At 32.1% G+C, this 53,853-nt stretch overlaps 1 protein-coding gene and 17 non-coding genes across 18 annotated transcripts; all 18 read right to left on the reverse strand.

Moving 5' to 3' along the window:
- Positions 1-5,031: 5,031 nt before the first annotated feature.
- Positions 5,032-44,973, reverse strand: LOC134707060 (proliferation-associated protein 2G4-like). Its single transcript, XM_063566544.1, has 13 exons — positions 44,843-44,973; positions 43,265-43,393; positions 40,536-40,641; positions 40,026-40,095; positions 36,204-36,296; positions 34,566-34,629; positions 20,387-20,465; positions 9,572-9,650; positions 8,622-8,700; positions 8,044-8,095; positions 7,433-7,527; positions 6,235-6,362; positions 5,032-5,690 (listed from the first exon to the last, which is right to left on the reverse strand). Exons 1-13 carry the CDS (start codon positions 44,925-44,927, stop codon positions 5,586-5,588), a joined length of 1,164 nt encoding a protein of 387 aa, XP_063422614.1. The 5' UTR covers positions 44,928-44,973; the 3' UTR covers positions 5,032-5,585.
- Positions 8,360-8,490, reverse strand: LOC134708677 (small nucleolar RNA SNORA57). The gene has a single exon (XR_010105874.1). It is a non-coding gene; the product is annotated as a small nucleolar RNA SNORA57 (small nucleolar RNA).
- LOC134708672 (small nucleolar RNA SNORA57) lies at positions 9,842-9,972 on the reverse strand. The gene has a single exon (XR_010105868.1). It is a non-coding gene; the product is annotated as a small nucleolar RNA SNORA57 (small nucleolar RNA).
- On the reverse strand, positions 10,422-10,553 carry LOC134708678 (small nucleolar RNA SNORA57). Its single transcript, XR_010105875.1, has one exon. It is a non-coding gene; the product is annotated as a small nucleolar RNA SNORA57 (small nucleolar RNA).
- LOC134708684 (small nucleolar RNA SNORA57) lies at positions 10,775-10,906 on the reverse strand. Its single transcript, XR_010105880.1, has one exon. It is a non-coding gene; the product is annotated as a small nucleolar RNA SNORA57 (small nucleolar RNA).
- Positions 13,974-14,105, reverse strand: LOC134708688 (small nucleolar RNA SNORA57). Its single transcript, XR_010105884.1, has one exon. It is a non-coding gene; the product is annotated as a small nucleolar RNA SNORA57 (small nucleolar RNA).
- On the reverse strand, positions 14,396-14,526 carry LOC134708670 (small nucleolar RNA SNORA57). Its single transcript, XR_010105867.1, has one exon. It is a non-coding gene; the product is annotated as a small nucleolar RNA SNORA57 (small nucleolar RNA).
- On the reverse strand, positions 15,162-15,292 carry LOC134708676 (small nucleolar RNA SNORA57). The gene has a single exon (XR_010105872.1). It is a non-coding gene; the product is annotated as a small nucleolar RNA SNORA57 (small nucleolar RNA).
- LOC134708679 (small nucleolar RNA SNORA57) lies at positions 15,517-15,647 on the reverse strand. Its single transcript, XR_010105876.1, has one exon. It is a non-coding gene; the product is annotated as a small nucleolar RNA SNORA57 (small nucleolar RNA).
- LOC134708669 (small nucleolar RNA SNORA57) lies at positions 19,330-19,460 on the reverse strand. The gene has a single exon (XR_010105866.1). It is a non-coding gene; the product is annotated as a small nucleolar RNA SNORA57 (small nucleolar RNA).
- LOC134708673 (small nucleolar RNA SNORA57) lies at positions 19,593-19,723 on the reverse strand. The gene has a single exon (XR_010105869.1). It is a non-coding gene; the product is annotated as a small nucleolar RNA SNORA57 (small nucleolar RNA).
- On the reverse strand, positions 19,856-19,984 carry LOC134708685 (small nucleolar RNA SNORA57). Its single transcript, XR_010105881.1, has one exon. It is a non-coding gene; the product is annotated as a small nucleolar RNA SNORA57 (small nucleolar RNA).
- LOC134708689 (small nucleolar RNA SNORA57) lies at positions 25,589-25,718 on the reverse strand. The gene has a single exon (XR_010105885.1). It is a non-coding gene; the product is annotated as a small nucleolar RNA SNORA57 (small nucleolar RNA).
- Positions 26,889-27,019, reverse strand: LOC134708680 (small nucleolar RNA SNORA57). The gene has a single exon (XR_010105877.1). It is a non-coding gene; the product is annotated as a small nucleolar RNA SNORA57 (small nucleolar RNA).
- LOC134708674 (small nucleolar RNA SNORA57) lies at positions 28,917-29,047 on the reverse strand. The gene has a single exon (XR_010105870.1). It is a non-coding gene; the product is annotated as a small nucleolar RNA SNORA57 (small nucleolar RNA).
- On the reverse strand, positions 29,440-29,571 carry LOC134708683 (small nucleolar RNA SNORA57). Its single transcript, XR_010105879.1, has one exon. It is a non-coding gene; the product is annotated as a small nucleolar RNA SNORA57 (small nucleolar RNA).
- On the reverse strand, positions 29,793-29,924 carry LOC134708686 (small nucleolar RNA SNORA57). The gene has a single exon (XR_010105882.1). It is a non-coding gene; the product is annotated as a small nucleolar RNA SNORA57 (small nucleolar RNA).
- LOC134708681 (small nucleolar RNA SNORA57) lies at positions 40,840-40,971 on the reverse strand. Its single transcript, XR_010105878.1, has one exon. It is a non-coding gene; the product is annotated as a small nucleolar RNA SNORA57 (small nucleolar RNA).
- Positions 44,974-53,853: the final 8,880 nt, after the last annotated feature.

The following is a 53,853-nucleotide window of genomic DNA, read 5'->3' on the forward strand; positions in this document are numbered from 1 at the left end:
AATAACAACGTATACTATTGGCTTTTCCAAAACGGTCATATCCTTTCGGTTTGGATAAAAAATGTTCGACAAACTAGGAAAACAAGCGAAAAGAAGCAGGACAAATAAAAGAACTTGTAGTTTTCTCGTAAATTTCTTAGGTTTTAGTAGAACTGTGATGAAATGCATTGTTGATTTATGATTAACGATGACACTAGTAATTAAATTGCTACTTGCTGTTTGCAGTCGTTCCTCATCTTGCCATTTTCCTAATTTCTTTACTTAATGTATTAAGATAAAATAAACGATTGCTATTCACAATGTATTGAATACGTCGTACAGTTCATCGATAGTTGCCGCATATGTTTGGGCGCAGATGTTCTAACTCACAACATATTTTAATTATATAGATTTAATAATAGATGAGTGAGGCAGAAAAACTTGAATACAACGTTATGCGATTTTAAACTACTGGTCCATTTGGAACCACGTATATTTCATATCATTTTATTGTACGAAAAGAATACGCCAAAGGTTAATTACCACAGTACTGGACACTGCCATATATCGGTTGGAGCGTTTTTACCATGGTTAACTTAATCCGGACGCTGCAATATGCCTTCTGTTGTACTCAGGCTTCGATTGATTCAATGTTGAGTCTTATAATAAAGGGTTAACTACATGTATAAATATCTTATCAATGATTGATGCTAAAGGGTCAAGGTCATGTTAACCCTGTTAGACAGACCTGTATACCTTACAATCATTCTATGCACATCATATAGTTGATATTCATCACATAAGCAACACGACGGGTGCCGCATGTGGAGCAGGATCTGCTTACCCTTCCGGAGCACCTGAGATCACCCCTAGTTTTTGGTGGGGTTCGTGTTGTTTATTCTTTAGTTTTCTATGTTGTGTCATGTGTACTATTGTTTTTCTGTTTGTCTTTTTCATTTTTAGCCATGGCGTTGTCAGTTTGTTTTAGATTTACGAGTTTGACTGTCCCTTTGGTGTCTTTCGTCCCTCTTTTTTCAACATAAAGTCAAAGAAACAAACCAAAATGTGCAAACTTAACATTGACCAACAAACCATGAAAATGAGGTAAAGGTCAAAAGGTATTTGGTTTGGTAGGTAGACATGTACATCTTACAATCATGTTTGTACAAAATATAGTTAACTTTTAATAACAGTACTTGAGAAAAGAGGCTCTCAAGAGCCTGAATCGCTCACCTTAATTTTTTTGGTTAAATCTCTCATCAATGATTATTTTGGCTTTTCAATTTATTTAAATGTTCTTTGAACCGTCCTATTTTCTTCAAAAGCAAAAAAAATAAAATAAATTCTCCTATGTTCTATTTTAGCCTTAGGAGCTATGTTTCTTGACATACAAGGAAATAAAATATAAAATTGATACTAGATACTCTGAAACTCATTTAGCCTAAGTTTGGCTGAAATTGATACAGCAGTTTCAAAGGAGAATATTTTTAAAAGTAAGTCAACATGATGAACAAATTGTGAAAAAAGTCTTTAAAGGGCAATAACTCCTTAAGGGGTCAATTAACAATTTTGGTCAAATTGACTTATTTGTAGATCTTACTTTGCTTAACATTTTTGCTATTAACAGTTTATCTGTAATAAGATAATAACCAAAAATGCAATTTTTTTTTAAAATCATCAATTCAGGGGCATTATACCTGAAAAACCAGTTACCCAATTCGGCTGAAAATTTCAGGACAGGTAGACCTTGACCTAATAAATACTTTAACTTCTTGTCTTATTTGCTTTAAATGCTGGAGTTTTTGAGATATAAGCCAAAAACTGCATTTTACCCTGTGTTCTATTTTTAGCCATGACGGCCATGTTTTTGACGAAATAGAAAATAAAACACAAACTTTATTTTATACACCCTACTGATCATTCAGTTGAAGTTTGGTTTTAGAGGAGAAGATTTTTTAAAGTTAGCAAATATGATGAACAAATTGTGAAAAATTGTCATTAAAGGACAATAACCCCTTAAGGGGTCAATTGACAATTTTGGTCATATTAACTTATTTGTAGATCTTACTTTGCTGTTTACAGCCTATCTTTATCTATAATAATATTCAAGATAATGACCAAAAACTGCAAAATTTCCTTAAAATTACCAATTAAGTGGCAGCAACCCAACAATGGGTTGTTTGATTCATCTGAAAATTTCAGGGCTGATAGATCTTGACCTAATGAACATTTTTAACCCATGTCAGATTGCTCTAAATGCTCTCGTTTTTGAGATATAAGCCAAAAACTGCATTTGACCCCTATGTTCTATTTTAATTAACGGCGGCCATGTTTTTTTACGGATCAAAAATCGAAGCACAAACTTTGTGCAGGATAATCTAAGGAACAATCATGCTAAGTTTCATCCAAATCCATTCAGTAGTTTCAGAGAAGATGTTTGAAAAATTGTCAACAACGACAGACGAGGACGGACGCCAAGTGATGAGAAACGCTCACTTTTCCTTTTAGGAAAGGTGAGCTAAAAAAGGAGTAATCAGGAAAACTAAATATTGACCATTGAACCATTGAAGTTAATTCAAGGTCAGATTAACCTGACCAGACGGACATGAAAACCTTACAATCATTTCATCTTCCAAAATAAAGTTGACATTTAACATACAGTTTATAAAAGGATCAATCTGCAGAATCTTATTACCTTAGCTGGATTTTGCAAATTTTTGTCCTCAATGCTCTTCAATTTCGTTCTTTATTTGGCTGTATTAACTTTTTGGGATTCAAGCGTCACTGAAGAGTCTTTTGTAGACGAAACGCGCGTCTGGCGTAAATTTAGTCCTGGTATCTATGATGAGTTTATTTAGCACTGACAAATGAACTACGAAAATAAGTTTAATGACAAATTATACCTGCCAGACAGAAAAATCAACCCATTCACCAATATATCGTTGGCCTATCCCTTATAGCATTTACAAAAAACATTCAACTATTGTAGTAGATTAAATCGTTTTTGCACAGCTGGAAACGAGTACAGATGTCAATCCCAGAACAGTTTGGGCAACAGTGGACACAATATTCACACTTGATACAGGTCTGAAATTGGATTGTAATTAAATCTTTGACACATAATAGGTTTCTGACATAGAATAACTGTAGACAAAGAACCAGTCATGGTCATCGTCGTTAAACATCACCTACTCTGCATTATGTCTCTATTAATGACCTGCTGCCATTTATACAAAAGACTTATTCATTATCCCTTTCAAAACTTCATTCTCTGTTAAATTCATGTTTGGAAACCATTGTTTATACAAACCCTCATTCAAAACAATACCGTGAAATTTACAGCTATCATTTCGGATATTGTAAGTCAGACTTTTTAAACCAATTTGCATTGAGAAAGATGAAAGAGAAAAGATCTTTTCTCAAACCGATGGCTTTATCTTAGGCAATATCCTTCATCATAAATTAGTCCAGTCAAAAATACCTCCTTATTTCAAAGATCAATCTGTACCAATCATTTCTAATACCTATACCAAACCAAATGCAACTAAAATGTTTAATTACAAACACGTTTTGCAGGATATAAATAATCCGGCTGCCAACATTATTACCGGTGACTTCAACATTGTCAACAACTTTCCCTGCGAAATGGGTTAGCCAAAGGTCCGAAAAATTGTGAGCCTAAATCCATCAATTGGAAATTCAACTTTAAAATACTGATGGATTCAGTCGAGTATTATGCCAGGCTATGGGCTAAACGCGAGATGGAAGACTTAGATGCTCTTTCCGAATGTATTGAGGCTGTAAAGTTGTTGATACAAATCAGTATTAAGAAACTGAACGGGTCTATCAATACACATGCTACGTCAATCTTTAAAGACCCAAATTTTGCAAAACACTTGTCCTACCTCTGTGACAAATATGGTGTTGTCCCCGCAGATAAAGCCCCAAACAACATTGTTTTTATGGGTAAAACTCATTACATGAACTACTTGATAATTGAATTAAGAACTAGATCTTCCATCACTGTATTGGATACATAAACTACACAAGTTTCCTTTAAAACAACGGTATATTGCTGGGTCTTCCAAGTGCTCCACGTAACCTCTTTTTAAATTATTAACATCTATTCTATCAGCAATAAAAACCGGGCTTCAAAGTTATTGTGAAACTGCTTATTCTAGAGGTTGAGTGAATCAGATGTGGATTCTAAAAAATTTCAAAGATCTTTTAGAGTACATACAATCCAAGACTCTTTTGTCTTGCAATAGTATTAAAACATTTGACTTTTCTATACTTTACACAAGTATTCCCCATTCCAAACAAAAAGAGTTGGTATTGCTTTGTTTCATAAAAACAGACTGACCAATGAGATAGTAGTATCTTTTCTTAGGGAGGGATAAATCCTACTTTGTAAAGAATCACACTGTTTCAAACAATAAATTCTCTGAAACTGACATTATCAAGATGCTTGATTTCTTTATTGACAACATATTTGTTTGGAGGACGTATTTTTCAACAGACTGTCAGCATTCCAATGGGAACCAAGTGTACCCTTATTCTTGCCGACTTGTTGCTTTATCATTATGAGGCGGACTTCATACAGAAACTTCTTAGGATGAAAAATAAGAAGTTTGCAATAACAAACCTTTTTTGTTGTTGGGGATGGAGGGTTACAGCTTAGACTTCTTTTGACCAATCACATGCAAGAACATCCAAGACTGCAATACATAACTACCATGTAATACTATTGTATTAGAAGACTTGATATTTAGGCATATCATAAGCTTAAGATCAAGACTGCATGAACTTCAATTACAATGAAGACACCCTGCACCACAATGAAGAAGCCAAACTTAGTTTATATATCATTAGGTAGAATGTTTACCTTAACATATAAAAGGAAACAAATCCTATGAAAATTCCCCATCATTTTTGGCTGAAAAGATCTGTCTGAAACCAGACAACTTTTGTTCCCCAGATACCAGATCAAAATCAAAGAAGACATTTATAAATTAATTTGAAAGCAGGAGGCAAGAACAAAAACAAGTCAAATAACTGGGCCAAAACAAATTTATTCTGGAGGAGACAGTACTGAGATTCTGACAATCACATTAACAGTACAAATTATAAATGCTTTCAATTCTATTTCTGATTTAAGGATTCTTATGCTTTCTTGTATTTCTCACTCTCTCAATAATATTGTATTTTTCATATGAGAACTACAGTGAAGGGTTGAGAATTGTTCAAAATAAAATACAATTCCAATTTTGCTATAAAGTAAACCAAATTGTTTCATAATTTTGTAAAACTTGTACTTCAGTTATACAACGTAAGTTGTTACTACTACAAATGTATATTAGTATAAATACTTATTTCTAGTATGTATAACAAATCTAATAAATATATAAAATAAATAGCTCCTTTCTTTGTTTATCATGATGACATCTGTAACTATTTAAATGCTACCTTTAATCAACAGTAAAAATGATTTCATTATTTAATATTGTCACTTGCATTCCAGAATTTTTCATAATCAATTTACACGGATCCCAGTCTACGACTAGTAGCACTTTTAAAGTAGGTCACTATGACCTTAATTAACATTTTCAGTCCTCGTTGCCTTCTCCCCCAATTTCAGCATCAACAGATTTTCCTGCCTTCTTCTTCTTCTTTTTGGCAGCTTTTCGTGAAGCGGAAACAGCCAGTATCGCCTGAAATTGTAAGAAAATTCAAATAAACTCTTACTGTAGAAAAATAGCTGAATAATTGAAGGGGCAATAATGCTTTTTAAAGATCCCATACAGGGTCTAAAATTTGCTAATAGGACTTAACATATTGGTTCATGGAATAACTATAAATTTCACATTTGATTTACCATAACATGAACCATGACAAAATTTGTTTGTTTTGTACAAATTCTTTTTCCCCAATGTATGGGACACATTTTGGAATGAAAAAGTATTGGTGCACACAAACTATATACTCGGTGAAATTATAGAACAGAAAGTCTCTTAAAATGATTTTTTTGCTGCTCCACCAACTAGATATGGATAAAAAAAAATATGATAAAATGAGCATCTTTTTCTCAGGAATTATTTACACAAGATAAGTTTTCATCAAGTATTCTTGGTGATGAAACTGAATAGAGCATGACAAAAATAAAAAGATCCTTATGTAATCTGCAATGCACTGGTGTCACAATAAAATGATAACACTGCTTGCTAAGCACCATTTTGCTTGAAACTTAATACTCACTTTTAATTCTGGATCCTCTACAGATTTTTCTGATTCGTATAATTCTGCTTCAAATGGCAGTCCTGTGATCTTCAGTGGACCATTGGGCATCAGCAGTACTGTGAATTTAAATTGAGCTACGAACTCACCTGCAAGAAAAGTTTTGTTTTGAGACAAAACATACACCAAAAAATAATTTTTCTCTTTTATATTACAATATAACTTTAAAAGAGAAATGACAAATGAAAAATGCAGCAATAGCATATATGTCAGTTCATATGACAGTGTAATACATGTAAAAATAACACCTTTTGTATCAAATAAAAACTGATCAATTCCTGATTTTTTTATAACAAAATTCTTGTGTGAAATACAATACTTTAATAGAAATTCAAAAATAAATAAAGGTGGGCCCTGCTGTCAATAACGTGGGGTAAATAAGTTGTATGATAATCTGATATGAAGCATTATTTGAAGTTATTACATAGTCTCATGTGTGATTTTATTCTAAGATTTGTCAACTGAAACAAAAAAATTTGACCTTGACCTTTGACCTAGGAAGTTGTACATACATCATGACACACCCTCTGGTGTTGGTTAATAAACATGTTAAGTATTAAGTATAAAATCATAACTGATCTCAAGATATAGAGCGGACACGATCTTCACCACAGGACACCGGGTTGTCAACTGAAACCAAAGTTTTTTTGACCTTGACCTTTGACCTAGGAAGTTGTACATACATCATGACACGCCATCTGATGGTGGTTAAAATGGATGTCAAGTATAAACTTTGAAATCATAACGGTTATCTAGATATGGAGCAGACACAATCTTCACCACAGAACAAGGAGTTGTCAACTACAACCAAAGTTTTTGACCTTGACCTTTGACCTAGGAAGTTGTACATACATCATGACACACCCTCTGGTGGTGATTAATAAACATGTAAAGTATAAAGTATGAAATCATAATGGTTCTCTAGATATGGAGCAGACACAAAGTTAAGTGTTATGGATGGACGGACAGACTGATCACTATATGGTGACCTGCCTAAAGACGGGGCCCTAATTACTGTTATGTATGGCATATATTAAAATGCAAAAGAAGAATATTCTCTTTATAAATATGTAAATTTATATGTTAATCTGAATCACAAGAGTTCAAAATTCAAACAGATACTGCTGAATTCATTATTTCTTTAATCAAAATCACTTACTCTCTTTTTCATAAAGGACAGAGAAAGGTACCATTAAGTCATGTTTAACACATTCAACTACACCCATCTTTGCTTTCTTTTCATCCTCACATAACCTAGAAAAAAATAATGTACTTGTTTAACCAATATAAAATTATTGAACAAATTAATAACAGTCATGTAAACACATGTACTTATTTCCAGCTGTGTTAAGCCCTAAAGAGCATGTGTTGATCACCTAGGTATATGTACATATTCAACAAAATACACTTTCTAACATTTAATTCATGACAAAAATCTTTATTTTGTTGATCTTGTATCGCGGATCGTTTTGTCTGTTAACTTTCTCTCTATTATCTTTAGTTTTGCTCAAAACACAGAGGGTAAACAAATCCTCCTTTATCAGCAATCCCTCCTATAGAAAGCGAGTCTTCAAACCATATTTTCAAAATTTGACTAGTTTGCATGTCTTCCTGACCATTTTTGTAATTAATTTATGTATGAACTTGCTCAATATGGCTGTCATTGTGTGCAGAGTTCAATTTGGATCAAAATCTCAGTTTCCAATATACATCTTTTCAGGAAAATTCATATCAATTGTTAACAAATTGTTTTAGTTGTTTAAGTCTTACCTTAAAGAAAAGGGCAATAATCCAAATCTTTTATCTACATCACTTAAAAATTCTGAAAAAATATCAAGAGAAATATTTCATTTACTGTTCTATATCACTATACTAAATAATATGCAGAAAATATGCATACTGCACAGTAATCATAGTAATTGTAGCCATGCTGTAGAAATAGTGACAATCATCCCCATAATTTTAATTTTTCATTTGCAATAGAATTGTATTCGCTACCATTGACTTTTTTTACAGAAAAAAATATAATGAAGTGCCAAACCTCTCATTTTTTCGAGTTTTGTGAGTCATGAACTAAAGATTTTATGACTGTTGTGAACATAGAGGAGGGATCTGAAGTATGCAGAACTTCAGCACCGAAGACAGTCCACATTTTATACACCACCATCACATACATGGTAAGTTACCATTCAAACTTAACATGCCAAGAATAGGTGGTTAGTTTTACCATTAAACATAAATCAATTATTTTAAAATTCTTGAAATAAAAGTTAAATATGATAGTGGTAATTATTTGTTCAATACAATGTACTACTATATCTTGGCCAATAGTTGTATTTCCCACTTACGCCTGGAAGCTTTCATTTTGAGTTGATAGACAATATCCTTTTTCTTATACACTGTAGTTCTGGTGTCAAGTTCTTTTCCCTGAAACATATAACAAAGATTTTTTTTCTCTGTATGTTTAACAAAGTTACAGTAGAAAATATACATCATAAAAACCATACAGTAGTGCAAAATACACCAAATTTAAATTGGATCTTTGTAAAATACATCGTTCACACATGTAAACATTGCTTTCAAAACAAGCTGAAATAATATTTTTTTTTTTTAAAAGTGCTTAAACCATTATAAAATGGTTGTTACCAAAATCATAATGAAATGTACATGCTAATATATTAATATGGCTTATAAAACATTACTTAAAGGTAACAAACTACTTTTCTACACCATAAAACAGTCTGGAAAGATAAAACAAGGGCAAACCTCCTAAAGTAATGTAAAACTATATCTTTTAGAGAAGGCCAGACATCATTTTGAACACCCACCCTTTTTCTCTTCTCCTGACTTAGTTTATTTGTTTTAAGATTTTTAGTGCCATTTCCTTGTAGTCCAAACATATACTAAACATTTAGATTGATACCGCATATATGCTGCATACGAATGTAATTTATGTTTGTCAGTGTTTTCCAACAAAAGTGATTATCAAAGGACAAAAATAATTCCACACATCTTTAGTAGATAGAAAATATTCAAAGCTTGTGTTCAGTGTTATATCTCTGCATCTAAACTGTATAGTATATTGACATGTAAACTGGATTATATTTCCGTACGGGAAGTACCAGTGATATTTGAGTATGTCAGAAGGTACAAATAACAACTTATAAAATCATACAAGTATGTACATCAGTTTTCCTCCAATTGGTCGAGCCATTCGTGATATTTTCATTTTTTTAAAAGACATAACAGATGATGAATGTCAAGTCATGGAAATACCTCACAATGACCTTTTACTGACCTTGCCTTCTCCTGAACTGACCAGTACATCTACAGCATAAACTTCATGTACATCAAATTCACATTTATCATGTTCTTTTCTGAAAAAAAAAAAAATATTCCAGCACATAAGAAATTGAAAATACTAAGTCTAAGTCCAATTGAAAAAAATATGATAAAATGCATTGTTAAAAGGGAAAAAAACTTATTTTCCATCAAATTATTGACCTACTCATGAGTCATAGTAATATTGACTGATAAACAGCAATACTTGGTACACTTAAGACGTTTTGACTGTTGTGAACATAGAGGAGGGATCTGAAGTATGTAGAACTTCAGCACCGAAGACAGTCCACATTTTATATACCACCATCACATACATGGTAAGTTACCATTCAAACTTAACATGCCAAGAATAGGTGGTTTAATGTTCTTTTTTTTGTCATAACAAAATAATTTCATAAGCAGTTTTCAATATTTCAGCAGCACAAATATAATTCTATTAAATCTGAATGCATTATATTAATATTTAGATCTAATGGTGGAAAAAGTGCATAGATTTTATGTTGAACATGTGGATTTAAAACCAATCTGCCCACCAAAACATGTACTTATTCTTATGCCACATTTTCACATTACATGTTGATTTTGATCTGCAGGCTTGTTTGATACTTTAATAATATCATAGATACAGGTCAATTGTAATATGATTTTGTTTCACAGTGCTCAGCTGTTCAAAACAAAAGATTAAATCCTGACCCTCACCATTATTCTCTGAAAGTCCAGTATTTAACCTATATTGTTTAAATCAAGTAAAGTAAAACTGTTTAGTTCAAGTTGTTGTTCTTTTAATGCTGGACTAAAGATTGGTGGCATGTTGTGAACATAGAGGAGGGATCTGAAGTATGTAAAACTTCAGCACCGAAGACAGTCCACATTTTATATACCACCATCACATACATGGTAAGTAACAATTCAATACTTAACATGCCAAGAATAGGTGGATAATACTAAACATTTACAATAAAATGCTGCGCTAAGGACAGTCTTATAGGTCCACATAGGTTGGACCCTGACAGTAAGGGCAAGTTTGGACACAATATTCAAGCTTGATATTGTCTGCACACAATGTATTGAAGTTTGCTCTAAATTATGATTAACAACTATTTTGTGTAAGTATTTGGTCTGAAAAATAAAGTGAAGATTTCTTTTCTGAAGATTTTTTGACTGTTGTGAACATAGAGGAGGGATCTGAAGTATGCAGAACTTCAGCACCGAAGACAGTCCACATTTTATATACCACCATCACATACATGGTAAGTAACCAATCAATACTTAACATGCCAAGAATAGGTGGTTCATAGTATTAATTACTCATTAATTGATTTTACGGCCAGCTTTTAATATTTCAACGCTTTTTCACATTGAACCCCAATAAAATATATTGATACAGAGTAACCCAAAGTTTATCCTACCCTTAATTATGATTGTAAATGTTGTTTCCATAGCTAATACAGAAGTAGAATGTGGAGTTAATCATAGTTTTCTGTCAGGTGATAAGCAATCATTAATAATAATTAATTCTGACAAAAGGGTGTGGAAAATATTTCATCTTTTTCTACTTATAAAGTTCATTAATAAAACCAAAATTTTTATTTTCATTTCAGCCTTTAGGATTTAAGATCAGTCAAATCTGACAAAGGAGTAGGGGCATTAAGGCCTAGTTTTGGCCCAAGAAAACAAAATGTTTAAAAACCATTTCAAATTGGCACATAGTGTTTATAAATGCACAAGATCAAGAAATATAAATGAAAAACATAAGTTTTTATCCGATGACATCACAATTACGTCATAATATGTACAGTTTTCACAAAAATGATGAAAAATCCAGATTTTATGTTGTTTTCTATTTTTATTTCCTTTGTGGAAACATCCTGCGCAGCCGAGAAACATCAAAATAATTTACTGTCATTATCTCATCACCTTTGGGGTATTTAAATACCTATTGCCTGACCAGAATAAAAAATTGTCAACACAATTTGTCCATTTAAATTGTACAATAAGTATTGTGAGAGCTCATCAACAGGTGGTCATTTAACTACCCAGTAAAAAAATATTCACTATTTCTAAAAGGTAAAATTTATATGACCGATAGCTAGCTTGCTTTCCTCATGCATCATGACCAATGTCCTGAATAAGATATGGGACATTTTAAGCCATTTCTTTTTGTGTCTCTAAATAGTCAAGATGGAAATTTCAATCAGTGGATTTAGTTTATAAAAAAGGAGATATATGTTTGCTTCATGGTGTTTTTAATGTGGGATGTATTTTAAGTTTTTGATTCCTGAATGAAATTAAAGTGTTTGTGAAATGGATTTTTTTGGATATGTGAATAATTCTACAAGATGAATTATGTGTGGCGTAGTGTTTTCTAATGGGATATATCTTCATGTTATATTAAGATTCCTGAAATGGAATAGTAGTGATGCTGAGTTTCATTTAATATTCAGGATCTACTTCAATTGGAATTACTGTTAAAAAAATATTTTCAAATATCAAAAAAAGTACAAATGGCTTATAGTGAATAGAAATTTCAGTGCTTTTATATTCTTCATTATGAAAGTGGGATTTACCAGCAATGATTTATTTGTGATTGTAAGCAAAATGAATAAATTTACAATAAATATCTTGATTAAAAAGAACAAATATTGTATTAAATGTAAAATGTCCCATACCTAAATAGAATAGTTCATTCAGGACATTAAACATGAGGAAAGCAAGCTAGCTACATGTATCATTCATTTAAATTAGCTCTGTCAAAAACAAGCCAGGTAAATAAATCTACAGGTAGTTAAATGACCACCTGTTGATAATAGCTCTCACAATACCTATTGTACAATTTAAATGGACAAATTGTATTGACAATTTTTTAAACTGGTCAGGCAATAGGTAATTCTCTACCACAAAGCTTATTGGATAGGCACAGTAACAGAAGCTTTATTATAACTATTGGCATATTCTCACCAAATATAAAGTTGTTACTTTGGTGCGCACATACTTATTCAATCTAAAATATACTTAAAATTTGATGAAAAAACAAGGAAAATCATGAAACTCCACAAAATATGCATATAAGGTCATGATTGTTGCCATGGTAACTTGTTCGATGTCAAATTTGTTTTGTTTTTCTAAGTACCTTATACCTTAGTCAAGTTTTCTGTAATCTAAGAATATGTATGATCACTTTTGAATTTGCAGTAAATTTTGGGCCAAATAAGGGCCTTATTGTCCCTACTCCTATAACCATTTCCTAACCTTTGAAATGTAGCCTTTATCTCCACAGGATATTTCTTCATGGTGAAAAAGTATCATAACAGCATAAAGTTGCAATAACTCTTAAGGAATACTTTACTTCAAATTAAGGGAGTTCGCTTCTCAGTTTCAAAGTAATTAACTTTTCAAAACACTAGTTTATAGAGATAGGGGATTAATAAAGGAATCCAAAGAGCAAAACAAATATATAGGTCACTGTGCTTGTTTTCGAGATATTAGCCATTGCAATTTTGGTGGGAAAATATTCTCTCTTGACTTTTAATAGCTTTATCATTGACAAGTTGAAGATCTCAAAAACTTAAAAAGTAATTAAAATTTTATAATTAGTTATCAAAAGTACCAGGATTATAATTTTATACGCCAGACGCGCGTTTCGTCTACATAAGACTCATCAGTGACGCTCAAATCAAAATAGTTAAAAAGCCAAATAAATACAAAGTTGAAGAGCATTGAGGACCCAAAATTCCAAAATGTTGTGCCAAATACGGCTAAGGTAATCTACTCCTGGGGTAAGAAAATCCTTAGTTTTTCGAAAAATTCAAAGTTTTGTATACAGAAAATTTATAAAAATGACCATATAATTGATATTCATGTCAACATCGAAGTGCTGACTACTGGGCTGGTGATACCCTCGGGGACGAAACATCCACCAGCAGTGGCATCGACCCAGTGGTGTAAATAGTTATCAAAAGTACCAGGATTATACTTTTATACGCCAGACGCGCGTTTCGTCTACATAAGACTCATCAGTGACGCTCAAATCAAAATAGTTAAAAAGCCAAATAAATACAAAGCTGAAGAGCATTGAGGATCCAAAATTCCAAAAAGTTGTGCCAAATACGGCTAAGGTAATCTACTCCTGGGGTAAGAAAATCCTTAGTTTTTCGAAAAAATTCAAAGTTTTGTATAAGCCTTTTACAGATGGATTATACATATAAAAGATTTATAAAATAAAAATGGGGGTCACTGGGCAAATTTATTTCAAGGCATGCAAATGGATAAAACCAGAGGATTTAAAAAATCTGACAAAAAATCTAAAACATGACAAGCCAGCTTCCTTAAGTGTTATGACTTAGTCATGAAATATAGATAACTGTTGTGAACATAGAGGAGGGATCTGAAGTATGTAGAACTTCAGCACCGAAGACAGTCCACATTTTATATACCACCATCACATACATGGTAAGTTACTATTCAATACTTAACATGCCAAGAATAGGTGGACAATACTTAACGTTTACAATAAAATGCTTCTCTGAGCACAGCCTCATAAAAAGGCAGAGGTCAGACTCTGAATAGTTAGTGCAAGTTAGGACACAATATTCAGCTTGATATTGTCTGCACACAATGTATTGAAGTTTGCTCTTTATTAGGTTCAGGAAACTTTTTTGTGCAAATACTTGTTCTGTATAAAAATGATGAAGGAAAGATTTATTCTGTATAAAAATGGTGCAGGAAAGATTTGTTCTGTATAAAAATGGTACAGGAAAGATTTGTTTTCTGAAGATTTTTTGACTGTTGTGAACATAGAGGAGGGATCTGAAGTATGTAGAACTTCAGCACCGAAGACAGTCCACATTTTATATACCACCATCACATACATGGTAAGTTACCATTCAAACTTAACATGCCAAGAATAGGTGGTTTAGTCCCTTTTCCCCTAAGTACAAGACAATAAAAGTAGTTGTTTGATCGACCTAATAAGACCTAACACATTACAACACATCCCTTTCAAGCAGCTGACTAAATGACATTCTGTGCAGGAGTATCCAAGTCAAGTGTGACAAATAATTATTATTTGTTAAGAACCTATGAACAGACATACAGACAAAGTGAATACAACATAGCCTTCAATTCTGGAATTGAGTTACAAAAAGAGGTCTAAAACAAGTTATATCTACAGTGTCAACTTTAAAAACAATCTAACTACCACGACAAATTCAGAAGCCACATTTTGACATCCATTTTTTTCTTTTTTTCTCTCTTTATTTTGATTTACTGCATTATTCCATAGACTTCTTTGACACAGCTGGCCAATTGCTATTTGTTTTCCTTTCATGCGTAAACAAATCCTGTGAACTAAAGTATCAAATGCTTGATTCATACAAAACATGTCCAAAACATATGAACTTTCTCTAATCTAGTTTGATAAAAAAAACTTGCCCATCAATAATTTTATACCAAAATACAGTATTAAAACAAATTTATTCTACAGCAAGTACAGGCATATGATCATATCTTGCAAGTAGTTGTTCCTTTAATGATGAATTAAAGATCTTGACTGTTGTGAACATAGAGGAGGGATCTGAAGTATGTAGAACTTCAGCACCGAAGACAGTCCACATTTTATATACCACCATCACATACATGGTAAGTTACCATTCAAACTTAACATGCCAAGAATAGGTGGACAATACTAAACATATGCAATAAGATGCTTCACTGAACACAGCCTGATAGGACCACATAGGTCAGCCCTGACAGTTAGAGAAAGTTTGGACACAATATTCAAGCTTGATATTGTCTGCACACAATGTATTGAAGTTTACTCTGAATTATGTTTAGGGAACTATTTTGTGTAAGTAGTTGTTCTGTAAAATGAAGAAGGAAAGATTTGTCTTCTTATGATTTTATGAATGTTGTGAACATAGAGGAGGGATCTGAAGTATGTAGAACTTCAGCACCGAAGACAGTCCACATTTTATATACCACCATCACATACATGGTAAGTTACCATTTAAACTAAACATGCCAAGAATAGGCAGTGTTCTCCCCAGGATTTTTGGATAGCGCTGTGGTAAGCGCGTGATTTTCCACAATTCTCAGTAACTTTGTCGCGTCGCGCGGTTAGTTTGTAATTGATTTTTTATGTGTTTTTCCTATATTATGCTATTGATGTTTTCTCTTATAATGATGTCCTCATCATGCTCATGGAAGTTACCCTTTGTTTGCTAATGTTATTGTCTGGATATAGACATGATAGAAGAAAAGTCTTTTTCTCCATTGTAAATTCAAATAATCCTCATATTATTATCTGTCTGAAAACCCAAGGAGAAGTATTTTCCATGGTAGGTCTATACCAGACTGCCTATGTGAAGATTTCTTATTACTAACAGGTGATGTTGCAGAACATGTAGGACCAACAATAAAGTCATTGTCAGCTTTTGTGAGTAAGTTTTCAATGACAAGATTGGTATTTTTTACATTTACTTTTATAAACATTTCTAGCAAAGTGCAACTTTGCAATAAAAATGAGTATAGTATTTCAAAGGAAGAAATGAACTTGCCCTTTCAATAATATTCAAATGTTATCAAAGATTTGCTTTAAAAAAGGCTAAAATATTCCAATTATGAATTATGAATATAACATGTATGAAAGAAATCCTATGAATATTTTAAAGATATTTTTTTATTTTAAAGGTAAATTACCAATCAAATACATTATGTATGCCAATTGAAACAATTAACACCTTTAGAGGTTGTGTTTGATAATTCTATAAACATTTGAATACGTGCCACCAGATAAGTTTGTCAAGATTTGACAATACTTCTTTCAGGTCTTTCCCTCCCAAATTATCTCCCTTACTGGCTGACATAACTTCCTGTTTACATTTGTGGCCTTTTTAGGATTAAATACTATTCCTAATCCAAGCCATCCTCTGTTTACATTAAATTCAAAGCAATATTTAATTCATATATATTGATGATTGGTGGACAAATATCGATATTTCATATATATCTACACAAAATTTTCGTTTTGTCTTATTCCCTTATCCATTTGAAAAAGAGCCACAGATGGAAAAGTAATCGTAATATACGGGCTTATAATGAATCCCTTGATAACAGGGTTACCTCCTTCAAACAATTCAGGTTCGACAGTTCGGTAGTAAACGCGAAAAAGTAATGATATAGTCATAGATGGTTCAATCAATGGTTGAGACCACGTTGTCAGAGAAGGGGATAACACTTCCCTTATATTTTTTAGAAATGAACTTTTCAGCACCCGAGACATGCATTTAATGTCTCTGTCCATTCCTTTTTTAAGTTTCGGTATCTTTTAAAAGCGAAAAATTCGAGGAAGGAAAGGTTAATTTGGCAGTAAAAGTTTTGCAAATGGCGCCATTTTGATCATTTATTGAACTGGTCCCTACGATATTTGACATCGTTGGGTGAATTAACGATCTCTCGGATAAATAAACAAGTCGATCACGTGATCGGGATGTGTACAAAACAATAGAGGATGTTTGAAATTCAAAATCAATAGCGCTGATTTTGATTGGATAGCGCCGCGGTCTGCCCAAATACCACCGCGGTGAATTCAAATAGCGCTGAACATCTGATAGGTGAGTATGACATAGGACAGAGGCTAGAAACATCAAAGCATTTTTGGGGCTAGATCAAAGGAAATTTTTTCTCAACATATAGTAAAACTTTCTTCTGAAAACATACAGTGATATTGTTGGCTTTTTTCAAAACTACCTCTACCCTTTTTTATTGGGAAAATATGCGTCATTTTTATCAAATTGGGATATTTAAAATCAACCATGAATTTGACTGAAACTTCAATTTACAGAGCCATTTCAAGAGTCAAACCCTGCTTTAAAATAAGACCTGATTTTGTCAGTGATGATACATAAATAGACCCTCAAATCTGCAAATATAGTCATTTTAGGCTTGAAAATTGTTTAAATAAATGTTTTTCAGTTTATATTCATGCACAATTTCTACTGAGATAGCACTGTTTGGGAAAAAATTGTCTTTTTGGGAATAATTTAAAGTCATTTTTTTTTCAAATTGGGATTCTTCTCCAGGGGAAAAAGCCTTGATTCTCCCCTTATTTAAGGCAAACAATATCACTGAAATAATACATAACAAACTGAATCTAACTTTTTCTTCTGATATTTTATTTATTCAGTATTGTTCTAAAGCATTTTAAAATTAAGAATCATGCATTACTGAGTATTTCTGATGTATTTAATTGCCTGTCAGAAAAACAGATCTAATATTTTATATAATAAATGGTCAAAAACAGAAGCACACTTAATGCTACCATTCATATAACGCTTATGATAAAATAAATTTTAATGAGATTCAAATTTGGAGGACGATTTTGAAAAAAGATCACTTTTAAATTCTGTGAAAAAGAAGTTGTCTTAGATGATAATAGGGGTTTGTTTTAGCTCAGGTAGTAATAAAGCATACCATTCAGAATTCAAAGTACAATCAGTTATCAGAATTACGTCCCTTGAATACAATCATCATCAAGTATGCCTACATATATATTGTTTTCAATTTAACTGCAAGTTCTAGTGTTTTAAGAAAGTTTGTTAACCATACTAAAATATTTTTTAGAAAACTCTCAAATTCAGTCAAATTTGCACAATTTTCCTCCTTATTTTTTTTTATATAATTGAAAAAAATTTGAAGGGACTAAAACATACACACAAGGGTTTGAATTGTTAGAACTATGAATTTTGTTATAATTATTAAAACATATAAATTTTGGACAGTTTTTACTTTATTTCCAATACAATTGCAAACCATTCATATTTCAAGTTACATACCATTCAAATTTAACATGTCAAGAATAGATGGATATCTGATAGGGCAATAGCTTCATCATTTTTCTCCCCAGGCAAATTAAATCATTTCTGGAGTTCTATTATCTTAAATGCATTATGTAAATTTTATGGTAATGAAGATGTTTAATGATTTTATATTCTAAATTGTCGACTTATTAACAATCTGACAACCATTAATCAGCAACATTTTCATATTACATGTGGTTTTTTTTAATCCATTTCTTGATTAATATCACATTTTCATATGATTTCTTCACACATTGCAGTTTTTGTTCACCTGTAAACAACAAGTCTGAACCAATGTATCATATGGTTAGCTCATACAGACATTACTCAGCTTATCAGAAAACAAGAATGTGTCCACAGTACACAGATGCCCCACTCGCACTATCATTTTCTATGTTAACTGGACCGTGAAATTGGAATAAATTCTCTAATTTGGCATTAAAATTAGAATGATCTTATCAAAGGGAACATGTATACTAAGTTTCAAGTTGATTGGACTTCCAACTTCATCAAAAACTACCTTGACCAAAAACTTTAACCTGAAGTGTAACAGACGGACGAACGAACAGATGGTAGAACGGACGCACAGACCAGAAAACATAATGCCCCTCTACTATCGTAGGTGGGGCATAAAAACTTACCCTTACCAATTATTCTCTGACAGTACATTATTTAAAACAAGTAAAGTAAAACTATTTAGAGTATGCAGCTGTTCTGTAAATCATGATTTAAAGATTAAAAACCTCCAACTAATTCTCTATTTAAATTCAATGACAGACTCATGAGCCATAGAAATAGACAGCGAAACAGCACTACTTGATAAACTAAAGATTTTATAAGGCATGAACTTATAATTTTTGACTGTTGTGAACATAGAGGAGGGATCTGAAGTATGTAAAACTTCAGCACCGAAGACAGTCCACATTTTATATACCACCATCACATACATGGTAAGTTACCATTCAAACTTAACATGCCAAGAATAGGTGGGTATGACATAGTCATTGGGCAGAGTCTTCAATTATTTTTCTTTTTCTGTAAAAATTCAATCATTTTCTCTAAACTTATCAAATTTCGATGTGTAAGTAGGAAGTTTTGTAAGGCATGAACTTATGATTTTTTGACTGTTGTGAACATAGAGGAGGGATCTGAAGTATGTAGAACTTCAGCACCGAAGACAGTCCACATTTTATATACCACCATCACATACATGGTAAGTTACCATTCAAACTTAACATGCCAAGAATAGGTGGGTATGACATAGTCATTGGGCAGAGTCTTCAATTATTTTTCTTTTTCTGTAAAAATTCAATCATTTTCTCTAAACTTATCAAATTTCGATGTGTAAGTAGGAAGTTTTGTAAGGCATGAACTTATGATTTTTTGACTGTTGTGAACATAGAGGAGGGATCTGAAGTATGTAGAACTTCAGCACCGAAGACAGTCCACATTTTATATACCACCATCACATACATGGTAAGTTATTCAATACTTAACATGCCAAGAATAGGTGGGTATGAAATAGGACAGAGGAAAGACATATTTTTCTTTTTTTCTGACAAATTCAAGGATTTCTTTCTAAAAGATTCAGTTGCTAACTTTCACTTGAAGAATGCACCTGTCAACACAGTATAAATGCATCAATAAAAGACAACTGTTGGCAGAGTATTGTGCTACAAGACATACATTAAACACAAGAGGCAATTTTTAAAATACCCTGACTACCCATAAATTAATTTGTTTGGGCTACTTTTCTTTCAAAATTGTGTGCCTTCCTGTAACAAGTCAGAAATAAAACAGTTGTTATCCATTTGTTGGAGCTATTAATTTTGCCATTTGCTTAGGAACTTTCTGTTTAGACTTTTCCTTGGAGCATTGGTTATTTGCTGTGAAAATTATATCTCAATAAAACTAACTTTTGTGCCTCTGTTGGGTTCTGTATTACAGCCTTCTCACCATCTATCACATTTCTTTTTAATTGGTGGGATAACATGCCTGGAAAAAAATGCATACTAAATCATATATTTGAATAATTATAAATGCTAAAATTTTCTGCCCTAAGAAAAGCTGTATTTGTAAATCCTTTCAAAAATTTGGTTCCTCAATGCTCTTTATTTTTATTATTTTTTTATTATTCAAACATCACTGAAGAGTCTTTGGATGATGAAACCAGGTGTCTTCAGTCTGGCATACACATTTTTAATCCTTTCTATCAACACAATTATGTTGTAATCAATCTGCAGTTTCAGATTTTTTTTAACCATATTTGCTCTATTTCAAATACACAAGTATACTATTCAGATTTCAAATTACAATCAGGAATCAGAATTACGTCCCTTGAAATTAAATCATCATCAGTATACCTGGTATTTGTTTTTTGGGGTTTTACTGTTTACAATTTCTAAGCAGTTTTAAAACCATTCATATTTTTTTTAAATTTATGGTCAGGACTATAATTTTTGTGAATTAGTGATATTTCTTCCAATACAATGTTTTTGAGTAAGACAATGTTTATCCTGTTAACACAATGTAGACATCTCTAATCACAATATCATTTTTGTGCTATATGTTTACCATTAAGAACATAACTAAGTGCATGTGACAAGTGTTAATATTAATTTCAATTAAAATAAACATATCACTGGATATTGCAAAAAATTATATACCAATTATTCCTACCATTCATGAGGCTTGGGAAATGATTTTGAAAAGATTCCTTTAAAATTCCATTATGAGAAATTGTCTTTATAGATGATAGTTGGGGATCATTTCACCTCTGGTGATTAAACAGTATACCATTCAGAATTCAAAGTACAATCAGTAATCAGAATTACGTCCCTTGAATACAATCATCATAAGTATGGCGACACTCTCTATTGGTTTCTTCTAAATAGCAATGTTGATTGTATGTTATTTTTCGTTGATTGTATGTTATTTTTCAATCAAATCAAATCCAATAGTAAACATATTGATTTTTATATAAACCTTGTTTAAATTCCACACTTGTGTTTAATGATGGGTTTGGGAGCTTTCATTTAGGTAGTGATAGAGCATACCAATCAGATTTCAAAGTACAATCAGTTTTCAGAATTACGTCCCTTGAATACAATCATCACAAGTATGCAGACATTTTTATTGCTTTTATTTTGTGCCAATTTCAGGTCATAGAAAGTTTGTTTCTCCTATAAAAACATTAATAGAAAGATCTCTTTATTTTTTACATTACATGTTTATTTGTTTTTATATCAAGCTTGTTTAATACAGCATTTAATATCAATTGAAACATGTTTTTGTTTCATAGTAATCATCTGTTCAAAACAAATGATTAAATCCTTAACTTTGCCATCAGGCCAACTAAAATAAATTAGATTTTCATCCAAATTTTTGAAAAAAATTTGTAAGGGTTCCACAGAACCCAATGTCTCGCCTACTTTTGCTGTAAATAGCAGGCTCAACAAAAATGAGGAAAAAAATCAATAAAAATATTCCTCTTGATACAATCTTTTGATTGTTAGAAGCTACTATCCAAGTTTGGTAAAAATCCAGCATAGTTTATGAATCTAATAAATGCTTTAAAAACTTCAACTGCAGACTTTACACTTATGTAATGTTAACTGGAAGAAAATCTAAGTCCATTTAAAAGTAAAATACAGAAAAAGTGGATTTTTTTGTTCTTTCAAAAATTTACTTCTGGATACTATCTTATGATCATAAATTAGTGACATAAACAAGCTTCTGTCCAAGTTTGGTACAAACTCAGAATAGTTTAAGAAAGTTATTAAAATTTTAAAAACTTTAACCACAGAGTGTATGTAATGTTTCCCCACAGAAAAACTAAGTCCATTTACAAGTAAAATATGGAAAAAATGGAATTTTATTTTTACAAAATTTACTTCTGGATACTATCTTAAGATCATAAACAAGCTTGTGTCCAAGTTTGGTAAAAATCCAGTTTAGTTTAAGAAAGTTATCAAAATTTGAAAAACTTTAACCACAGAGTGAATGTAATGTTTCCCAACAGAAAAACTAAGTCCATTTACAAGTAAAATATGGAAAAAATGGAATTTTATTTTTACAAAATTTACTTCTGGATACTATTTTAAGATCATAAACAAGCTTGTGTCCAAGTTTGGTAGAAATCCAGTTTAGTTTAAGAAAGTTATTAAAATTTCAAAAACTTTAACCAGAGTGAATATTTGCAGCCGACACCGAAATGTAGGATCGCTTAGTCACGCTTTTTCGACTAAAGTCGAAGGCTCGACAAAAATGGGGCGGGTGGGAGGATTTTATACTAATTTTTTTTTCTTATGAGACCCTCTTGTGACGTGTTCTTCATATATGCAAGTGTAATAATAAGCTTATATCATGTTTATACATGTATAAGGAATTGTACATAATTTTTCAAATCTTAATAAAAATCTCTGATTGGCAACCACTGTTCTACATGTAATTGCTGCTTTAGAAACATATTTTTAGTAAACAGCAAAACCATATAGAAAAATGCTCTCTTCAGTTGGACTACCTTCACCAAATCTATTTGTCTTTCTAAGTGATGTTTTTTTTGTCTCCACAAAATGAAACAAATATGTATTGGTATGCAACAAAAGAATTCTGAGTAAAGAATAAAATGAAACTTAAAGTTTTGAAAATAATTGGGTTGGTGCTTTTATGATTCTTCTTGTATATATGTGCAAATAAAATTAATATGTTATATGTAAAACATGAACTTAACAAAAAAGAAGTTGTTTAATGACTCTATTGAGGGTATTGGGACAGAAGTGTTTACTGTTTGTCAACAAAAAAATAATACCCATGGGTAAATCTAAGTAGGTTTGCCCACTTTTTTTAACTCAATATTATAAATATACAGTTATAAATCTAACAAGTTTGTGCTTGTGTCAATTTGTTTAATCCAGTTGTTTTTGTACCAAAGTGTTCCACAATTCTTGCTCTTTGGATATAATTCACAGTCCAAAATTCCTGCCACAAAGTCATTTTATCAACAAAAAAAACAACGGTTTTCTAATCACAGAAATATGTGTCATGCCATGATTTGCGTTCTTGGACACAGCGTACTACTTGCAAACAGATTATTTCATGCCCTTCACGTAATCAATCTCCATTTTGGGTAGATGATTTTGTCATCATAGAGCTGCAGAATCATTTTAAATACTTGAAGAAATATGAAAACCGAAATTTGAAACAGGAAGTTTAAAGGAAACTTAATTTTTATGGTTACCAGAAACGGATATGAACAAAATCTGGTAAATTTTAAAAAATAAAATAAATTGGGGCGGGACAATTTCAGAGGGGCAGGGATGAAAATCTATCAATTAATTTTAATTGGCCTTTATTATATGACAATATTTTATACAATGCTGTTTAAAGCAAGTAATGTTTAACTAATTTAAGCAACAAGTTGGTCTTTTAATGAATCAGATTGGTGGACTGTTATGAACATTTAACCCATTTCTCTGACGTCAGTCTATTGTTCTAACGGTGGATTATTTTTCAAGAATCCACTGTCCACCATGTTAACTTAAAATAACTTAGATCATAACTTTTAACTTACGATATTTTGTCCTCTCAAAAACGAGTGACTCTTATAGGTTCGAACTCGCGCGTATTTTCGACAGTCAAGTCTGTAGTCTATGCATGATACCACTAGACCACGAGTACTGATATAAATTGCTATTTAAATCACTCTTATAGCGTATATCTGTTAATGCATGTCAATAAACTGTATTTTATTTTGTAATCTAATGAAATATATAAACATTATAAAACCAAGGAATTTTAGATATTACTTACTAGTACAATTCCTTGATAAAATAAACATCCATGTACACATTACACTTATCCCTTTTAAGGTACAAGGCCTTTCCCTTTTCATCATCTTTTGGTTTTATGATTACAATGATATCATACTATGCACACTTTATATTTGTGGGATTATAAATGGTCCAAATAAACATCAACATTTAACTGACTCTTATGTGAATAAAGTGTGATTAAATACGACTGTTAAAATATTTTTTTGACTGTGAAACCAGAAACAAAATCGTCAACTTTAGAGTAAAAATGAAATATAGATACCTCTAAGATTAAAAACAATATTTTGGTAGAGAAAAACATTACAAAAAAATCATTCCGGGTACTAGGCTTGAACTAGGCACTGTTAATATCACAAGTTTTTCTTTCGATGCCAACGACTAGACGATCACGGCTATGAACAACTTACATGACAAAATGCAAAATTGACATAATTATATATTGTACTTTTGAAGCAAAAGCAATTTTGCTTGGGTGCATACACAAATAATACTAGTTCATTAACTGATTGACGATGGATGACAAATGCATTAACGATAAAAAAAAAATCAAAACAAAAAGAAAGGGAACCAGTTTAAACAAAACGTATATATAATATTTCAATTATGACCAAACATAGTATCTATTGTATCAACAACTGGTGAAGTGGTGTTAATGTGTATTTTACACTTCATTTAGTTTTAAAACGTTTAAAGAATGTGTGTTGGTTTTTATTTTATCTTCATTATTGAATGTGTGTTGTAAATTCAATCAAACGGGCCATTGGTTTTATCATTAAGTTGCTAAATACTATATATATATAGATATTGAAGGTTTCTAAATGTTGGTAATTAAAAAGTTTTTAACTTTCCAAAAAAGATTTTAAAAAATCCATATATTAGTTATATGTCTTTTTGAATGAATTATAAATACTAAAATGTAATCAATATAAATTATTTGTAAAAATACAACATTGAATGAATTAATCATTTACAAATACAAAATCTGGTAACAAAAAGGGAAGATAACCACACATTTAAGTTAAATTGAACTTATATTAAGTTAAATATAAATGTGAACCGTGTGGATCTAGTCAGTTCCAGCTATTAGACACTAAAAAAGACAAAATACGGAATTATTTTCATGAAATTCAGTTGATTCATTGTCAGATCATGAAACATATAGTCGTTTAACTAGGAATGGGTTAAGCTAGAGAATTGATAAGAAGTAGTGGATTCGAAAACGATAATCAACTTGCGACTAAAGTCGCTCGTTGATTATTGTTTACGAATCCACTACTTCTTATCAATTCTCTAATACAGAGGAGGGATCTGAAGTATGAAGAACTTCAGCACCGAAGACAGTCCACATTTTATATACCACCATCACATACATGGTAAGTTACCATTCAATACTTAACATGCCAAGAATAGGTGGGTATGACATAGGGAAGAGACAACAAATATTTTTCTTTTTTCTGGCAATTAAAATCACTTTCTTTATAAACAATCATCAAAAGTATGCAGACTTTCTATTTTGGTTTCTTCTAAATAGCAATATTAACTGCATGTTTGTTTTTTATACCTTTACTTGTGCCTTTAAAATATTTATTTTTTTAAAACTATAAATTTGGTCCAAGAAATCTGAAGTTAGACTTTGGACAATTAGTTACTTTCTTTCAAATGCAATTAGCATACCATTCAGATTTCAAAATGTAATCAAGAATCAGAATTACGTCCCTTGAAATAAAATCATCATCAGTATACCTGGTGTTGCTTTCATTTTTCCATAAGTTCTTTCATGTTCACAATTTATTGCAAATAAATAATAATCATTAATACATTATGAACTGAATTAACAAGAACAACTGACAGTATGCTCCTCTAAGATTTTTTTTTAAATGTGATTAAAAACCTTTCCTTCATGTTTAGTTGAGGAGGTACTTTTTTTTAGTTTTCTATTTTGATTGAAAATACCATTAAGAACTAATATACTGTAAATTGTCTAAAAATAAATTACAAGATATATTATTGCCATTTATATAAATCTTATTCTGAAATAAGTCTGATGAGAAGTTAGGAATCAATATAGCATTGTTAACTGTAGGTGTTATATATGGATTTACAGTATATCAAATCCAATTGTACAAAAAATTATTTTGAAATAGATTTTACTGGTAATTCCATTCCAAGATAAATACTTTTTTAAGAAGACAAGTTCATGGTATTTTATTATTATAAGACAATGGTTCAGCATAACATTCAGAATTCAAAGTACAATCACTTATCAGAATTACGTCCCTTGAATACAATCATCACAAGTATGCAGACATTTTTATTGCTTATATTTTAACTGCCAGTTTCAGGTCAAAGAAAATTTGTTTCTCATATCAAAACATTGATGAAAGCTCTTTTTTTTTATTTACATTACATGTTTATTGGGTTTTTTTTCATCTCAAGCTTGTTTAATACAGCAGTGATTTCATCAACACAAGTCAATTGAAACATGTTTATTATATGAAAATATTTTATACAGTGTTATTTAAAGCAAGTAATGTTTAACTAATTAAAGCAACAAGTTGGTCTTTTAATGAATCACAGATTGGTGGACTGTTATGAACATAGAGGAGGGATCTGAAGTATGAAGAACTTCAGCACCGAAGACAGTCCACGTTTTATATACCACCATCACATACATGGTAAGTTACCATTCAAAGTTAACATGCCAAGAATAGGTGGGTATGACAATGGGAAGAGACAACAAATATTTTTCTTTTTTTCTGGCAATTAAAATCACTTTCTTCATATACAATCATCAAAAAGTATGCACTCTCTTTTTTGGTTTCTTCTAAATAGCAATGTTAACTGCATGTTTATTTTTTATACCTGTACTTGTACCTTTAAAATATTTTATTTTTCAAATTGGACAACTATAAATTTGGTCCAATAAATCTCAAGTTACAGTTTGGACAATTTTTTACTTCCTTTCAAATGCAATTAGCATACCATTCAGAATTCAAACTGCAATCAGAAATCAGAATTACGTCCCTTCAAATAAAATCATGATCAGTATACCTGGTGTTGCTTTCATTTTCCCATAATTTCATTCATGTTTAACATTTATTGCAAATAGTATTTATATTCATTATCCATTTACCCGGACCTCTTTGTATTTCATCAAGTTTTAATTTGAGTGAGACAAGATCATGATCGCTAAAAGGACAATGCGCAATACCAGCATTGTAAACTTTATTCGACAGATTTTTATCACAAAAGATATAGTCTATTCTAGACTTTGAATTTCCTCTCTGAAACGTATAACGTTTATCTTTGGGTATCTGTCTCTCCAAATATCTGTTAGATCATATTGTGACAATAAAAAAAGTAGTTCCTTTGTACCTATATCATCACGATTATGAGAGGGATTTCTATCAATTGTTTTGTCAAGAGTACAGTTAAAATCCCCTACCAAAATATTATAATGCTCTACACTATCGTCTGTAAAATTACCAAAAAAATTATGAAACGATTCAAAAAGCCATTTCCTATCGACGCCACTATTGTTGGCATATATATTTGCAATATGATAAATCGCACTTTCCGTTTTGATACTACATTTTATTAATCGACCGTTTTGCGGGTTAATATTATCAAACACGACTTCGCCCGGACAATGTTTTGTTTGTAAAATAGAGACACCACGGGAATCACTGGTTCCGCAATTCCAAACACTTTTATTGCCCCCATTTAACTTCCATTCATTTTGCCATTGCGTTATATCATTTACTGTGCAATGTTTTTCTTGTAGACAAATTAAATCATATTTTTTGTTGGCTAACCAATTGAAAACTAAATTACGTTTCTTTTTATCACGTAAGCCGTTTACATTCAAAGTTATGATTTGGATCGACATTCTTTAGTGTTTTTAATTAAAGTTCACGATTTGATCTACATTTTAACACCGCTATGCCTCGTTGATTTATTGAAATTCATGGTAAAGGCCACCGTTTTAAGTTTACCTTCAATTTTACGAGTCATTGACCAATTATACTAATACACATTGAGAGCAATGTTAACTGTAGGTGGTATGTATGGAGTTACAGTATATCAAATCAATTGTACAAATATTGATTTTGAAAAAGATTTTACCGGTATTTCAATTCCAAGATAAATACTTCTTTCTTTAAGAAGACAGACAAGTTCATGTTATTTTATTAATATAAGACAATGGCTAGGCATAACATTCAGAATTCAAAGTACAATCAGTTATCAGAATTACGTCCCTTGAATACAATCATCACAAGTATGCAGACATTTTTATTGCTTTTATTTTAACTGCCAGTTTTAGGTCAAAGAAAATTTGTTTCTCATATCAACATTGATGCAAGATCTCTTTTTTTTTTACATTACATGTTTATTGTTTTTATCTCAAGCTTGTTTAATACAACAACGATTTCATCAACACAAGTCTATTGAAACATGTTTTTGTTTCAGAGTAATTCTCAGTTTAAAACAAATGATAAAATCCTTACCCTTGCCATTATCATGATAATATTTTATACAAAGCTGATAAAAGAATGTAATGCTTAACTAATTTGAGCTAAAAATTGGTATTTTAATAACAAACCAGATTTTTGACTGTTGTGAACATAGAGGAGGGATCTGAAGTATGTAGAACTTCAGCACCGAAGACAGTCCACATTTTATATACCACCATCACATACATGGTAAGTTACCATTCAAACTTAACATGCCAAGAATAGGTGGTTTAATGTTCTTTTTTTTGTCATAACAAAATAATTTCATAAGCAGTTTTCAAAAACGGTGGAAAAAGTGCATAGATTTTTTATGTTGAACATGTGGATTTAAAACCAATCTGCCCACCAAAACATGTACTTATTCTTATGCCACATTTTCACATTACATGTTGATTTTGATCTGCAGGCTTGTTTGATACTTTAATAATATCATAGATACAGGTCAATTGTAATATGATTTTGTTTCACAGTGCTCAGCTGTTCAAAACAAAAGATTAAATCCTGACCCTCACCATTATTCTCTGAAAGTCCAGTATTTAACCTATATTGTTTAAATCAAGTAAAGTAAAACTGTTTAGTTCAAGTTGTTGTTCTTTTAATGCTGGACTAAAACGATTGGTGGCATGTTGTGAATATAGAGGAGGGATCTGAAGTATGTGGAACTTCAGCACCGAAGACAGTCCACATTTTATATACCACCATCACATACATGGTAAGTAACCAATCAATACTTAACATGCCAAGAATAGGTGGATAATACTAAACATTTACAATAAAATGCTGCGCTAAGGACAGTCTTATAGGTCCACATAGGTTGGAACCTGACAGTAAGGGCAAGTTTGGACACAATATTCAAGCTTGATATTGTCTGCACACAATGTATTGAAGGTTGCTCTAAATTATGATTGACAACTATTTTGTGTAAGTATTTGGTCTGAAAAATAAAGTGAAGATTTCTTTTCTGAAGATTTTTTGACTGTTGTGAACATAGAGGAGGGATCTGAAGTATGCAGAACTTCAGCACCGAAGACAGTCCACATTTTATATACCACCATCACATACATGGTAAGTAACAATTCAATACTTAACATGCCAAGAATAGGTGGGTATGACATAGGGAAGAGGCAAGAAATATTTTTCTTTTTTTTTGGCAATTTTAATCATTTTCTTTTAATACAATCATCAAAAGTATGCAGACTCTCTTTATTGGATTCTTCTAAATAGCAAAGGTTACTGAATGTTATTCTTTAATATGTGTAATTGTGCCTTTAAAATAAACCAGATGCTCTGCATGAAATAAGTTTGATGAGAAGTTAGGAATCAAAATAGCAATGTTATCCGTATGTGTTATGAATTGATTTACAGTATGCACATATATTGATTTTGAAACAGATCTTATCTAAATTCCAAGTTATAAATTAGTGTTTAAAGATGGAGTTTGGGGGTATTATACAATGTATGAGCATACCATTCAGAATTCAAAGTACAATCAGTTATCAGAATTACGTCCCTTGAATACAATCATCATAAGTATGCCTGTGTTTTTATTTGTTTATGTATAAGTTTTAAAGTTCTAAAAAAGGCCATATCAAACTGTTCCAAACATTTATAAGAAAGGTGTTAAATGGAGTAAGAATTGCATGAATGGCAAGAAATATGAAGGTCTAATACATCCATTCCCAAGGGTTTAAATGATTATGTATCATAAAATGTACTTTTATCTGACAGAATAACTCAAGGAATTTTAGTATATGCTGTTATCTTCATTTTTAAATGACAGAAGAATTTTGTCAGGATATAAAAGTACCTAAATGTGGAAAATTATTCTTGAAAACAATTATGTTTAACAAAACAAATGCTGTTTCAGAGTAAAATAATGTATCTTTATCAGAATGTTACTTCATTGGTTAGGGAAAATTTGAAATGGCCATATTCATACCCTTAAATTAAAATTATTTTTATTTACATATTTATCCCTTATGTTAGAAAGAATAGGAATCAGAAAATAGTTTTTGGAGACATTTGCTTCATTTCAGTTATAATAGCATACTATATTCAGATTTCAAAGTACAATCAGGAATCAGAATTACGTCCCTTGAAATAAAATCATCATCAGTATACCAGATATTGCCCTAACTATGCAGTTTTAAAACTGTTTATTTCTGACAGAAAGATAGATATATATTGTCCTTTAGTGATTAAGTCATTATTATTTAATTTTGAAAAAATACATTTGCTTGGTTAATTCTAAGTGTGAGATATCTGATAGGGTATCAAGTAAAATGATTGGTATCAATTTGCCTGCTATATGTTGAATATCAATCAAAGCCTGAAAGGCTGTAAAAGCAATTGCTGCCATGTTTATGTTTTGGGGACTTTTTTTTCATCCACATATATTTAAGAATTAAACATGGCAGGAGTGACAGGAGTCTAGTGAGAATTAAGAAGGTTTTAACTTCATATCAATTAAAGACTTTAGCAGAAAGTCATTTTTAATATGTTTTATATTTCACAAGGAGACAACACGTTTACCAGGCTAAAGTTGGGGTCAAATATACATGTGCTGAAACATATAACACCAAGAGAAATTATTATGGATTATCCCCTAGTAGTGTTTGTAACTGGGCAATAATTTCCTTTATTGATTGAATTTTCATAATTAATTTAAATTTAACTCTTCAGTTAAAACATTTCAACTTTCCAGACGCAAATGTTGAAAAACGGGAAAGAAACAAAATATTTTACAAGACATAAACATGTAAAAAATATATATATATTTCAGCTGACTAAAAATATTTTCATAATGTTACTTTGTCATCATTTCTTAAAAACTAAGTCCCAAACATTATTGCTCAGTTGATATGTGTCATCCTCATGCGGTACGAGATAACTATAATTCTCATGCAATCCCGAAAAGAGGGTCCATCACAGACAAACATGACATTAAATCGTCATTATACGAACAAGAACAAACAGCTCTAAGTTGCTTTGATATTTATCCAATTTTCAGGAAACATTGTGAAAATGATCTTCAATATTTCGAAAACATGTGAAATAAAATTGCAAACACGGTGGACCGTCGAGAGTCAACAAACGTAGTAGTCCATTGGAAAGACGAGGATAATGGTTTCATCATTTGTCATGCATACCCAGTTTTGAATATGATATCCAAAAAGGATGTACTTTTTTTAATCTATGAAACTAGAAAATACCAAATTGTAAATATCTCTTCATCTGGACTTGGCATCTATCACGTTTGGACGGGTCCATTTCATTAGTGAGGTGATCGATAAATCTTACGGAGTTATGACAAAAAAGGAAAACAAACTTATTGTTATGTGTTTTTAACAAGGGTTTCGTTCCTCTAAATTATTTGCGCAAACAAATCAACAAAATAGGTCAGTTAACTTTGTCTAATTTCAGATTACAGGTAATCATTTGACACTACGTATAACCTGATAACCTGTGTAGTGATTTTGATTTTACGATAAATTTATGAATGAACGACAATTTTATGAATGAACAAGAGCACCTGACCTCTTTCTTAAAAAAACACCAACTAAACATATAAAACCGTATATTATAAAAGACAATTCAGTCAAATTTTCAATACTAAATCAACAACTGAAATGATTCGATATTTTGTTGAAACATCGTACGAACGGAAAACGGAATCGCAGGTATAAAAATGCATTTTTTTCACTCGGACGTCTATGTTTTTGATAGTCAAACGGTTGTCCCCCTAAATACAAAAATACATCTACAAGAACGTATGCTGAAACTTCTTAAATCTACTAACGTTTTTCAAAAGTTTCAAGCTATGTATTGCATTAGAAAACATACATAGGTGTTTAAGAATGACAGACCAGGAGCCTGTTTAACAAAATACTATGGCTTGATCTGGGCGGAGTCTCTGATCTGGGTCACAAAGATGGCCATACGCTACGGCATGAAAGCAATTGCTTTAAAAAAACATAATTAAAGCGTTGAGAGTTACAGAAACTTTCATCGCTCAAAATCAAATAGTATATTGCAACGTATACAACTGCATACCAAAATCATTGACCTACCATAAAACAGAGTTAATCACGTACTTTGTGAAATATGTCTACTACACAAAACTAATTGGGGAATGAGTCCATGGGACATAGATGATGCTCCCACTTGAATATAACGTTATAAAAGGACATAACTCAAGAATGGTAAAAGGGGTCCTACTTAAATTCAAACTTGATCAGTCTTGAACAGAAACCAAAAATTCAGCATTTTTTCCATTTGAAAAGGGGCATAACAACAGTTAATGGGACCCATCAATATTTAAACTTGATCGGTTTTTGTGGTACTTAGCATTATGTAAGGTTCGTAACATTTGGTTGAAGCAAACTCGTTGAAGAAACGAAACCAAATTCAGGATGCACAGAACAAAAGATGTTGAAACAGACAAGGGTAAAACAAAATGTCCCCTCAGGTAAGAAAGGGGCATAAAAATCATAGCAATAACTTCTGAATATAAGGTATATATTTAATCAAACTGTAATAATAATAATTTCTTAAAAAGGCAATTGACATATTCCATTTATTACTTTTGTTTTAGTTGGGGACTTTCGGAGTATTTATGCAGGGATACAGCATACCATTCAGAATTCAAAGTACAATCAGTATTCAGAATTACGTCCCTTGAATACAATCATCATAAGTATGCCTATATTTGCTTTCAAGTTTCAATCAAAATGGTGTTTTTTGTGTTTTATAGTTATATATTTTTTTTAAAAACAACACTTTTGTTTGTTGCTGCGTTACATATTTGTTTTTGTTTATTTTTTTGTACATAAATCAGGCCGTTAGTTTTCTTGTTTAACATTGGGTCATTCATAGCTGATAATGGGGTATACATGTGCTTTGCTCATTGTTGAAGGCTGTTCAGTGACCTGTAGTAGTTTTTGTGTCATTTTGTCTCTTGTGAATAGTTTTCTCATTGGCAACACACTTTTTTTATATTAAAATTTTCATTTCTGTGGTTTTTTTTAAGGAATTTATTCACTCATTGTTATTACTCTTATTAGCCTCTTACAACATATATCAAATAACAATTATTAATTGAAAATTGTGGTTTTTAGGCAATTATAAATATAATTCTAATATGACGTCTTTCAAACGCTTCGAGTACAAACCCGTAGAAAAATATGATTATATTGTTTGGGCTGTTCCGATCGTACTCCCACGTCATGGTTTTTTATGAATGAGCAACTCAATGTCATAGATGTATGACGTCAGAATATACACACTTGTGAAACCAAAAATCATTAAAAACAAGGTAAGGTAAACAAATGATGATAAAATGTGTTATATAAGCCATTTTTTGTATACTTATAAGACATATAAGTACAATTGCCATTTTGATTCATCCAAACCTATCTAAATAATAATTGTAAATAGTTGAAGCATGTCACTTATTCAGTTTGTTCCATTCTTTTACGTCAATTTCATAGTGCATTTAATTATGTGAATGGCAAATAATGCCTTCACCTAGAGTTCTTCAATCCAACACAATTGCTGTATTTGTCCTATTAGAATCGAAATAATTCAAGGGGGCTTGAATATATTGTGATATTACCACAGTTGTCACTTTAAGCCGATATTTGTCATAAAGGGCCAACCCGTGGTAAAATCACGATATATTCAAGCCCCCATGAATTATTTCTTAAACATTAATAAATTCAAATGTCACAGCTTTTATAGCATCTTACCCTCTACTGGTTTACAATCGAATGCCTCTGCTACTTTCTGTATACTTTCTGTCACAAGATAATTCTGTAAACATTAAAATACCACAGTAAAGAAAACAGTTTTTCTTCATTTGTACATGTTGTTTGAAATATACAGAATGCACAGGTCCTTAATTTTCTTAACACAAAAAATTGATGCATACACTATATCTCTTTTAATTCATAAAAACAAAGAGTGTCAATAGAATATTTGTCGACTTACTTTCAGTAAATGTTACCACATCTTCCCGTGTAAAAAATGTAATTTGCCATTCATTTTTTGTTTTTAAATTTCTCATCACTATAAATGCGTTTTTAACCTAAAGCTGATGCAACAGCATATTCAAAGAAAATTATCCGATTCCAAAATGTTTCCTTGATATAGAACAGACAAATCCAGAACTAACCAAAGGACAGATACAAAGACAGGGAAAACATTATGCCTCTTAAAAATCATAGGAAGGACATGAAAAACAAGTGAAACTGTGAGCTACTGCTCACTGATGATACACCCGCCGCAAGTGGATAATATTAATAGTGTAAAAATATGCAAGTGTTCCGGTAAATAGGAAGTTGTCGAGTGATGAATCTGAAAACGCATCACAAGGTATAGCTGACTTATATAAATCCTAAAACCAAATTTCAGAAATCCTTGTATTGTAGTTCCTGAGAAAAATGTGAAGAAAATTTTCAACTTGGCTATCATGTGTAAAATCATACAAGTGTTCGGTAAACAGGAAGTTGTCAAGCGATCAATCTGAAAAAGCATCACACAGTATAGCTGACTTATATAAATCCTAAAACCAAATTTCAGAAATCCTTGTATTGTAGTTCCTGAGAAAAGTGTGACGAAAATTTTCAACTTGGCTATCATGTGTAAAATCATACAAGTGTTCGATAAACAGGAAGTTGTAGAGTGATGAATCTGAAAACGCATCACACGGTATAGCTGACTTATATAAATCCTAAAACCAAATTTCAGAAATCCTTGTATTGTAGTTCCTGAGAAAAATGTGACAAATTTTCAACTTGGCTATCATGTGTAAAATCATACAAGTGTTCGGTAAACAGGAAGTTGTCAAGTGATCAATCTGAAAACGCATCACACGGTATAGCTGACTTAGATAAACCCTGAAATCAAATTTCAGAAATCCTTGAATGGTAGTTCCTGAGAAAAATGTGACGGAAGTTTCATGGGACGGACTGACTGACGGACGGACTGACGGACGGACAGACAGAGGTAAAACAGTATACCCCCCCTTTTTTAAAGCGGGGAATAAACATAAAACAGATACAGTATTTTAAAACTTTACAGCTAGTGTTTTGTTTTTACAAAACATTTATTAGTAGGAATATGTACTATAACCAGCATTTCTTATTTGTTTCCGTAATATCTTAGAAAAGAAATTAGCAAGAAATCAGTCATTGACATACTTAAAGAAGAGACAAACCACAAATTGAGTCCTAGTTCAAATATCATTTTGAGAGGGAAACAGTGTAAAGAAAGTGTATAAAGTACTCTATTTCATATATTTGCAGAAATATGTAGATCTACAAAACCAATACCCATAAAAAATCTACTGTTTCAGTATTTCAAAATTTACTTCTTATAAAGCTTACCTCATTACCAGGTTTTACTAGTCGGAGTGCTACCTCTGAAGCGAAATGTGCTGCTAATATTGCATCAGCCTTTTTACCCGTCACCTTTTTATCCTAAAAATATAAGTCAACTTTGATATATATATTTTGTAAAAGCCTAATGAACATGTCTACCAATTTGTTACTCACCTTTTACTGCAGAGAAAATGATCAGCATTCTACAGATATATTATGCATTTCATACATATACAGTATTGATTTAACATTTAATAGGCCATAAAAAAGAATAGGTTTGTTTGCCCTAACCCTACCTACCCATAAAATAGCTGCCTACTCCAAATCTTTTATTGTCCTGATGTGATATTTTTTTTTATTTAGATTGAAATGAAGACTAGTAAAAATCTGATACTTAAATTTCTCTTTACCAAAAAAATAAAATAATGCCTACCTACCTACCCATAGTCTTGATGTTTGGGTAGGGTTTGGGCAAACCAAAATACTTTAGTGTGGCCTTAAGGGCTATTCCATTTAAACATAGCTCATACCCACGGACGGCAAAGAAAAAAAATTCTATCCCTGGCTGTTGTCGGAAATAAATTGCTTCTATCCAGGTGTGTGTATTGATAAAAAATGCATCTCTACATGGATATTGTTAGCTTGAATGAAAATGCTTCTCTGGGGGGCTGTTTTATGAGTGGTGAGAGAATCATTTGTGTTTTGTTTTTGCGTTTGTTTGACAATTTCGGCCAAACCAAAACATGACATCCGAATCAGTTTACCGCTTTGAACAACGCAGGAATCCAGGTTTAGTTCAAAGCGCATTTGCGACCGGGATCAAAGTAGAAGAGAAAAAGGCAACCGGATACGGAAAAGAAACGAAAACAATCCGGATATTGTAAAAAATTACGATTTTTTTCAATAAAAATTTTACAGTCGGGAGGCTCTCAATCGGCTCAGTCAGGCTACCTCAAACAAACATTATTTTTTTTTAATTTTGGTCCTGCCAGGTACAGTGTACATAATATATTTGTCTATCTGTAGGTTTGGGATGATGTTTGGTTCATGTTCCTATAAATGAATCTGCCCCACATCTTCTCAATTTCTTTCTCTGACAATCCCAAACTTTTGGTCCTGAAATAGGGGAATTGGGTTTAAAAAGCTAATTTCCTAGGGGAAGTGCTGCCCAAATTTTTTTTAGGTTTGGACTTAGTTTTTTTTTCGGGGGTATTTTTAAAGGGGGTAAACTAAAAGTTATTTCAGGGGGATTTTAAAAGGGGTAAACTAAAAGTTATCTCAGGGAGATTTTTAAAGTGGGTTAATATAATCAATCTCTTTCTATTAAATTCCAAACTTGTGTCTGGTAACTGGAAATTAAGTTTTATATAACTTAAGCTTATTTCTAAGGGGTAGTGCTGCCCTTTTTGTCGAGCCTTCGACTTTAGTCGAAAAAGCGAGACTAAGTGATCCTACATTCCGTCGTCGTCGGCGGCGTCCACAAATATTCACTCTGTGGTTAAAGTTTTTGAAAATTTAATAACTTTCTTAAACTATACTGGATTTCTACCAAACTTGGACAGAAGCTTGTTTATGATCATAAGATAGTATCCAGAAGTAAAGTTTGCAAAAATAAAATTCCATTTTTTCTGTTTTTTACTTATAAATGGACTTAGTTTTTCTGCATGGAACATTACATTCACTCTGTGGTTAAAGTTTTTAAAATTTGAATATCTTTCTTAAACTATACTGGAGTTCTACCAAACTTGGACAGAAGCTTGTTTATGATCATAAGATAGTATCCAGAAGTAAAGTTTGCAAAAATAAAATTCCTTTTTTTCTGTTTTTTGCTTATAAATGGACTTAGTTTTTTCTGCCGGGAAACATAACATTCACTCTGTGGTTAAAGTTTTTTAAATTTTAATAACTTTCTTTAACTATCATGGGTTTGTACCAAACTTGGACAGAAGCTTGTTTATGATCATAAGATAGTATCCAGAAGTAAATTTTGTAAAAAAATAAATCCAGTTAACATAAAATACAGTCTGCACTTTAAGTTTTTAAAACATTTATTCGATTCATAAACTATCCTGAAATGTATACCAAACTTGGACAGAAGCATCTTACAATCAAAAGATAGTATCAGTAGGAATATTTTTATTGATTGTTTTCCTCATTTTTGTTGAGCCTGGGAGTTACAGCAAAAGTAGGCGAGACACTGGGTTCCGCGGAACCCTTACAAATTTTTTAGGGTTTGATTTAGCTTTTATAGCTTGCTGTATTATATTTCAGTTGCTGAATCAAGGATGCAGGAGCTCTATACTTTTCACTTCGTCTATCTGTCCGTCAACTATTTTTGTCAAGCTAAAGTCAAAAATTATATACAGTAGAAACATGAAATGTTATGTAATACACGGTTGTTAATAATATAAAAAAAAAAAAAAAAAAAAAAAATACCTACCTACTGTCCCTTCAAAATTTCAAGGGGATGATTGGAAACACAACATTATTTTTTGTAGGCCTAAATTTCCTGCAACATTCCAAGATTTTTTATTTAACACAAATATACATAGCAATCTCTCTGATTTTCAAGGTCAAAGTTCAATTTACACATTCACAGCTGCTTCAGTTTTATATGATTGTGAACTGTGCAAGCAGAAATTTTAAGATGCATAACTTTAAGATCTCGTTAATATTGAAAGACTGCCTTAATACTGATTAAAAGTTCAAGTTATGAATATTTATTATCAAACCTCAGTGTGCTTGCCAGGGGTGGACCAGGATCTCTTTTAACAAATGTGTGCTCCCACCCCTCCACTATTTTTTTCTTTTTTAGCCCATTTTCCCTATTTTTAGGCCTAGTTTTCCATTGCCCCCAACATCAAATCATTGATCTATCTCTGATTGCAACTAGGGGTATGTGATTTTAACAAACAACTCAATTAAATCCAATCATGATGTGCAAACAGTTGCATAAATTCATTGAACAAGTGATAACAAAAATATACAGGTATACATGGAGTATTTGAACAGAATACTTTGTATTGCCTTACAAAAAAAATGACAAAATTATTTTACAAAATGTAGTTTAAGATATCAGCAATATTCTGTCGTTAGAATTGAAAATAATTTATGTTTTGCTTCTTCCCATAAATTGGATCTTGAAACTTTTTCCTTTCCTCTGAAAATAATAATAATATAGTGAACTTGTACCCTTGACTTTCACACGATTCGGACAGTGTATTATGTCATTCCACATCCCAGAAACATAGGTACATACAGTATATATAACAAAACAACATGATATACGCAGCAAAAGGTTTCTGACAGTGATTGTTGTAATAAAACCTTTCTCATCTCAAAATTAAATTAATTTTGATACCCTCCAATTTTGCCTTTACAAAAATAAATTAAGAATTTTAAATTTGCCTCTGTTGGTGGTAGTAAATTATAAAGAAAAAAATTGCTTCTGTAGGAGGTGTCTGCATTTTAAAAAAAACCCACTTCTATTGGTGGTGGTGGAACAGAAAAAAACACTTCTCTACCATTGCCGAACTTGAAAAATATCACTTCTATGGGGGGTACCTTGAATTTTCAGGTGCCTTCCTTGGGGTTGAGCTATGTTTAAATGGAATAGCCCTAATAGTGAACGGGTTTTATTTAGACCTTTGTTACTGCATAAATGAACTGTGTTGGTAAGTTCTCGCTGATAAAGCAGTGTTCTAATTTTTTCCTTAAACAATGATTGCTCATGTAATCTGTTGTTTTCCAGAGGTTTTACACAATCTGACACTTAATAAATATTTTCTAACGAATCTCCCAAATCAACTGCACACTTTCAATACCTACTGCTGAAGCTCCAACAACAACTGTATGAGCGGCTACAGCAATAAATCCATCTATCTGTGCACCTAAATCCCTGAAATTAAATAACATAAATTCATACTTCTTCACAACTGATGTTGTCAAAAAGATCATACAATGATGAAAACATGACTTGCACTTTCAAATTCTGAAATTATAATAATGGTAAAATTTAGCCATAAATTATACTGGCTAACAGTTGCTATATGTATCAGAAACATTCTTTATGTCCCTGATTTTTTTTACATGTAACTATAAATAGATTTATTATGTTATATGTATAACTTTTGAATGAACCAGAACATAATAATTCAATGATTGATTGATTGGTGGTTGATTTACCTTTGTATATACATCAGCACAAAAAGGTTATAAATTGTAGAGAAAAATAAATATTTGAAGCATCTGTCTTCGATGTTACAAACTGTTTCAATTCACTGCACCTACTAAACATATTATACTACCTCAGATTGAATATAAGCAATCAAAACTTACACTTTCACAACATCCCCTTCCTTTAATAATATGTCTGCTTCACTTTTTAGTGGTGAAAAGTGACATATACAATTGTTCACAGATACACAGGTTGGGAAGGCTATACCTAAAATAAAAATTTAAATGGTATGACTACAAGATCAGCATTATTTTAGTTATTATAAAATCATAAAATGTCAATTCAAAGACCATCTTTAATTTCTGAATTTTTGTGATGTTTTTATTTAACAGCTATGCACATTTTTTACATGCCAATTCCAGTCATCAGTGCTATTTAAAAAGAGATTATTCTTAAATTTCATTATTTTGTTGTGAACATAGAGGAGGGATCTGAAGTATGTAGAACTTCAGCACCGAAGACAGTTCACATTTTATATACCACCATCACATACATGGTAAGTTACCATTCAATACTTAACATGCCAAGAATAGGTGGACAATTATTATCATACCAAAACTAGAGGCTCTAAAGAGCCTGTGTTGCTCACCTTGGTCTATGTGCATATTAAACAAAGGACACAAATGGATTCATGACAAAATTGTATTTTGGTGATGGTGATGTGTTTGAAGTTCTTACTTTACTGAACGATTTTGCTTCTTACAATTATATCTATCATGAACTTTGCCCATTAGTAACAGAGAACTATATTTGGTAAAAATTTACATAAATTTACCAAATTAATGAAAATTGTTAAAAATTGACTATAAAGGGCAATAACTCCTTAAGGGGTCAATTGACCATTTAGGTCATGTTGACTTATTTGTAGATCTTACTTTGCTGAACATTATTGCTGTTTACAGTTTATCGCTATCTATAATAGTATTCAAGATAACCAAAAACGGCAAAATTTCTTTAAAAATTACCAATTGGAGGGCAGCAACCCAACAACCAGTTGTCCAATTCATCTGAAAAATTCAGGGCAGATAGATATTGACTTGATTAACAATTTAACTTCTTGTCAGATTTGCTCTAGATGCTTTGGTTTCATAGTTATAAGCAAAAAACTGCATTTTACCCCTATGTTCTATTTTTAGCCGTGGCGGCCATCTTGGTTGAATGGCCAGGTCATCGGACACATTTTTCAAACTAGATACCCCAAAGATGATTGTGGCCTAGTAGTTTCAGTGGAGATTTTGTAAAAGATAACTTAGATTTATGAAAAATGGTTAAAGATAGACTATAAAGGGCAATAACTCCTAAAGGGGTCAACTGACCATTTTGGTCATGTTGACTTATTTGTAGATCTTACTTTGCTGAACATTATTGCTGTTTACAATTTATCTCTATCTATAATAATATTCAAGATAATAACCAAAAACAGCAAAATTTCCTCAAAATTACCAATTCAGGGGCAGCAACCCAACAACCGATTGACTGATTCATCTGAAAATTTCAGGGCAGATAGTTCTTGACCTGATAAACATTTTTATCCCATGTCAGATTTCCTCAAAATGCTTTGGTTTTTGAGTTATAAGCCAAAAACTGCATTTTAACCCTATGTTCTATTTTTAGCGGTGGCGGCCATCTTGGTTGGTTGACCAGGTCACGCCACACATTTTTTAAACTAGATACCCCAAAGATGATTGTGGCCAAGTTTGGATTAATTTGGCCAAGTAGTTTCAGAGGAGAAGATTTTTGTAAAAGATTACTTTAATTTACGAAAAATGGTTAAAAATTGACTATAAAGGGCAATAACTCCTAAACGGGTCAACTGACCATTTTGGTCATGTTGACTTATTTGTAGATCTTACTTTGCTGAACATTATTGCTGTTTACAGTTTATCTCTATCTATAATAATATTCAAGATAATAACCAAAAACAGCAAAATTTCCTCATAATTACCAATTCAGGGGCAGCAACCCAACAACCGATTGACCGATTCATCTGAAAATTTTAGGGCAGATAGATCTTGACCTGATAAACATTTTTACCTCATGTCAGATTTGCTCTAAATGCTTTGGTTTTTGAGTTATAAGCCAAAAACTGCATTTTACCCCTATGTTCTATTTTTAGCCGTGGCGGCCATTTTGGTTGGTTGACCGGGTCACGCCACACATTTTTTAAACTAGATACCCCAATGATGATTGTGGCCAAGTTTGGTTTGATTTGGCCCAGTAGTTTCAGAGGAGAAGATTTTTGTAAAAGTTAACGACGACGGACGAGGACGAACGCCAAGTGATGAGAAAAGCTCACTTGGCCCTTCGGGCCAGGTGAGCTAAAAAGGTGCAATGTACTCAGAAATGCCAATAAAAGGTCAACAGAGTTTAACTTACATAGAAGACGAAGTGGAGGATAGCATTTCATTTGTCCAATACCATCAATGTTCATATAAATTTTCTTTTTCTTTCTCACAATGCATTTAATTCTATACCTTGATATAGCTAGCATTGGCAGAGACATTGGTGTAACATTCACAAATCAATCAATCAAACTAATAACCTATGTAAGTCAGTCATCTTGTTTGAGGTTTTATTACTGTTTATTGAAGTTACTTCCAAATTACAATGTACATTTCACAAATAGGGCTGTCAAAGAAAATATTATGCACTCACCTGTTTCCCTGTGAGCTTAGGGCATCATCCCCAATGGGGCCAGTACAAGCAATGTATGGATTCATATCATTTATAAAATAAGGCCTCATCCTTGATAACAATTCAATTGTGTAGCAACAAAATATATATTTGTGTAACATCATTTCTAAAAGTAAAATTTGGTAAAACATTATACCTTTTTTCTTTTCTTTATCTTTTCTGAAAACTTTCCCCGTTTCTTCAGTTAGTCTGGTGTCTCCAAATTCACAAATACTACTGACTGAAGCTCCCTCTACACATTTTGATACAACGTCTTTTAAAATAACTGTAAATACACATATATAAGTATCTTTATTGAAATGCTTTATAAAACAACATGTACATGATATCTTGATGTGTGAACTATTATGAATTTTCATGGTAATTGTTCCTCTTCACTTTCAAGTCAACAGGTCTCAATTTTTCTCTTTTTTTAAATTGTGGGAACCATGTCTAAATTTCAGTTGGGATATACTATGACTGAGTCCAATATTTTACTTCAAATTTTATTTCTATTATCTATAAACCCTCATGATGGAACTGCCTCTCGATAAATTGTACATGTGTAAATACTTTTAACAATAATTTGGTGAAATGTCTTTCTTTTTTTTTCTTTTTTTTTATTTTTACAATATAATCATTGAGTATTCTTAACATTTAAATAAACTTAGAATAATACATAGTCAAATTGTTAAACAAATATAATAACTGTTAACATCAATTTAGTCATAAAAGCCAGTTCTCTGAATCTTTTTTCCCTGAAGAAATCTTTAACAGCACGAGATATATTGTTGTTGAATAGAAAAAAAAAACTTTTTTCCCTTCTGATCCTAAGCAAAAAATCTGCTGGTCATTGCCAAATTCCTTGCCATTATAATGTCAAATGCAAATTACCAAAACATGTGTAGACTTTCTCAAAATTATGGCCAGGGTGTCAGTGATTTTCCTGCCTTTCTATTCAGGGGAATAACAGCTCTGTTCCCATTCAGAAAATACATCAAAATTTCCCCATCTGACAGAGTTCACAAAAACTTTTTTTCCCTGGTGGTCCTTGAAAAAAATCTGTCGATCCTCACAATTAATTCTATTAAAAATATTAAAATTGTCTCGGTCCTATGCAAAATATTGATGGTAAAATTCTCAGGACCACCACTTTTTCATGAACTCTGAACTGAACCCATAAAATTCCCTGCTGGTTAAATCAGCATCTGGTCAATGTCCCAAACTATTGAATTATTTACATTTTTGTGGTTTCTATACATGAAGGTATTCAATTTGTTCAACTGATTCCTATTAAAATCATTATTACATTTAAAATAAAGATCATTTATATATTTTTGGAATCATTTATATATATTTTAATATACCAATTATTGGATGTCAATTGACTGTATGGGTGAAGATTTTACTTTTTCTATGGTTTAACTTGTACCCCAGAAATTATTCCCCCTTAAAAAAATCTAATACCCGTATGGCCATGTGGATTCACTCGCTGTCAACTCTTTTCAAATTGCCCAGGTTTGTCCATACTAAGAGTAAAAATTTATAGTGTCAGAGACCATATTTTTATCAAATACTAAGAGATGTATGGGTCTTGTGCAATAATGAACATCATGGTCAACCACGTTTTTTTGTGTGCGCCATACATTTTAAAATTAAAAGGCTTATACGACATTTTTTATAAATAAAATGTTTTGGTTTGGTTTAAGCATGATGTTTCATATCATTAATTTACCATTGACCATATCTCCGGTCATTTTATATTTAGTAACAACAATATCTTGCGCTGGAGTAGGTTCTTGTTCATCATTGTCCGCCATTTTGGAATTCACGTGGTTCCCGTAGATCGCAGAGAATGGCGGGAAATAAAAATTTGAAGGGGAATAACTGTAAAAAAGAAGTTTTTGCTTTCATAAAAGCGTGTAATACTTATCGTACTTAAGGTTTATGAACCCTTCTGTAGCCATTTTTGTACGAACTTTTTAAACTTCAATTGTATCAAAACTACAGATATAATGAATAATAGAGATAGGCCATTGTGTACATATTCCAAGGGGAAACTGGATGCAAAGCATTACTTTTTACTGTTCCATTGCATTTAATAGAAAAAGACGACTTTGTAGCAAATAAATCAAGATTTTTGTAGAAAATCCACAGCCTTTATCCTTGTACTCTCATATTTGGCAATTTTATGACTGATAGATATAGGATTATTGCATGCAGTGCTAGCATTGATATCCTTAAAACAAGTTTATAAATGTAGTTATTGGTTAAAACAAACTATAAATATGGCCAAAATCAAGTACACCTTTTACGGTGCGCTCGACTTTAGTGACTCAGCACGAGGTGTTTTGGAATTTACAGGTTGCTTAGAACTTTTTGTAAAAAATAAACACTAGCACATCATAGAAAATCAAGTGAGTAATTTATGTTTCAAATTTTATAACAAAAATCTCTGTATTAAAGGCTGTGGATTTTCTACAAAAATCTCGATTTATTTGCCACAAAGTCCTCTTTTTCTATCAAATGCAATGAAACAGTAAAAAATAATGCTTTACATCAAGTTTCCCCATGGAATATGTACTAAATGGCCTATCTCTATTATTCATTATATTTGTAGTTTTGGTACAATTGAGGTTTAAAAAATTCGTACAAAAATGGCTACAGAAGGGTACATAAACCTTAAACAGTTCTCGATACAGTTATAAATTCATCTCCACATAAAGATGGAATTTTCCAGAATTTGCATTTTTGATTAGTTTATATGGATCTGGTTGATATTATTATCACCAGCCCAGTAGTCAGCACTTCGGTTTTGACATGAAAATCAATCTTATAACTTGAAAAGAAGATATGTCATTATGGTCATTTTTATAAATTTCCTGTTACAAATCTTTGAATATTTCGAAAAAACTACGGATTTTCTTATCCCAGGAAAAAATTACCTTAGACGCATTTGGCACAACTTTTTGGAATTTTGGGTCCTCAATGCTCTTCAACTTTGTACTTGTTTGGCTTTATCTATGTGTTATAGTTGTCTCAGGCTTTATTTACTATTTTGAACTGAGTTTCACTGATGAGTCTTGTGTAGACGAAACGCGCGTCTGGCGTATTAAATTTTAATCCTGGTACCTTTGATAACTGTTTCGATGGAAGTTGAAGCTAAGAAGATACAAAATGTTCAGTAGGCCTCAGTAGCTATCATGCGCATCCTCCTGGTGGTTTTGATTATGTATGATTACTTGGCAGTTTCTATACTGTCTGGTTCATATTTGTTAATAGGACCAAATATTTCATGATAAATTGTTAAATTTCGCGAGCCTTAAAACAGATATATATGTTCTTGAGGGGTATTTGCAAAAAAATACCAGTCGTGAGAATGAATTTCCCTCGCCTTAAGGTTCGCGAAATTTAACATAATCTCGACTGGTATTTTTCACAAATACCCCTCCTTAACATAAAATATCCCATATCTGCTATTATTGTTACATTTTGCTTTACTCACAATTTGGTGTAGCTGAAGCACGTTGACAATTGTGGATGGATTACAATCGGATCAATCTTGAATGAGGGGGACCTTGAATGGTATTTCTGTACTGGTGACAGATCATTGACTATTCTGAAATGGTAACAGTACATTGGCTATTATGGAAAGGTAACAGCTATTACTTTGACTGACTATTCTGGAATGATAGTTCAAGTCAGAGGCGGATTTAGGGGGGGGGGGGGAATTTGGTTGCTTATATAGGAAATCACTGAAGCGTGACTGAAGCGGGCCCCCTCTTAGGTCAGTCAGTGGGCCCCACTTATGAAAATTCCTAGATCCGCCACTGCAAGTACATAAGCATTGACTATTCTGAAATGGTTCTACTATATATTGATTATTATGAAATGGTAACAGATTGACCATGTTGAGTCTTTTGGAATGGTAATTCAGTACATTCGATATTCTTGAATGGTAACAGTACGCAATCTTTTAATATTCTTATGCATCGACAATTCTGGAATGGTAACTCTGCACTCGTAATGTTTCAGCACATTTAGCATTCTTGGAAAGCCTATTCTGGAATGGTCACAGCTCATTGACTATTCTTTAAAGGTAGCAACACATTGACTATTCTGGAATGGTAACAGTACATTGACTATTCTGGAATGGTAACAGTACATTGACTATTCTGGAAAGGTAACAGTACATTGATTATTCTGGAATGTTAACATATTGACTCTTCCATAATGCTAACAGTATATTGAATATTCCGCAACGGTAACAGTACATTCTTTTTCTGGGATTGTAACAGTACATTATTCTTGATTATTCTAGAATGATAACATCACATTGACTATTCTGAAATGGAAACAGTACATTCGCAGTTCTGGAATGGAAACAGTACGTTGACTAATCTAGAATGGTAAAAGCACTTTCGCAATTCTGGATTGGTAACAGTACATTGACTATTTTGGAAATGGAAGCAGTATATGATTAACTTTTTTGGAAAGGTAACAGCACAATGATTATTTTGGAATTAAAGCAGTACATTGACTTTTCTGGAATGGTAACAGTACATTGACTATTCTGGAATGGTAACAGTACATTGACTATTCTGGAAAGGAAACAGCTCATTGACTATTCTGGAATGGTAACAACACATAGCTATAGACTATTCTGGAATGATAGTTCAAGTCAGAGGCGGATTTAGGGGGGGGGGGGGGGCAGGGGGCCCGCCCCCCCTTTTTGGGAAAAATGTGGTTGCTTATATAGGAAATCACTGAAGCGTGACTGAAGCGGGCCCCCTCTTAGGTCAGTCAGTGGGTCCCCACTTATGAAAATTACTAGATCCGCCACTGCAAGTACATAAGCATTGACTATTCTGAAATGGTTCTACTATATATTGATTATTATGAAATGGTAACAGATTGACCATGTTGACTCTTTTGGAATGGTAATTCAGTACATTCGATATTCTTGAATGGTAACAGTACGCAATCTTTTAATATTCTTATGCATCGACAATTCTGGAATGGTAACTCTGCACTCGTAACAGCACATTTAGCATTCTTGGAAAGCCTATTCTGGAATGGTCACAGCTCATTGACTATTCTTTAAAGGTAGCAACACATTGACTATTCTGGAATGGTAACAGTACATTGACTATTCTGGAATGGTAACAGTACATTGACTATTCTGGAAAGGTAACAGTACATTGATTATTCTGGAATGTTAACATATTGACTCTTCCATAATGCTAACAGTATATTGAATATTCCGCAACGGTAACAGTACATTCTTTTTCTGGGATTGTAACAGTACATTATTCTTGATTATTCTAGAATGATAACATCACATTGACTATTCTGAAATGGAAACAGTACATTCGCAGTTCTGGAATGGAAACAGTACATTGACTAATCTAGAATGGTAAAAGCACTTTCGCAATTCTGGATTGGTAACAGTACATTGACTATTTTGGAATGGAAGCAGTATATGATTAACTTTTTTGGAAAGGTAACAGCACAATGATTATTTTGGAATTAAAGCAGTACATTGACTTTTCTGGAATGGTAACAGTACATTGACTATTCTGGAATGGTAACAGTACATTGACTATTCTGGAAAGGAAACAGCTCATTGACTATTCTGGAATGGTAACAGCACATAGCTATAGACCATTCTGGAATGGTAACAGCACATAGCTATAGACCATTCTGGAATGGTAACAGCACATAGACTATTCTGGAATGGTAACAGCACATAGACTATTCTGGAATGGTAACAGCACATAGACCATTCTGGAATGGTAACAGCACAAAGAATGGTAACATCACATAGACTATTCTGGAATGGTAACAGCACATAGACTATTCTGGAAAGGTAACAGGACATAGACCATTCTGGAATGGTAACAGCACATAGACTATTCTGGAATGGTAACAGTGCATTGACTATTCTGGAATGGTAACAGCACATAGAACATTCTGGAATGGTAACAACTCATTGACTATTCTAGAATGGTAACAGCTCATTGACTATTCTGGAATGGTAACAGTAAATTGACTACTCTAGAATGGTAACAGCTCATTGACTATTCTCGAATTGTAACAGCTCATTGACTATTCTGAAACGGAAGTTGCATTACATTGACTATTCTGAAATGGAAGTTGCAGTACATTGACTATTCTGAAAAGATATAAGTAAATTTGCTGTTCTGGCAGGGTTAAAGTACATAATAAAGGCAACAGTAATATACCGCTGTTCAAAAGTCATAACTCGATTGAGAGAAAAAAAATCTTGGTTACAAACTCAAACCGTGATAAACTCACATCAACTATAAGAGGAAAAAAATGAAACAACAGAGTCACTGTCATAATCCTGACACAGAACATTTTGAGAAAATGTAAATGGCGGGTTGAACCGTGTGTTGTGGCTAAACAAACCTCGCCCTTTATGGCAATGTGGAATATACCGCTAACATTACAACATTACGAGACAGTACAAATAAATGCAATCTCAAGGACAAAGGAATACATTTATAAATAATATAATACTAGTAGTGCATTTCAACCACAGAATAACAACGAATACCTAAAATAATTTAGGACAGTACACAAAAACCGCATAAGAGAATTGCGAATAGTTTGTCACACGAATGTATCAACGCCACAAAATTGACGTCATACATGTAGGTAAATTTCTAAAAATTGGAAATAAATCTATTAGGTTTGTTATTATATTATTTGACGTAATTCATAACTATTACAAGAATATTGATATTGAATTGTGTTAATAATATTGTTCAACTAACTGCACATCTAACTAATAGTTATCAAAGGTACCAGGATTATAAGTCGGTATTTCTTACAAATTAAACTGTGTAAAACAAATAAATCATGTACCGCAGTTAGTTTAGACACAGACACACCGCATGGGTCAACCAATTCGTGATGGTGTCCATGAAATTTACGGAGCGTCTTTTTTTTTTATTATCTTTCAGCCTTCTCATAACTTCGTTTGAGCAGTTTCTGCTTAATATGAAGTCCGTATAGTGTGAACATGCATGATAATAGCTTATCAACTGACATATTTAAACACCATATGATGAGGCAGATGGTATGTTACTGCTGAGAAATGGGAAATTGATAATTGGGAAGTTGAACTCGTTCCGTTTGTCATAGATTTAAGTGCAAAGTCGTCCATCTGTGTCAATACTGAGGAAGAGGTATGAAACAGTCCTTCTACTATTAGAAGTATCCTTAATTTCAAGTCCATTTAGATATGCGAGATATAAGAACTAGCTGAAATATGGATTTTTCAGTTATAAACAACATCAATTTATACCTGAAAGTAAAATTAAATAATTTCTCATGGTACTTTTTCTTTTTGTCTTTAAGAAAGTTCTGAATGAAGTCTGCTTCATACCAATACAAAAACAAATCGTCCAGTAGGGGTGCACATGGCAGTTATGCACCTATTGGAATACATACCGTATGTTGAAGAATCATTCCTCCACACTAAAATAAATAAATATTGTCGATAAAAAGTTCAGCATTTTCATAATATTATCTTCAGTATAATTTCTGGTAGAATTATTGTGGTTCTCCAAAAAATAAGAATTATTATAATTCAAAACAGGAAATTTGTATCTAAGATTCCTATGTTTATAGAAATAGCTTGACTTTGCTAAATAAAGGCAACAGTAGCATACCACTGTAAAAAACTCGTAAATTTATGGACAAAAACAAAATCGGGATAACAAACTAAAACTGAGAGAAACGCATTAAATATAGGAGGAACACAACGACACAACATTAAAATGTAACACACACAGAAACGGACTAATCATCAGACAAAATCCGATGAGAATAACAAATATAACAAAAAACCAAATACATGAATTTGGGATAGAAAAGTACCGTTACACGTCATATAGTAATGTGAATTCACACTCAAATATAAGAGAAAACAAACGACACAACGGAAACATGACGTTTTATGTAACACACACAAAAACGAACTATGATATAACAATGGCCATTTTCCTGACTTTGTACAGGACATTTTAAAGAAAAAAAATGGTGGGTTGAACCTGGTTTTGTGGCATGCCAAACCTCACACTTAAATGGCAATGTTAAATATAACATTAAAATGACAACATAATATTACAAGACTAAAATACAAATAAATAGGAGAACGAATTAGACAAAGAAACACATGAATAATAGACAACAAAAAGCTTCAGGTTTAAAATTCAATACGCTAAAAACGCGCCTCGTCCACACAAGACTCACGAGTGACGCCCAGATATGCTAAAATGGTTTCAGTACATTGGTTATTCTGGAAAGGTCTATAGAACATCGACTACTAGTATTAACGAATGATACCACTAAATTATTTTTTCTTGAATGGCAACAGTATATAGACTATTCGTGAGTTGCAAAAATTATATATCAAGAATTTTAGAAAGGTAATTCTGCACTGGCAAAAACAAATTGACTAGTCTTGACTGGTAACAGTTCATTAAACATTCTTGAATGGTAACAGGGCGTCGATTGTTCTAAAATGGTAACAGCACATAGACCATTATTGAATTGTAGTTACAGTACATTGACCATTCGGGAATGGTAACAATACTTCGACTGTTCTGGAATGGTAGTTGCAGTACATAGATCATTCTGGAATGGTACCAATACTTCCACCGTTCTGGAATGTTAGTTGCAGTACATTGACCATATTTGAATGGTAACAATTCATCGACCATTCAGTCGGGAATGTTAACAATACATCAAAATTTCTAAAACGTTAACATGGTAACAGCACATAGACCATTACTGATTTGTAGTTACAATACATTGACCATTCGGGAATGGTAACAATACTTCGACTGTTCTGGAATGGTAGTTGCAGTACATAGATCATTCTGGAATGGTACCAATACTTCGACCGTTCTGGAATGTTAGTTGCAGTACATTGACCATATTTGAATGGTAACAATACATCGACATTCAGTCGGGAATGTAAATAATACATCGACATTTCTGGAATGTTAACAATACATTGAACATTTTGAAATGGTAACAATACATCGACCATTCAGGAATATTAACAATGCATCGACGTTTCTGAAATGGTAACAATACATCGACCATTCCGGAATATTAACAATACGTCGAAATTTCTGGAATGGAAATGAGAACATTGACCATTGTAAAATGGCAATAATGATGTTACCATATGGATAATTTTGGAATGGTACATTGACCATTTGGAGCTAGTATTTCAGATTATTTAAAAAAGCTGAATATCATTTCATAAGATTTTATAAAGGTATGTACCAGGTAACTTATAATTATACATTTCAAAATATGTGTAAATAACTGTAAAAACCGTTTTTTTTTGTCATATGAAATACTCACTAATTATCATAATGATAAGTATGTTTGGTACATGGGTTCCTTGCAGGGTCTAGGTATCTATCAGACAAAGTTAGCCTGAAATTTACGTTATTTAATGAATCATTGATCAAGCTTAAGTTTGCATTGGTCAAACCCCACCACGTTTCTCAGATACTATATACATTGTATAAGCAATTTTTCCATTACATTTGGTATATGAAATAATTAAAAAGTATGTGTACCTGTATGTTTGGTAGAGTTCATATGACCTTGACATGGTCATCAATTTCATGGTTCATTTGTCAATATTAATTTTTTTCATGGTTTTGACAGTTTATCAGAAACTATAAAAAGAAGGTTATATTATATTTGGTGTAAGGAATGATTGTAAAATAGATGTGGTATGATTGCCAATGAGACAACTCTCCAAAAGAGACAAATGACACATAAATAAACAGCTATAGGGCACTGTACAGCCTTTATATGACCATGACCTCATTTTCAGGGATCTTTGGTTAATAATAAGTTTTTCATGTCTTTTGTCAGATATAATCAATAGGCCAACTTACTAAAGGTACACTAGTGTGGTATGATTAAATGTGTCCATTTCCAACTTGCAGGTTTCGTCGGACTTTGACTTATTTTCATGGTTCATTGGTTAATATGATACGATTTAGTTGTTTGATTTGTTTATCATATTCTATAAGTGACAAGACCACTGACTGGCATTATACATATGATGGTGACCACATTTTGATGAACCTTTGATTATGTAAAGTTTATGTGATATTTGTAGTAAAACATAGATTGTCAACATAAATTCAATAATAAGTAAAAGAGGTGACACATATTCAAGTGTGCACTCTTGTATTAGTTTGTTCTTGTGTTTTGCATAACCCCACCAAAATCTGTTGATGCCTGTCCCAAGTCAGGACAGCTTTTCCCTCTTTTCAAAATCCTGTCTCTGCTTTAGGAGCTTGCATTCTTTCCCAACAGGTAGTACTGTACTTCTGATTTTATTGACATGCATTCTTCATAAGATTTTTTAGTGCTGTCTATTGCATTTGTTGTTTCAATTGCAATTATATATAGACAAAATAAGATAACTAAAATTTTACAGATTACTTTAACAAATCATCAATGTTATTTTTAGAACAGATATTAGATTACTGCACCTTGCACAAGTTATGCAGTTTTCTTGACAAGTATATAGAATGTTATGGTCCATGCACAATAATTTCATTTGTGTATCTCAAAAGTAGAGATCAGCCTTGAAATATTAAGAAATCAAGTCAGTACCATAGGTTTAGTTTTCTATTTTGTGTCATGTGTCCTATTGTTTGTCTGTTTGTCTTTTTC

The sequence above is a fragment of the Mytilus trossulus genome, chromosome 2 (genome assembly GCF_036588685.1).
Source record: "Mytilus trossulus isolate FHL-02 chromosome 2, PNRI_Mtr1.1.1.hap1, whole genome shotgun sequence".
In the NCBI taxonomy this organism is placed as follows: Eukaryota; Metazoa; Mollusca; class Bivalvia; order Mytilida; family Mytilidae; genus Mytilus; species Mytilus trossulus.

What these genes read in the sequence shown, in the direction of transcription:
- LOC134707060 (XM_063566544.1), bottom strand. Translation starts at nt 44,927, where the DNA reads ATGGCGGACAATGATGAACAAGAACCTACTCCAGCGCAAGATATTGTT. An exon ending in GAAGGGGATGTTGTGAAAGT is followed by an intron (nt 40,096 to 40,535) that starts GTAAGTTTTGAT and finishes ATTTAATTTCAG; the next exon opens with GGATTTAGGTGCACAGATAG. An exon ending in TAGTAAAACCTGGTAATGAG is followed by an intron (nt 34,630 to 36,203) that starts GTAAGCTTTATA and finishes TAATGTTTACAG; the next exon opens with AATTATCTTGTGACAGAAAG.